Genomic DNA, 72,089 nt, shown 5'->3' with positions numbered 1-72,089 from the left:
CTGATGGCCTTCACATTTGATGTATTCATCTTCTACATAATTATACTTTTACAATGTATACACCATCTTTCTTCCTTTGGTAGTTGTGATAACGACCAGTCTCGATTTTTAGATTGTCTGAACTGCAATGAAAGCTTGCTTGTACAATTCTGAATTTAAGACAGTTTTACATTTTAAAAAGGGCTCGACCCCAATTGAAATTTTTAAATAGGTATAACGGTGTTTTGTTTTTGACTTGTAGCATTAAACAACATAGCACGCCAGTCATGTTCATATGGACACTTTAGTCTAAATACACATTTTGATAAAAAAAACAACATTTTTATTAATACCACGTTCCATTTCCCACACATAACTATCGACTTATAGATGTTTGTTTGTTGTTTAACGCCGCACTCAGCAGTATTGCAGCTATATGACGGCGGTCTGAATATAAATAATCGAGTCTGGGCCATACAATCCCGTGAATGACATCATGAGCACCGATCTACGCAATCGGGATACGATGACACGCATCAACCAAGTCAGCGAGCCTGACCACCCGATCCCGTAAGTCGCCTTTTACAGCAAGCATAGTCGCCTTTACTCACAAGCATGGGTTGCTGAAGACCTATTCTAACCCTTATCTTCACGGTTGTTTGATGTATGTACTTGGAGCTGTGCTGAAACGCATCTTCGACCATCTAGGGTATTATATCTTCATTCCGTTATACAAAAAAATATGTATATTAATAAATGCATTTAATAAATATATAATCTGGATTATCGAGGACGACCGAAATGCCTCAATGAAAGAATAATAGAAGCTGAATACAATACATCAATCTCTTTAATTTTTTGTTTCATAAATTATTCTAAATTTTCACAAAATAGTCATGGACATGCGAAACTGGTCCACTTATTCAATTTACCGTGCGGAAACGAGTTGCTCCCACACTTGACCCCAAAATATAAACAATGTTGTCAGAAGCACCTACTTAAATCACTGAGATTTCAATGCACCAGTTTGACATAAATAGCACTGGATTCTACTCAGACACAGTATACTGACTTCAAGCCGATCGGTCCTTGTTTTATTGCGTTTGCCGAACGCCATGCAAGAAAACAACAAGTACCGTCTCTTAACGTCTGGTATGACGTGGCCGGGGATCGAACTACCGACCTTCCGCTCTTCAAGCAGACGCTCTACCACTAGACCCCACTTCTAATCAGGGTACCTTTGGAGGGTTGTCTAAGGGGGCAATTCGCTGTGCAGGATTGTATTCCTTCGATGTGGTGGACACTATGGTCATGGGTTCGAATCACATATTCACCTTGTTTCTATGTATATCAGCTCCTATAAATTCATTTGGGTCAGAAATATACAACACTCACTTATAAGATAAGACCCGAATATCCCTGATAGAATAGGTGTTCAGCAACCCATGCTTGCAGTAAAAGGCGACTATGCCTGTCGTAAGAGGCAAGTAAGTAACGGGTAGATTTTAGAAAATGTCTCCAGTCCTGGAGTAAAATGACCAGTTCTGGATTAGCAGGCAGTCTGGTTGACTATATTCTCAGCCATGTGTGTCCTGGAGCGAGGTGGTCAAACTGTTGACATTTAGACATTTTAGACCCGTGAAGATTTTGGGTAGAATAGGTCTTCAGCAAGCCATGGTTACTGTAAAAGGCAACTATGCTTGTTGTAAGAGGCAAGGAACGGATCAGGCTCGCTGACACATTTGATTGATTCCAATTGCGTAGATCGATGCTCATGATATCAATCACTGGATTGTCTGGTCCAGACTCGATTATTTACAGACCACCATAACATAGCTGGAATAATGCTGAGTGCGGCATTAAACATCAAACAAACAACTTATAAGTTAAATCACTTTGGGATATCACTTCATAATTTTAATTCTAAAATTCTCCGTAATCCTATTACTGCAGCTTGTGGCCATTGTGGTGAAATTGATGATTCCATGGATTGTTTGTGTGTGAAAGGTACTCAAGTCTTAGAATGAAATTCATCCCACATATGTTAGATGTAAACAGTCAATAGTAAATATATTATATTCTGAAAATATTCACCTCACCTGACTAAAGGTTGATTTATGTCATCGTATCCAAATTATGTGGATTGATGCTCATGATGTCAATCACTGGAATGTCCGGTCCAGACTCGAATACTGTTTTTAGAGACCGCTGTCATATAGCTGGAATATTGCTGACCACGGAGTTAAACAACAATCAAACAAACAAAACGCCTCACCTCACCACCTCACTCATCTTTGAAACAACAGAATCCAACTGTAATTAACAGGGAAATTAAAGTTTCTAAATCACTTCCTGTTGTACTAATCAGTTTTCTTCTTCTTCAAATTGTGTGCGTTTGTGTGTGTTTGTACTAGTCCGGACTAATGCCGATTTATAGTGCAAGCCCACGGAGATACCATGCCGCAGTTTAAGATGAATACCCCAATCAGACACAGTATACTGACTCTGAGCCGACGAGTCCTTGATTTAGCCCCTTAATGCCGAGCACCAGACAGATAACAAGTACCATCTTTTAACATGGATCAAACAGCCAGGGGTCGAACCCAGACCTTCCGCTCTCTGGGCGGACGCTCTACCACTAGACCACGCAGACGGTCCGATGTTGTAAGAAGCTGGTTTGTCCCATTTATGAAATGTTAACCTCAGCATGGGCGGATACAGAGGGGGGGTATTTCGAAAAAATCTTTATTTCTGTATAAATTACCACCAAAGTCAAAAGATGTTAGTTGTGCAACCCCCCTTTTTCAAAAAAGCTGTATCCGGCTCTGCTCAGAGGGACTCACAATATTTTGAGGCTTTATCTCCAGTATGAGTGGATGTAGAGGTTTTACCGTGTGCGTGCGTGCGTGCGTGTGTGTTTGTTTGTTCTTGATGGACAGTCCAGTTGACAACAATCAACCAACTATGTCTGAGTATTTAATTACTATGAAAGTGTTTTATGGGTCTATCACAAGGGCCATTGCCAGCATCCATGCCCCCAGACCTGCCACTGAAACCAAGCCACCAAGAGAGGAGCATGGTGGCCCCATGGTCAAAGGTGCCACAACCAGTCATCGCCAATTCAAAAAACAAACTGAAATAGTCTTGTTTATTACTGAAACAAACAGTACTAAAATCAACTGTACAAAATTCTCTCAAAAGAGATAAATCACTAATGATTCATTCTCACAAACTAAAATATACAACAGAGTGGAGACATCACGCTGTGAGATCCGGGGTAGAATAGGTCTTCAACAACCCATGCTTGCCGTAAAAGGCGACTATGCTTGTTGTAAGAGGTGACTAACAGGATCGGGTGGTCAGGCCCGCTGACTTGGTTGATGCATGTCATGGATCCAAATTGCGTGGATCGATGCTCATGATATCAATCACTGGATTGTCTGATCCAGATTTAATTATTTACAGACTGCTGTCATAGAGCTGGAATATTGCTGGGTGTGGCATTAAACAAACAAACAAACAAACAAACAACCTAATACAGTGTTTGTAATTGTGGTGGCGCACTTTCATTCTCCATCTTGGGTGCTCATAATTGATTGATTTCTTACTTCAAAATTATTCATCCCCAGACAAAACCAATAATTTAAGTCAAAGCACTCTTCCTTACAAAGATCTGTACCACTTTCATACAGTGATAACAAGGATTAAATCATGTATTACAAATAAGGTTTGGATCTTTAACAAGATACTCCATAGAAAAAACAATGACAATAGATACATGTACAGGTATTAGCCAAGTTAACAGAAACTAGGAGCTTGACTTTAATGTACAATATTTCACACAAGTATCAGGTACCAGTATTCCTTTAATATCACAAAACACATTGCCATGATTACAGTACAAAATTAACAACTTTAACCCTATGTTTTTTCCAAAAGTTGAAAAAGACGTAAAAAATAGTACCATTGTGCTAATAAAGGTAGATGAGTCAAGCCTCTAGCCATGGCAGCATTGATACACTGCATGGTTGTTAGTCATTATATGCCTACCTCATGTGTCGATACGTACCATGATACTTGAGTCTCAGTATGATACGTAAAGTGATACTTAACTTGCACCGTTTTTGCATGATATTCTCCAGGTTCCTTGTGCTGGATAAAGAGGCTATTGTATCAGCCAGCTTAGGTCTAAATCACATGACAGGTTAGGACTTACTTGCTTGCTTTACGGAGCTGCTGCCTAAACATGATAACCTGTCATGATAACCAAGTACACATTATCCAAAACAAACGAAAGAAGTGTCATAAAATCTCCAGAGAGGACCACATGTGGGGATATTCTTTGAGTCATCTAGCCAAGGGTAGTCTGTCATACAGACCCTGAAGCAAATATATTCAATACAGCCCATGCAAGTCTAGATTACTGCAGTGTCATCTGAAAATGAAGAAAGTCTCTGGGCTCCTTTTTTATTATTTTTTATAGTTATAATTAAACAACTGTAAAATATGCTTATTTCAGAGACTAGATGTTAGTCAAAGCTGAGGGTACCATGCCAAGATTTAAATTTTTTTATTGCCTACTAATCCAAATCAAACTTTAAGATGCTTAAAAAAAATCCTGTCAAACATGTCCAATGCATTTTTACAAATATATTATGACCTACCAACAAAATGTTTCAATACAAATAAAATTGAACTAAAATCGGTAAAGAAGAACGAAATAAAAATAAATTCTGGTTAGGCATTTGCTAAGCATGCTAATAGTATAATGCAATCAGATTTAGCATTTTGCTTCAAGAAATGTACTAATGCTAGCCCCAATAGTTATCACTAATCATGATGGGTTATTGTGTATGTAACATTTTAAATATTTCCTTGTGAGTGAGTGAGTGAGTGAGTGAGTGAGTATGGTTTAACGCTGCTTTTAGCAATATTCTATCTATATCACGGTGGGGGACACCAGAAATGGGTTTCACACAGAGTACCCATGTTGGGAATCGAACCCGGGTCTTTGGCGTGACGAGCGAACGCTTTAACCACTAGGTTACCCCACTGCCCCTATTTCCTTGTGAAATATGATACACATTTAAAACATGAATAGACGAATGTATAAAATTGGTCGTCTAAAACAATACTGAAGTAAACGAAAACTTGCACATGATGTAATACTTGTCCAGGTTCTTGAACTACATGTATCTGCATCCTGAATTCCTTATCAGCTGTGTCAAGATTTAAGGGAAACAAACATTCTGTTTTTGATTTAGAAGTTTTCAATAATAATTTTACACCCGTAAAAATATTTCAAACCAAGCATGACAGTGTGAGGTTTTGAATTTCAAACATTACAGCTATGAAATAGAGGTAGGGTAAAAGAGGCACTATTAAAGGCAATGGACATCAATCTCATTAAAAGTGAGTGAGTGAGTGAGTTGGGTTTAACGCCGCTTCGAACATTATTCCAGTTATATCATGGCGTTTCAGCTTGATGTGGGAGGAAAGCCCGAAGTAATGCTGGTTTTAGACGTTTATCACTTCGGTGTAACCCACGAGCACGAGTATGGTGCTGACAAACCTAGAAACATAATCGGGGCGAACCGGGATTCGAACCCACAATCATAGGTTTCTGGCGTGCCCAAGGGACGCAACTCTGCACAACGAATCGCGGCGCCTTAGACGAATGGGCCACCCGTGCCCCCAAATCTCATTAAAATCAGATTTTAGTTCTCACTACAGGCCATGTCAGAACAACCTTTTGCAAACTTTGACCAACCAATGAAATGATGAACGGGAAGTTGACATTAACCAATCAGAAAGCAGCTTTCTCAAGCAATACTGTACTAGTTTCAGACTAGTGACTTCCCTTCCAGACAATGCATTTTACAGACTATTATGTTAAAGTTCTCAATTTAAAATTTGGAAACTGACTAACAAAAAATTCTCAAATGCCTTACGGATGGCCGATCTTGATAAAATACTGTGGAACCCGCCTAGGAGGTTAATAATTTCTCAGCGGGGGGAATCAATTACTTATACCACGCTACAAGCAATACAGACTGCACGTGGATTTTTGAGAGGCAGAATAAATCCCCTATTCAAAGCAAAAGACTGCACACTTTTTACGAGTCAATGGAAGTCATGTGACCATGCACAAGTTAACCTTATCTCAATCGAACAGCTGTTTTCTATCAATTTTGAATTTGTGTTAAACATTAAAACATGTCAGTAAGATATATTTGTTGTAGAAGGATCAAAAGGGGTACATGGGTTTTATGTGTCTTAAAACCTCATGTACCCCTCAGGTTCCGGCTACAACTTATGTTGTACAAATTGACTGAACGTTGAAGAAAGCATTTTTGATTCTCGGAATAATGAATGATAATGTGTCCGTTAATTCAGATTAGTTTTCAAACTATCAGCATCATTGAAATCTCTTTGGCAAACAATGCAAAACAATTTGCCACTGTCTCCAGCACATGACCTGCTGAGTCCCTGTAGCCTCCATCTACAATGTGAGACCTGCAGTGTCCCTGTAGCCTCCATCTACAATGTGAGACCTGCAGTGTCCCTGTAGCCTCTATCTACATTGTGAGACCTGCAGTGTCCCTGTAGCCTATATCTACAATGTGAGACCTGCAGTGTCCCTGTAGCCTCTATCTACTATGTTAGACCTGCAGCATCCCTGTAGCCTCTATCTACAATGTGAGACCTGCAGTGTCCCTGTAGCCTCTATCTACAATGTGAGACCTGCAGTGTCCCTGTAGCCTCTATCTACAATGTGAGACCTGCAGTGTCCCTGTAGCCTCTATCTACAATGTGAGACCTGCAGTGTCCCTGTAGCCTCTATCTACAATGTGAGACCTGCAGTGTCCCTGTAGACTCTATCTACAATGTGAGACCTGCAGTGTCCCTGTAGACTCTATCTACTATGTTAGACCTGCAGCATCCCTGTAGCCTCTATCTACAATGTGAGACCTGCAGTGTCCCTGTAGCCACTATCTACTATGTGAGACCTGCAGAGTCCCTGTAGCCACTATCTACAATGTGAGACCTGCAGTGTCCCTGTAGCCTCTATCTACTATGTGAGACCTGCAGTGTCCCTGTAGCCTCTATCTACTATGTGAGACCTGCAGTGTCCCTGTAGCCTCTATCTACAATGTGAGACCTGCAGTGTCCCTGTAGCCTCTATCTACTATGTGAGACCTGCAGTGTCCCTGTAGCCTCTATCTACAATGTGAGACCTGCAGTGTCCCTGTAGCCTCTATCTACAATGTGAGACCTGCAGTGTCCCTGTAGACTCTATCTACAATGTGAGACCTGCAGTGTCTCTGAAGTGACGAGGAGTCTGAAAACTCTTTCCCACAGAAATCACAGATGTAGGGTTTCTCTCCTGTGTGTGACCGTTCATGACGTTTCAGACTAGCAGCGATGGCAAAAGCTTTCCCACATTCCTGACACTTATACTGCTTCTCGCCACTGTGGCTCTTGATGTGGAGTCGGAGGCTGGAGGAGTATGGGAATTTCTTGTCACAGATGTGACACGAATAGGGTTTTTCTCCAGTGTGAACGGTGCCATGAGCTTTCAGACTTGACGCTACCGTGAACGTCTTCTCACAGATTTCACACTTGTATGGTTTCAAGCCTGTGTGGATTCGTGAATGTGTGGAAAGCTTTTCCGCATCGGTGAAAGCCTTTCCACATGTGTCACATGTAAATGCTTTGACCTTGTTGTGAATCTTACGATGCCGTGTCATGTGAGGGAGATCCACGAATTCCTTACCACAGACTTCGCACGGATACGGCTTCTCCCCGGTATGGAACCGGATATGGGAATTGAGACTGGTTGAAGCCTTGAATTCCTTTGCACAGATCCCACATTTGAATGGCTTCACCCCAGAATGAGTTCTCAGATGGACGTTCAGATGGCCCGACTCTTTAAATGCTTTTCCGCACAAATCACACTGATAGGGCTTTTCACCCGTGTGAACTCGAATGTGTTTCCGGAGCCTACCCTTTTCCGTGAAGGACTTATTACAGGTGGAGCAGGTGTAGGGTTTTTCTCCGGTGTGAGTCCGGATGTGTTTCTGGAGATGTCCTGACTCCATGAAACACTTTCCGCATAGTTCACATTTAAAGGGTCTTTCTCCCGTGTGTGTTCGGACATGTCTCTGCAGACTACCAGTCTCCGAGAATCTTCGGCTGCAAATGTCACAACTATAGGGCTTCTCGCCTGTGTGGATCCTGTTGTGTGTCTTCAGATGGCTGGACACGGAGAAACATTTCCCACAGACTTCACACTTATATGGCTTGTTCCCTGGTACTCTCTTTGGAGGTTTATATTTGACTTTGCTGCTGTCCAAAGGATCGGTTACTTTGGTAAATTGTGTAATTCTTCTGAATTTTGGTGTCTTTTTAGTTTCCTCGGAATCAGAATTTGATCTGTCTGATTTCTCCTTCTTATCACCCTTTGAAAGCATTTCATTGATAATCTCTTCCTCCTCGGCTTCATAATCTGGGTCACTGTCCTCATCATCTGAGTCGTCATCCTCACCGATGTCCTCATCCTCTTCTTCATCGTCCTCCAAGCCCTCACTCACTCTCTGAGCTGAGATAAGCCCCTGGGCCTTTACCTGGGCTCGAGAGTCACTGGTTGCATAGTCCGTAGTATCAAGGTACACATTGTCAAGATGACCAACTGAATGCTGATGAGACCCATCTTGAGTGTCCTCCATCATGGGGACCTCGGGGTCATGCTTGTTGCGGACATCAACTGCCACAAGGGACAGAATATCTAAGCCATGTTTCTCAGTTGATACTGCTCCCAGAGTTGTTTCCCTTTGTTGATAGCTGAAGGGTAATATATCCCCTTGTGTTGGCGGAGATTCAACAGCACACTGCATTATACAATCGACAATAGAAACTGCATTCTATCTAAGACCTTTTGTACTGCATGATCCTGTTGAATAGTGGAGGGTGATCTGCCTTCTGTGAAGACTGGCAGGAACAGGGAGGTCTGAAAAGGAAACACCATGTTCATGGTTAGAATTCAGGTAAATTTATTGTAATTTCAGCTCCTAGGGCAGTGAGTAAATGATGATATTTGTTGTCTTTCAACATGTTCATCTTACACTAAAAGTTACAGCCAGTTAATAATAATTTTGTTTCTCATGAAATTGACTGGGTAGGATTGAGGAAAGAGTTTATTTTTTATGCTAATAGTTTTTATAAAAGTATGAAGAGACGGTCCCAAGAACATCATAGTGATCATAATAATAATTTTGTTTCTCATGAAATTGACTGGGTAGGATTGAGGAAGGAGTTTATTTTTTATGCTAATAGTTTTTATAAAAGTATGAAGAGACGGGCCCAAGAACATCATAGTGATCATGGCTAGGTTCCCATCCGAATCTGACTCCCTATGAATGGGATGGTTTATTCAAAACGTCCCGAGCAAGAGGAAAAGTTTGAGTGACAAAGTCTGCTCTTAAACCAAGTTAACAGTACTTACATAAGGATGAACACATTTGATATATAAGGGTCGGGGGTCGGACAATTTAACAAAGTGTACTGGTCAGTGAATGGCTATTGCCATATTTTTCATGTTATTTCTGTACCAATAACTTGTATTTTTTGTGAAACTATGAGCAAATTCGTTGGATTGATGTTGATGATGTCAATCACTGGATTGTCTAGCCCTGACTCGATTATTTTCAGACCGCCGTCATATTGCTTGCATAAATCTGTATATTGCTGAGTGCGCTGTGTATTAACAAACAAACCAGTGATCCCTGATTTCGCCTAACCAGAGTCGGAATTCATGGTAGCTTGTTAATACTTGTGGCCGAATATATTCCTACAAGCATTAGTCATAGGCCCCTTTAGCAGGACAGTGATATTGCTGAAACACCGGGTCCATATAAATATGTCTTCGGGGGCCTGTGGCTAAAGCAGCACCAGACAAGCACTGATAAAACTATGCGCTGCTACGTGTTCACTTCACAAACACGTTAGCAATATATGCATGACATGTATTATATGCAAAACAAATATTACTAATTCTTACCGTTGCATTTCAGATATTTATGCGAACATTGTTCTTCGTTTACTTTACTGTCAGCCGAATCCGAATTTACAATCCGGAAACGTTTACGTGGTTAACTCCCTTGGTAAACACCTATGCAAGCTCCATCCCAGTGCGTGACACATATCCCTGATCACGGTTATTAGACGGTTTGACGCTGCGAGAAGCTCAATACTGACAACTTGAGGCCCGCTAGGGGTGATCTAATTACATGAACTATTTCCACTATTTGTACCACGTAATAACTTAGGGCGCATCCATTTGATTAATCAAGCCCGGGTTTAACTGAATGAAAAAAATATATATGCCTCGCATTGTAGGAATGTATTGTTGTTACAATATCTGCCACGGCCCGGTTAACGGTGCCCTGCATGGATCTATGACCTGTCCGGATTTTACTGTACTACGCACTTCCGTTAGTAAATGGATGACTGCCGAACCTAGCTCTCTCTCACTCTCTTGCTTTGATGTGGGCTTTACACACCCATAAGCTGTTGAAACATGGTGGCAGCGGAAAAGAACCATCTTACTCACTGTGTGGTTTGTGTTTAAACCTACTTTTCATTGACAATTGACTCTCTGTGTCGAATTATCTCAAATTCACACGAGCGTTTTACCGTGTGTAAAAAAAACACGTGGATCGAATGTGTTGCATATCCAAGGATCAAGTGGTAAATACTGATTGAATCTGACTGGATTTTTGACATAAACTGTATATGTTATCTTTATCTTACTTGAAACATTTAAATTCAAGTCAATTACATGAATTCTAACTCTGACACTTGAAAATGTCATCTGACGAATCTACGGAAGCTCAGTCTAGTCAAAACATGGCGACTACTGTCAATGATGCGAGTCATATTAGACCGCCTGAACCTCTGAAATTAGGGGATGATCCTGTTAAAAACTGGACATTATGGAAACAAATGTGGGGTCATTACTGTGTAATCACGGGTAAGAATGATGAAACTTGTAATATGAAAATCTTCAGATCTTACTTAATTTCTACCATGGGAGTAGAAGGACTACAAATCTATAACTCATGTGATCCTTCTGAAACTGACTCTGTAAAGAACATTATTGAGAAGATTTATTCACACATTCTTGGTGAAAGCAATGAGACTTTTAAAAGATACAAGTTTAATACTAGAACTCAGCAACCAAATGAGAATGTTGATACTTATGTAGCAGGTATTAAGCAGCTTGTGAAAACTTGCAACTTTTGTAATTGCCTTAGAGACTCTCTTACTAGGGACAGAATTGTTCTGGGCATATCTGATGCCAATACTCGTAAACGCTTACTTCAGGAGCGCATTTGTCGAAGTCATGAAAACACAGCATCTCAGTTGAAAGTAATAACAGCACCACAATCTGGTGAAGTAAACAAAGTCACAAGACAAACACCACACATGTCAAAACATCACAGAGAAAGCAAACAACATAATAACCCCAAACCTGCTTACAGAGGTACACACAACAGTCAACGGTCAAATACTTACCAGGGACAACACCTGCAAGTTTTGTGGTAGAGAACATGTATTTCGCAAAGAACTTTGTCCAGCATGGGGAAAGACCTGAAAGTTATGCAAGAGACAAAACCACTTTGACATATGTTGCACATTCAGCCAGAAACCTGTCCATGGGGTACAAGTCCAAGATGATTGCTCTCACAATACAGATGTATCAGAAGATGGCTATGTATTTACTCTCTCAGAAATACAGACAGATGTTAACAAAGTTAACACACCAGATACAGATCTTGTCCTAGCTAATATGATTGTTGATGACAAGAAAACAGTGACATTCCAAGTTGACTGTGGCTCAACAGTGAACATTAGCCCTGTCAAGTTTGTGAACTGTGCATTACAGGACAGTGAAACACAATTGAGAATGTACAATCAAACTCTCACAAAGCCACTAGGAAAGTGTATCATGAAGATCACCAACCCAGAAAACAAGATGACATATGACATCGAATTTCATGTCATCAAAGAAACTTGACACCACTTCTTAGCAGGAAATCAGCAGAGCAGATGCAGCTGATCACTGTCAACTACCGCAACTTTCAACAAATCAACAACATCACCACAGATACCATGCTGTCAAACTTTAATGATGTTTTCAACAAAAGCTCCACTTTTCCAGGAGTAGTTCACTTATATGTGAAAGAAGGTAGTATGCACCTCAGTGCCCACCAAGAAAAGTTCCTATCGCTGTGAATCCCAAGCTGAAGGAAGAACTTGACCGGCTGGTCAAGCTTGGTGTACTGACACCTGTTACTGAGCCCACAGTGGTGTTCCCAAATATCAGTCCAGGTGAAGAAAACTGGTCAATTGAGGGTATGCGTTGACCCCAAATCTCTTAATGAAGCTCTCCAACGGGAAAGATACCCGTTACCGACTATAGAAGATGCACTGCCAGAGATTGCTAAAGCCAGAGTGTTTAGCAAAGTTGATCTAACCCATGGGTATTGGCACTGCGTACTGGAAGAGCAGTTACCTTACCACGGTTATAACACCTTTCGGGAGGTACCGATGGTTAAGGCTTCCTTTCGGAACAAAGGTAAGTTCTGAAATATTTCGGAGAATGTTACACACGAATCTAGAAGGTTTGGAAGGTGTTTTCTTTGTAGCAGATGATGTGCTTTTGCATGGAGAAAATGATGATATCCATGACGAAAACCTCCAGCAATTACTTCAAAGATGAAGTGAGAGAAACATTAGGCTGAACAGAGAAAAGTGTGTCTTCAAGACTGATCATGTTGAATTCCTGGGTCATGAAATCACTGCAAATGGACTGAAACCAGACAAAAAGAAAGTTGAAGCAATCCTGGAAATGGGGACTCCGACTGATGTTGAAGCAGTTCAACGCCTTCAAGGAACTGTCAACTATCTCGCTAAGTTTCTCCCAAGATTGTCTGACGTCGTGGAACCAATAAGAAGACTCACTCTCCAAGAAGTTAGGTGGGAGTGGACTGATGAACAAGAGACCGCTATGACGGAGATCAAGCAACTTCTGACTGAGGCACCTGTGTTGAGGTACTATGATCCTCTAGAGGAGCTACACATCGAATGTGATGCTTCAAGCAAGGGACTGGGTGCAGCGTTGTTACAACAAGGGAGACCGCTAGCGTATGCTAGTAGAGCACTGTCTGATACTGAATGTGGTTATGCTCAGATCGAGAAAGAGTGTCTTGCCATTGTCTTCGCCCTGGAGAAGTTCCACCAGTATAGTTTTGGCAGACCAACATGCGTACATTCAGACCACAAACCTCTCGAGGCTATTCTTCGGAAACCTCTGTACAAGGCACCCAAACGACTTCAGTCCATGATGTTGAGTCTCCTTCAGTACGACATAGATGTTGTGTACAGACCAGGAAAACAGATGTACCTGTCGGATATGCTCTCCAGAGCATACATCAACTCAATCACAAGTTCCAGTAAACCCGACACGTTCTCAGCGGTGAATGCAGTCGGACATCTGAGAGTCAGTCCTGAGAAACTAGAAGAATTGCGTAATGAAACACGAGAAGACGAGACAATGAACATTTTCAAGTCTGTAATCCTAAGGGGATAGCCTGAAAATAAGAAAGAATTACCTGAATCGCTTGCTCCATACTGCTCTGCTAGAGATGAATTCACTGTGCACGATGGTCTGGTGTTCAAAGGAGAACACATCGTTGTACCTGAAAACATGAGAACACAAGTCAAATCTCTCCTCCATTCATCTCATCTCGGGAAAGAAAGTATGCTAAGAAGAGCTCGAGAGTGTGTGTATTGGCCTGGCATGACTGACCAGATCAAGCAGATCACAGAACCTTGTGAAGCCTGTCAGACATATAGTAGAGCTCAACAGAAGGAATCTCTGATGAGTATTGAAGCCAACTATCCGTGGGAGATAATAGGGACAGATCTGTTCACTTTTGAGGATCGTGAATACCTTCTTACCATTGACTACTTCAGTGGATTCTGGGAAGTTGATTATCTTCTGAAAACTGTGATTAAGGCACTGAAAATACACTTCTCAAGATATGGCATTCCAAACCAGCTCATCTCTGATAATGGTCCACAGTTCGTGAGCGAAGAGTTCTCATCATTCACAAAAGTATGGGACATTGTACATTGTACCAGTTCTCCTAGACATCCAAACGCCAACGGCAAAACAGAATCGGGGGTGAAAGCAGCCAAAACAATGATGAGCAAGTGCAAGAGTTCGAAGATGGATCCCTGTCTCTGTTTGCTCGAACTTCGGAATACTCCGACTCAGAACACAGGGACTAGTCCGACCCAGAAGTTGTTCAGTCGAAGGACTACATCACTAATGCCAGTGTCAGAAGAACTGCTGATGCCTGGAAACCACAGTGACTACCTGAATGATCGCAGATCAATAGAGAGTGCCCAGAGAAAAAGATCTCAGTCCTACAACAGACATGCGAGAGACTTATTTCCCTTGGAGGTCGGAGATATGGTTCGCATGAAACCCTATCGACTAAGACAGAAAGAGTGGGAGAAAGGAACTGTGAGTAAACGACTTGACGAACGCTCTTATGAAATCGAGGGTGAGAATGGTTCCTATAGAAGAAATAGAGTACACTTGAGAAAATCAAGCGAGACCAATCCTCCTACTCCTTTCCCAAAGGGGCAGTCGGGTAGCCTAGTGGTTAAAAAAGCGTTCGCTCGTCACGCCGAAGAACCGGGTTCGATTCCCGACATGGGTACAATGTGTGAAGCCCATTTCTGGTGTCCCCCGCCGTGATATTGCTGGAATAATGGCTAAAAGCGGTGTAAAACCATATTCACTCACTCACTCCTTTCCCAAAGCTGATTCCTGCAGCGGAGACCGGTGTAAGACCAGATGTTACACCCGTGACTCAACCTTTAACAAATGTGAAGTCACCTGACCCTGTCTCAGTACATGAGACGAGCAGACCCAAATCTCAGGTAATACCTGTACCTGAAGTTCCAGACAACCTGAGACGATCTACCAGACACAGCAAGACGCCTGCCTACCTCAAAGACTTTGAGGTGTCCATGAAGTAGATCAACGACCTGATGTTCCTGTTCAAATTGACTGTTTATTGATAATTGTGTTCAGCGTTCAAGAATTTGCAAAAGACTGTAACTGTAATCTTTGGTGAATAAGCTCTTCAGTTAAGAAGTAATAACTCATTAAGTTCATTACCTTTCATGGTAATCTTAATCATTGTATTAATCACTAGTACAAGTGATGCTTGATTTGCTCCTGTTCTACTTTAAAGTTTTAAAGCTTTTCAAAAAGGGGAGGATGTTACAATATCTGCCACGGCCCAGTTAATGGTGCCCTGCATGGAGCTGTGGCCTGTCTGGATTTTACTGTACTATGCACTTCCGTTAGTAAGACTGCCGAACCTAGCTCTCTCTCACTCTCTTGCTTTGATGTGGGCTTTACACCCCCACAAGCTATTGAAACAATTGTGACCTTTTCAAAGGTCCCTAACCTGCTATCTGACCATCCTGTACAAAATTCTATATGAAAGAGCACAGTTAAATTCGGTATTTTAAATTATTTAAGAAAGAATAACTGAGCATCTCTTTATGTTTGAAATATAAATTGATCCCCAAAACATTAAAACAATATGTCATGAAATGCATCCACCCAAAAAATCAAATCGTTGCTCCCTTTAAAAACACTGTCAAATGGACTACCAAAACAACCGCCGACATATAGCTGGAATATTGCTGTGTGCGGCGTTAAACAACAAACAATCAAATCAAAACCAATGCGACATGATGGGGCTAGCGCTTCTTTTGTTTTCTGATTCTTCCATTTAAATGTGGTCCTATTTAGACGTGTACCTTGTATCGTTGTTAACGATATATACAGCTTTATATCCAGTGGTATATCTGTAAGGGTTATAGTCCAAAAGGCCACAAGCACATTGGTCAAAAGGGCTGCAATAAAAGTCAGAAGGGCCACCACATCAATGAGTCAAAAGGGCCACGAACCAAAAGTGGAGACGTTATAAATATAAATTATACTTTTTGAATGTTTTATATCTTTATGTGTATCTTTATTAACATCATAAGTAAATTTAACAGCATTTAACACACATCAAGGGGCGATGGGGTAGTCTAGTGGGTAAAGCGTTTGCTCGTATGGGTACAATGTGTGAAGCCCGTTTCTGGTGTCCCCCGTCGTGATGTTGCTGGAATGTTGCTAAAAGCGGCGTAAAACCATACTCACTCACGTTAACATGCATCAGCATCTTAAAGCTCATCTTGTTTTGGGCAGCACTAACAGAGTTCTGTTTTAAACTTAATTGTCATTGTGACTTTGGCCCTTCAGATTTGAATTTAGATGGACAGCAATTCAGATAGACTGAGATTCCCATCCTTGTACAGACACCAGGAGGCCAAGAGCTCTTCCTGTAGACTGGTGGATGTCTTCTTGATGTATATCGTCGCAGCTTGCCCTCGTGCATGTAGTAGTCTCACTTGGAGTTTATTAATTATTATTAATATATATTATATTATTATATATTATCATTAGTTTATTAATTAAACGGCAGGCTTCAACCTCCATGGCAACCCTCTGACTTTACTTACAGTGGCGGATCCAGAAAAGGAGGTTGGGATGTGGGTTTTTGGGTGGGGGTGGGTGTTTCTGTTTAGATTATCATCATGTTTTGTTTTGTTCAATGCCCTCATGAATATATAAGTTGTACTGGAGAGGTATTAACATACGCCTTTTGGCTTGTTTACAGATCCAGATTCATTGAATCAAAATATATTAAAAATATACATATATCTTCATCATACACATTCAACATCAACTGTTTAACATCTGCTGAGTAGCGCATCTTGTCATTGAATGAACACGGTCACTGTGTAGCACGTGCAGACCGTGCTTGCGCTGTTCCTTCCACGGTTTGTCCCCCTACATACACATTTCCATACAAAATTACATGATAGTTTCTTAAAGAACTTCATCCGTCATGGGTCTTAAAATAAACAAAATTCAGATTTTGTTGGGTACAGGGTATTCATGGTCAAGTACCGTATTGATGTTTCATACACTTTTCTGGATTTCGAGTTATTTTGCAATTCATCGTTCTCATTTGGAGTCAAACGGACTGTATTTTTGAAAGCCGTGAAATAGATCTTCCTCAGTTTATCGGCCAATACACCAACATTTTGCTACAGCCGAGCTGTATATCTGTGTGTGTGTGTGTGTGTCCAGTAGACAACGGATGTGGTCTCGGGGGAGACGTTCAATTCACTGGACCACAGAGGCAGTTTGGGCAGCTGTTCTATTCACTGGACCACGGAGGCGGTCTCTGGTCAGACGTTCTATTCACCACGTGAATAAGTTCACTTTTTTATGTGAACTCTGTTACTATGTTGTTTTATAACAACGTTTCTATTCTAAATTCCCGTGTTGGGACGAAACTATAAGCACATAATGCCACCTGACAACTTTTGCACAACAAAGTCTGAAAACCACAGTCGCGTTACATGTTAAGTTCATCTTGCACGTGAAACACAACATTTTTGTTCGGGTGCGTTTGGCGCACTGTTTTGCTGTTGCGTTTTGGCACACAGTCCTTCTGTCCATTTTCATGGGCTATAGTCTATCAAAAAAAATAACGACACTCAGTTCACTATGTACAGTTTATTTCACAGTTCTTTGCACAAACTTGATCCTATCCTTGAATGCCTTATCCTTGAAACCTGATCTTTGGTCTTTTGAGTCTTCTTCTGAGTTGTTCCATTCCAGTGGGCTGATGTTCTTAATAGATCTGGTTAGTACAGTCTGACCAACCCTAACATCCACTACCCAAACGTGACCGTCAGCTCTAGGGTAAGTCTTTATGTTTCCAGTGTCCTCTGGGCTTGTTTTGCGAGATCACCAGCACCACGTCTTTTTTTTACAAATCTCGAACTTGTCTGTTCCACCTTTTGCGCGTGTTGAGACTTGGCAATCATTCTCGCATCCATCTTTCCAAAAGAGTTCCTGAATCCTGCACCAACGTCTTCTGAGGTTGAAGTCTGTTGTGTCCACACATTCACGTGCAAAAACACCTCCAACTTGTCCATGAAGGAAGTGTTTTGGTGTGAGTGGTGTGTCATCTTGAGGGTGAGCTGACTGGTATGTGAGAGGCCTGGAGTTTATGAGACCTTCTGCTCCCACCATTGCTGTGATAAGATCCTCATCTGTGATGTCACCTTTGCTGAGGATGGCATGGATTGCGCACTTTGCTGTCTTAATCATGGTTTCAAATATTCCCCCGAAATGAGGAGTGTGTGGAGGATTGATAAAACATTTTACTCCTTTATTTGCAAGATATATCTTAACAACATCTCAATCCATTTGTTGTACGAGCTCCTTCGGTTCTTTAACTGCACCACAAAGTTTGTACCATTATCTGATACGATGACTTCAGGAAGACCTCTTCTGCTCGCCATGCGATAGAATGCATTCAAAAACGAGTCTGTATCTAGATCATATGCAACTTCGAGATGCACAGCCCTGGCCTTGAGACACGTGAACAAACACAAATAACGTTTTTGTCTCTTCTTATTCCTTCCTTGTACTGTCAAGAACGGACCAACAAAATCTACACCTGCATCAGTAAATGCTCGAAGTGATGGTTGTACTCTGAACTTCGGTAATGGTGCCAACACTAGGAATGCTGGCTTTGCTTTGTTTCGTTTGCACTTAGCACACTCATGTTCCCATTTTCTTCTCTTCCAGAGATGATCCAGAATTTTGACAATAGGGCTGATAATGTCTGGTCTGATTTCCTGCTTCATGATAGTGCTTAACAATGAGTTTCGTTACCCAATTATGTCATAAGGAGGATAATTGGGAATCTTGCTCCAAAAGAAAGACATGCAGCATGTCATAACCGACCATTTACTCTCATGAGTTCCTGGTCATCGGTTACCAGTTGAAGACTAAGGTGTTTGGAATTTGGAGACAATACTTTTTCTCCTATGGACAATGCAGGGTACTCATCACAGAAGTCATCCTTCTGAACCTGGGCATCTTCGATTTCATCTGAAGACAGTTCACCTGTTCTCACCTTCTTTTGTGATGAACAGTTGGGTAGAAATCGATAGATCCATGCATTCTTTGCCAACTTGAGTATCTTGTTGGTTCAAGTCTCCAGGTCTGTTCAGTGCCAACAGCGAGTAAAGCAGATATCTTTTTATGTTTTTCTTTATTACTTTTGTCATTATCATTATTGTACCGTGACAGTTTTTGCTCTGGTCATTTTGTTTCTTCCTTTTCTAGGAATTCAGGACCTGACCACCAGAACCTTTTGTTTGCTAGTTGTGTTGCAGATACGCCTCGAGACAACATGTCAGCTGGGTTCATTTCAGAGGGAACACGGGTCCACTGAAACGGATTAGTAACAGTCTATTTCACCAACCCTGTTGGCTACAAATGCTGTGAAATATCTACTGTTGCTTTTTATCCAGCATAGGACATTCAAACTGTCTGACCAGAACTTAACAGTTTGGTTTTCAAAGTTCAGTGCATTTGCCACTGTCAAAGCTAACCTCAGAACGTCATGGCAGCCATCAATTCCAATCGAGGTATGCTCACAGCTTTAAGCCGTGCTACGCGACTTTTAGCTGCCACTAATCTACTAGATCTGCTCGTAAGAAATGGATGAACCACGTACACAACGGCCCCATACGCCTCCTGCGATGCGTCCACAAAAGCATGATAGGAGACAAGGTAATTGTGACCTAAGCACAAACACCTAGCTCCATTTAAAGCATGCATGTCCTTCACTTCTAACCACCTTGATACTTTGTTTTTCAGGTCTCCAGTTATCTCATCGTCCCAGTCAAGACCAGCTGTCCATGTTTCCCGGAGCAGTATTTTAGCAGTGATGGTAAATGGAGCAACAAACCCAAATGGATCAAAGAGTTTTGCGATATTGCTCAAGAAGGTTCTTTTTGTGAGTTTTGCACCAGTATCAGGTAGTTCAGATTTCAACATGAACACATCTGTTTCAGCAATTCACAACAACCCCAACGTTTTCATCGAAGGTAAGTAACCTTTGCTCAGGTTAACTTCAGATGCTCTGTCTTCTGATGGAATTCTCTCTAGAGTGAGTGAGTGAGTTGGGTTTAACGCCGCTTTTAACAGTATTCCAGTTATATGGCGGCGTGTCAGCTTAATGTGGGAGGAAAGCCCGAAGTGATGCAGGTCTTAGACGTTTACCACTTCGGTGAAACCCACGAGCACGGGTATGGTGCTGACAAACCTAGAAACATAATCGGGATTCGAACCCACAATCAAAGGTTTCTGGCATGCCCAAGGGACGCAACTCTGCACAGCGAATCGCGGCGCCTTAGACGACTGGGCCACCCGTGCCCCCAATTCTCTCTAGAACCTTATGAGAATTCGATAACCACTTCTGTAGTATTCACCCCCATTTTGAATAAATGACTACACTGACTACTGTGACCAAGTTGAAGTTGTCGGGAAAGTCCAAGCCGGGCTCAGCACAAAAAGAACTAGTCAACTACTGATAATATGTATGTTTTAAAAGCTCTCACTGATGTATACATAAACCCAAATAAGTGTCTGTATGGTGTATATGTTAATTTTAGTAAGGCCTTTGATACGGTCTGGCGTTATGGCTTATGGTAAAAAAATTATTAAAAGTAATATCACTCGTAAATGTTTCAATGTAAATAACATGTACAAACACATACAATCATGTGTTTCTCACAATGACAGTGTAATTGATTTTTTTTGTCTAGTAACATTGGAGTAAGGCACGGCGAAAACTTGTCCCAATTTCTCTTTGCCCTTTATCTGAATGACATCGTGTCATTTTTGTCAGATAATGACAGTATCGGTATGGAAAAAATAAATGAACATATTTTAATAGAAATTGGAAGTTTTATTAAACTATTGGTAATTCTCTATGCCGATGATACTGTCTTAATGGTTTATTCAGTAGAAAGACCATTATACAGTGACAGATAGTAATATTACAAATACATTTTTCTTACAGCAAGAACTTTAAAGGCATATTTAGCACAGTTAATAAGTATGGACTTTTGTCTGGTAGCCCACAAATGTTTGTACTTGATTTTGATTATTAGTTCCGGGTTATTCAAATACTAAATACGATTGTCATAAGTACCAAATAACTGCCAAGTAAAAAACATTTGACCAACTGGTTCAACCCATATTGTTGTATGGATCTGAGGTATTAGGCTTTGAAAATTCTACATTATACTGGAACGTGTTCATTTAGGCTATTGCAAATATACAGTGTGTGAAAGTTTAAGCAAACTATTCTGATATCATGGTGCAAGGGGAGTTAATATCAACTGAACATTTAACAAGTTTAGAACGGTATCATACTTGCATAAATTAAATCTACCAGAAAGCAACTTATCAGGTATTATATACAATGTTTAATCAAGTGCACACTCAGAGTTAAGTTCCCTTCTGTAAATGAAATTCAACGTATTGTAATGTACATGTCTGAATCACACTTGGCTGTCTCGGGAATCTCCCAGTGTATCATGGATAAAGGTTTGCCATCATTCACCACAAACTGAATGCACTGTGGTATGGATATGACGTTTAGGTCCGTTTATTCGGGCTTTTTGGCAACAACGACCATGTAGTATTCTCTTTCAGCAAGACAACGCGAGATCTCATACAGCAAGAATACCGCAAGACTTCCTGAACAACATCAACATTTCTGTGTTGCCATGCCCAGCATGTCCTCTTGACATAATACCCCCTCAAACGTTTATGGGGTCATCTTGACGACCATCAGTCAACCTTCGGCCATGGAAAAGCTCTACTGGACGAAAGGCAAAGGGTGCCTGCTTAAGTCATCCCACGTTTGACGTCATCAGTTCGGCGACATGTTGTGGTGTTGATTGATGCATGAGGTAGTCGAACTCGTTATTGATCAGGTGTTAGTGCCTTGCAATAGCGTTATTGGTCAGATGTTTTGATGGTAACATTTTAACTTCTGTCTTTGAGTACCCTATCTGTCGTTGTGTCAGTGTAGATCAAAACCTTTCTTCGGAGATGTAGCGTCATTTACTTAACATGGAAAAACAACGTTCTCTTTAATACATCGGTTTAGTTATACAGAGTAGTCGTGGGGGATATGTCATGCAGTAAGTGTCAGATCTGCACCCTCTGATACAAGAAGATCACGAACATCAACATGTCCCATCTCTGCTGCAAATATAACCGGTGTCTTTCTTAACCATCCCCTCCTGTTGATGTCAAATGTTTTCAAGGACAACAGGTGTTTCACAATAAGCATGCTCCCTCTCTTACATGCCAACATCAGACAATCATTGTTGTTATCATCAGTAAGTGACAGATCAGCCCCCTCTGATACAAGAAGATTGCTTACATCAACATGTCCTTTCTCTGCTGCCAACATAACTGGTGTCTGGTTAGACCTTCCTCTCCTATTGATGTCAAATGTTTTCAAGGATAATAGGTATTTCACAAGAGGCATGTTACCTCCCTCACAAGCCAACATCAGACAATCATTGTTGTAATCATCAGTAAGTGACAGGTCAGCCCCCTCTGATACAAGAAGGTTGCTTATGTCAACATGTCCCCTCTCTGCTGCCAACATAACTGGTGTCTGGTTAGACCTTCCTCTCCTATTGATGTCAAACGTTTTCAAGGACAAGAGGTGTTTCACAATAGGCATGCTACCCCCTACACATGCCAACATCAGACAATCTTTGCCCAGCGCATCAGTAAGTTGCAGATTAGCCCCCTCTGATACAAGAAGATTATATACATCTAAATGTCCACTGAATGCTGCCGACATAACTGGTGTCTGATTGAACCAGCCTGTCCTATTGATGTCAAATGTTTTCAAGGACAAGAGGTGTTTCACAATAGGTAGGCTACCTCTCTCACATGCCAACTTCAGACAATCATTGGTCTCCTTATCAGTAAGTGACAGATCAGCCCCCTCTGATACAAGAAGATTATATAAATCTAAATGTCCTCTCATTGCTGCCAACATAACTGGTGTCTTGGTAAATTTTCCTTTCCTATTGATGTCAAATGTTTTCAAGGACAAGAGGTGTTTCACAATAGGCATGCTACCTCCCTCACATGCCAACATCAAACAATGTTTGTTCATAAAATCAGCACCCTCTGATACAAGAAAATTATAAACACCTACATGTCCTATCTGAGCTGCCAACATAACTGGTGTCTTGTTGCACCATTGTCTTGCATTGATGTCAAATGTTTTCAAGGACAAGAGGTGTTTCACTATAGGCATGCTACCTCCCATACAAGCCAACATCAGACAATCATGTTTGTAATCATCAGTGAGCGACAGATCAGCCCCCTCTGACACAAGAAGATTATAAACATCTGAGTGTCCTCTCTCTGCTGCCAACAAAACTGGTGTCTTGTTTAACCCTCCTCTCTTATTGATGTCAAACAGTTTCAAGGGCAAGATGTGTTTCACAATAGGCATGCTGCCCCCCATGCATGCCAACATCAGACAATCATTGTTGTTACCATCAGTATGTGACAGATCAGCACCCTCTGATACAAGCAGGTTATAGACATCAAAATGTCCATTTAGTGCTGCAATCATTGCCGGTGTCTGCCCGAGCCATCCTTTAGTATTGATATCAGTTGTTTTCAGAGACATCAAATATTTCACTGTAGATGGGGGTCCACTTTCACAAACCAAATGAAGACAGTTTCTACCTTTGTTGTCGGTGAGACTGAGATTTGCTCCTAGTCGCACAAGTTCTTTCAGTACTTCATTCTCTCCTGACAAACAACACAGCATGGCAGCTGTCAGGCCTTCCTCGGCAGATACATTAATCAAATCAGGACAAAGCTTCGCAATAGCTATACTGACATCTTTGCTCTCTGATTTACAAGCCTGGTGGAGACAAGTATATCCTTTCCAGTCAGTAAGTAATATGTCTGCATTCCACTTTAACAAAACGTTAAACACGTCCAAATGCCCTGACTCTGCAGCAAACATCAGCAGGGTTCTGTCTCCCTTTCTCCAGTTGACATCGAACATATGACCTTCCTGAAGCATATCTATAATATCTTGAAGGTGTCTGACCTTATGCCATAGCACACAGGCAAATAAACCATCATAGAGGTAGTTTCTATTCTCCACTGAAAGAACTTGGATGTTTTCCCTTCTACCAAGTATTTCCAATGACTGGGTAAAAAGTATATCGCTATCTGACAGTGACACATAATAAAAGAAACATTCACCAGAATCATTGTCCTTCTTTGTAACTATGTGTTGCAAGAAATCAGCCAGTTCTTGTTGAAGTAAGGATACAAATCGGTCGTCCCTCAATAGAGGATGGGTGAGTGTCCATCTGAAACTTCCTTTTTGTATGCCTTCCACCAGCCTGGTCAGTACTATTGGGAATAGTCGAGATGTGATGTAGATCTTATTTGTGACATCATCGGTGATTGTTGGCAGTTGTTGGTCGTGCTTACCCTGTCTTACTCTTTCATACAAAAACTTCATAGAACAATGCTTTAACAACAACACAGGGTTGATATTACCAAGGGCTAATGCTGCTGCATCATAGATGGATGGATGTGAAAAGGAAGCTACATTATTCTCCACTCTACAGTAGGAGCCAATGAAATTTCTGATTTCGTTATCAATGTCCGTTGGAGTACACAATGGCACCACCTCCTTTACAGCACGAAACAGGGTGGTGTGGGCTCCTCCAAGTTGAAAGGAAACAAGGTCCAGTTTCCCACCACACAGGATGAGAAGAATAAGAGCTACTGATCTGCCACTCTGTTCTCTGACAATGTTGTCAAGGTCGCCTCTCAAGTAGGTCACAGGGTGCTGGAAAAAGTTTCGAGTCTTCATGTGGAAGACTGTGTTATGGACGTACAGTCTACTGGTCAATGGGAATCCAAACATGCTGTTTTGTATCTGTGTAATAGCTTTCATATCCTCCTGAGAAATGTCGAAATGTGAATTTCCTCTCATGAAGGATGTGAGAATGGATTCTTTTTCTTTTTCTGAAAGGCCTGTTTTTGTCAAATTAACGACAACTTGTGAACTGAAGAGGCTGCCTTTGAACTGATGCAGTCTTGAACATCCCTCATTCCAGTTGTTGGTTCGTGATGTGAAAAGAAAGTGAAGCTTGAATGTCTGTCCTGAAGTAGCTTTATCTGGTTGTGACACACTCAAGACACACACAGATTCAACCAGGGCGCTGAACACTTTGTGGATAGCTTCTAAACTTGACGGTAATGTAACAAAACCAAACATGTCGTCAAAGACAACAAGCATATCATTGTTCCTTTTGATGATCAGGTTAACATCAAAGTGGTCAACGTTTTCTACGAACAATACACTATGACTTTTCTTTAGATATGTATCACAAAGCATTAAAGCAATGCTGGTTTTCCCATCCCCTGGAGCTCCGTTGATGGCAATATGTCTGTTCTTTTTCAGCAACTCCTCTGCTACTTCTAGAGCATGAACGTGAATAAATTCCTTCTTCAGATTGTCTATCCTTGTTGTGAGGTTTTCTGAAAAGAAAGTGGCGGATTTAATTAAACTTCCCTCTTTCTCAAAATTTTGTATCATGCTATCTGTAATTCTATTCTACTTATGAGGAATCAAATGAAGAAATAAAGAAGAACGTGTCTTGCTCGTGGGTTTCACAAAAGATGTAAACTTCTAAGATTTACATCTCTATGGGCGTGTGTCCTAAATAAAGCTGACGTGTGGTATAACTTATTTAAATGTTTAAAGCAGTGTATATTTACTACTCTCACTCACTTACTAACGGGAGTAGACAGGTCTTTAATGAACATATATCTTTATATTGCATACATTCATGCATACGTATTGTTTTGCAACCTTTTTGTGTACATTTGAAAGAGACTTGTGAATGAAAAACTCTTTGTTCTGATTGGTAACCTCTTTGCAGTGACCAGAGATCTTTTTGTAAAATTATTCTGAGGAGTTATCACAGTGCTACTGTGCTTACGATAAGTGAAAATTCATGTATCAAACCATACATATTCCGTGAAGAAAGAGTATTAAAAACCATCTCATCAAGAAAAGAAAAGCGACTTGCTGTACTGATATCCAACACCAGGAAGCCTGTGATAGCGTACAAACATTCTTGATATGACACTGTGATAACAAGTGTTTGTAGAAGAAGAAAAATGATACATTACAAATATATAGTACTTATTGCCAGTGCTCACTACTTCTGCAGTTATCATTGAGAGTACTAGCGTTCTTACCCTGTGAGAGACAACCCCTGTGTGCCAGATCCCCAACAGAAACATTAGAGGCATTAGAGATGTTAGTCTTGGACACTGGACACTGATCTGGAACACAGAAACCATTCCTTCCCGGTTACAAACACAGCTGAAATTGTTGGATATATGAGCGCAAATGCAAATGTAATAAAAGCACGTTCAGAAAAGTCATATTCCCACTAATATTACTTGTAATTTTCAGTTGCCCTAAAACTACACATAAAAATGTAGTTCCTTAGATGTGCCATGTCACAAGTACAGAGTTTACTATCATGGAGATTACAATACAACGCACACTGTTGTACGCACACAATCAAAAGGATGATTAATAACTTGTTTTTAAACCTGTTGTGTCATGACAAACAAGAACTTACAATAGTTGTGTTGTGTGGAAGATGTAGAAGTGGGATGTCGCCCCTGTTGAGGGCCTCTATCTATTTCGTCTAAAACTTCAGTCAGAAGTACACCAACATCACGATCAATTTGGTCTTGGTCTTGCAATGGTTCCATCCTCCCTCCTGGAGAGCCTCCCGTGATTAACTTAGTTCCTTCCTGGGAGAAAAAACAAAACAACGTTTTTTGAAAAAAGTGCAAAATGACGAATTAACATGTTTACTATTCTGTAATACCACAGAGACGTGTCTCACTGGCGTAACTTAAGTCGGAGAAGAGCCCTATTTAAACAGTTTCCACTTGTGGTGTAAAATACCAAAAAGACCACTTTGTGATAACTTTGTTTCATGGGCAGATCATTAACTGTGGTCTTTGTTACCACCGTACAAAACGATTCCCAGGTGTGAAGGTCATGTTTGGTGTCCCCGGCCTTGATATTTCTGGAATGTTGCTAAACGTGCCATAAAACCACAATCACTCACTCACTCACTCACTCACTCACTCACTCACAATGCCACAGTATGTTACAAGGTATGAGTGGTAGTTTCTGACAGACAATGTATGATTTATACATAAAACATTATTTCTATACTAACGTACTTAAGGATTAACTGTGTATTTGTTTCGATTCTTTGAGGAGTGAATAGAAATACTCGTGTGCTAACTGTATGAATCCATAGCGGATTCTTACAAAAATCTACACATCGACCATTTGATTCATACGTCCATTAACTGAAATAACCCAGAGTCAATCTTATTGATTAAATTTTACAAAAACATGAAACAAAAATTCATACAAATCAAAAGACAAAGATGTGACGACATTCATGAACAATCCTGGCGAAGGTATACATTGTGTGGTGTAACATGAATCAACTTACTACTTATTTATTAACATAAACTGGTACGCCTCCGAAGTCATTAGCCAATCAACGCAGAGTACCATCTAACAATGTTTCATCATTTCAGTGATATACATAAGGACATCCGTGCACAACTCAGTGTGCAGGTGTTACACAAACTTTCAAACTTAAATTTTAAAAATCCACTGAATGCTCCCAAACTGTCATTGTGTGATATTCCAAGTGGTCAATATTACCTGTTACGTGGGTGGACTAGTACTGTCACTAACTGATCAACTTGATAAATCCTGAACACACACCAGATCATTTCGTGTTCGTGTGTTGGTTCTTTGCTTTAGCTTTCATGTACATTTACCGGATCTTAGTGCACAACAAGGACAGACAACTCTAATAGCACTCATCCCATTACAGCAAAATATGTCATGACCTTAATTTTATGTTCTGTATGGATGCTGTGAAACGCTGCGCTGAGTCCTTGCGTCTGAGATTGAGTGTCTTTGACGGGGAACAAGAACGACCTATATCTGTCAGGTGTTGATAACAAGCAGGATGTCACTCGAGATTCGCATCAACCTTTGAAATCACTATTCAAAGAGAATGCTGCTACATTACAAACGTTGCTTAATCCCTTCACAGAGACCAGTAATTATCAACAGGTTGATGAACGTTCTTACTTCACGAGAAATGACAGTAGAGAGGGCTGTACAGGAGGCGTCTACATGCATGACAGAGACACGAACCTATGCCTTATCTACACATACGCAGTAGCTACTTTCATCAGAACCACCCGGTATGACAAATTAACATGATGTGTGTCTCATATGATTTGGTTGGTTGGTTGGTTTGTTGTTTAACGCCGCACTTAGCAATATTCCAGCTATATGACGGCGGTCTGTAAATAATCGAGTCTGGACCAGACAATCCAGTGATTAATATCATGAGCATCGATCCACGCAATTGGGATCGATGACATGTATCAACCAAGTCAGCGGGCCTGACCACCCGATCCCGTTAGTCGCCTTTTACGACAAGCATAGTCACCTTTTACGGCAAGCATGGGTTGCTGAAGACCTATTCTACCCCGGAATCTTCACGGAGGACAAGCATGGGTTGCTGACGACCTATTCTACCCCGGAATCTTCACGGGGGACAAGCATGGGTTGCTGAAGACCTATTCTACCCCGGATCTTCACGGGTCGTGTCTAATATGATAGACAAATGGGTCAGATATAAACATCGGACTTCGATCAACCTATGTGGGGTGTCGCGGATACAAGTAGTCAGATATCAGCACAGTAAGGCCTCTTGCAGACCGATAAACGTGTGGCTGTTGGATACAGGTGATAAACAGCTTCATATCGCTAGTGTCAGGGGAAGGTGGTGCAACATCCACCGAGTTAGGAGAACAAGTTAAATTAAGAACTGTATAATTAGAATATATGATGTCTCTCTTTTCATCTATCTGCTTTTGTTCTGATAATCGGTGTTGATAATCAAAATTAGTGTTCCAGGAAAGAAAGTAAAACCCCCAGCTACTGACTGATGACGAGTCGGGGAGCAATCATTGACTTTAAATCTTTGCATATCTGATCAATTTCCGATGTAATGTAATATCACAGCGGGTAAGGCGAACACATTCATCCTTTTAATCTAAATCTATCCTATATACGTCACAGGGAAGGGAGAAAGTCTGCTCGTTGTCCCAGTTATTACCCTGCTCATTCTTCCACTTATTCTGTAGTCTGTCAGCTACACGCCCTAAACGGTGTCCCAGTTATAAACTGGGTCTGTGAGCTACATACCCTGCTCGTTGTCCCAGTTATTACCCTGCTCGTTCTCCCAGTTATTACCCATAGTCTGTCAGCTACACGCCCTAAACGTTGTCCCAATTATTACCCTGCTCGTTCTCCCAGTTATTACCCGTAGTCCGTCAACTACACGCCCTGAACGTTGTCCCAGTAATTACACGCGGTCTGTGAGCTACACATCCTGAACGTTGTCCCCGTTATTACCATGCTCGTTCTCAAAGTTATTACCCTTGGTCTTTGACCTCCATACCCTGCTCGTTGTCCAAGTAATTACACGTGGTCTGTCAGCTACACGTCCTGCTCGTTGTCCCAGTTATTACCCGTGGTCTGTCAGCTACATACCCTGCTCGTTGTCCCAGTAATTACACGTGGTCTGTCAGCTACACGCCCTGCTCGTTGTCCCAGTTATTACCCGTGGTCTGTCAGCTACATACCCTGAACGTTGTCACAGTTATTACCATGCTCGTTCTCAAAGCTATTACCCGTAGTCTGTCAACTACGCGCCCTGAACGTTGTCCCAGTTATTACCCTGCTCGTTGTCAAAGTTATTACCCTGCTCGTTGTGCCAGTAATTACACGTGGTCTGTCAGCTACACGCCCTGAACGTTGTCACAGTTATTACCATGCTCGTTCTCAAAGCTATTACCCGTAGTCTGTCAACTACGCGCCCTGAACGTTGTCCCAGTTATTACCCTGCTCGTTGTCAAAGTTATTACCCTGCTCGTTGTCCCAGTTATTACACGTGGTCTGTCAGCTACATACCCTGCTCGTTGTCCCAGTTATAACCCGTGGTCTGTCAGCTACATACCCTGCTCGTTGTCCCAGTTATAACACGTGGTCTGTCAGTAGCATACCCTGCTCGTTGTCCCAGTTATTACACGTGGTCTGTCAGCTACACCCCCTGCTCGTTGTCCCAGTTATTACACGTGGTCTGTCAGCTACACGCCCTGCTCGTTGTCCCAGTTATAACACGTGGTCTGTCAGCTACACGCCCTGCTCGTTGTCCCAGTTATTACACGTGGTCTGTCAGCTACACGCCCTGTTCGTTGTCCCAGTTATTACACGTGGTCTGTCAGCTACACGCCCTGCTCGTTGTCCCAGTTATTACCCGTGGTCTGTCAGCTACATACCCTGAACGTTGTCACAGTTATTACCATGCTCGTTCTCAAAGCTATTACCCGTAGTCTGTCAACTACGCGCCCTGAACGTTGTCCCAGTTATTACCCTGCTCGTTGTCAAAGTTATTACCCTGCTCGTTGTGCCAGTAATTACACGTGGTCTGTCAGCTACACGCCCTGAACGTTGTCACAGTTATTACCATGCTCGTTCTCAAAGCTATTACCCGTAGTCTGTCAACTACGCGCCCTGAACGTTGTCCCAGTTATTACCCTGCTCGTTGTCAAAGTTATTACCCTGCTCGTTGTCCCAGTTATTACACGTGGTCTGTCAGCTACATACCCTGCTCGTTGTCCCAGTTATAACCCGTGGTCTGTCAGCTACATACCCTGCTCGTTGTCCCAGTTATAACACGTGGTCTGTCAGTAGCATACCCTGCTCGTTGTCCCAGTTATTACACGTGGTCTGTCAGCTACACCCCCTGCTCGTTGTCCCAGTTATTACACGTGGTCTGTCAGCTACACGCCCTGCTCGTTGTCCCAGTTATAACACGTGGTCTGTCAGCTACACGCCCTGCTCGTTGTCCCAGTTATTACACGTGGTCTGTCAGCTACACGCCCTGTTCGTTGTCCCAGTTATTACACGTGGTCTGTCAGCTACACGCCCTGCTCGTTGTCCCAGTTATTACCCGTGGTCTGTCAGCTACATACCCTGCTCGTTGTCCCAGTTATTACACGTGGTCTGTCAGCTACACGCCCTGCTCGTTGTCCCAGTTATAACACGTGGTCTGTCAGCTACACGCCCTGCTCGTTGTCCCAGTTATTACACGTGGTCTGTCAGCTACACGCCCTGTTCGTTGTCCCAGTTATTACACGTGGTCTGTCAGCTACACGCCCTGCTCGTTGTCCCAGTTATTACCCGTGGTCTGTCAGCTACATACCCTGAACGTTGTCACAGTTATTACCATGCTCGTTCTCAAAGCTATTACCCGTAGTCTGTCAACTACGCGCCCTGAACGTTGTCCCAGTTATTACCCTGCTCGTTGTCAAAGTTATTACCCTGCTCGTTGTGCCAGTAATTACACGTGGTCTGTCAGCTACACGCCCTGAACGTTGTCACAGTTATTACCATGCTCGTTCTCAAAGCTATTACCCGTAGTCTGTCAACTACGCGCCCTGAACGTTGTCCCAGTTATTACCCTGCTCGTTGTCAAAGTTATTACCCTGCTCGTTGTCCCAGTTATTACACGTGGTCTGTCAGCTACATACCCTGCTCGTTGTCCCAGTTATAACCCGTGGTCTGTCAGCTACATACCCTGCTCGTTGTCCCAGTTATAACACGTGGTCTGTCAGTAGCATACCCTGCTCGTTGTCCCAGTTATTACACGTGGTCTGTCAGCTACACCCCCTGCTCGTTGTCCCAGTTATTACACGTGGTCTGTCAGCTACACGCCCTGCTCGTTGTCCCAGTTATAACACGTGGTCTGTCAGCTACACGCCCTGCTCGTTGTCCCAGTTATTACACGTGGTCTGTCAGCTACACGCCCTGTTCGTTGTCCCAGTTATTACACGTGGTCTGTCAGCTACACGCCCTGCTCGTTGTCCCAGTTATTACCCGTGGTCTGTCAGCTACATACCCTGCTCGTTGTCCCAGTTATTACACGTGGTCTGTCAGCTACATACCCTGAACGTTGTCACAGTTATTACCATGCTCGTTCTCAAAGCTATTACCCGTAGTCTGTCAACTACGCGCCCTGAACGTTGTCCCAGTTATTACCCTGCTCGTTGTCAAAGTTATTACCCTGCTCGTTGTGCCAGTAATTACACGTGGTCTGTCAGCTACACGCCCTGAACGTTGTCACAGTTATTACCATGCTCGTTCTCAAAGCTATTACCCGTAGTCTGTCAACTACGCGCCCTGAATGTTGTCCCAGTTATTACCCTGCTCGTTGTCAAAGTTATTACCCTGCTCGTTGTCCCAGTTATTACACGTGGTCTGTCAGCTACATACCCTGCTCGTTGTCCCAGTTATAACCCGTGGTCTGTCAGCTACATACCCTGCTCGTTGTCCCAGTTATAACACGTGGTCTGTCAGTAGCATACCCTGCTCGTTGTCCCATTTATTACACGTGGTCTGTCAGCTACACGTCCTGCTCGTTGTCCCAGTTATTACACGTGGTCTGTCAGCTACATACCCTGCAGCATAAACTGTACTCACCTTCTGTGTTACACAAACTTGAACCTTTTACTGATGTCTACAGGAGTATTTCTGAACTCCGGCCCTGTACAAGCGTCATACACATGCGTCACTACTTGGTTTCCGTTTGGAGCATCACAAGATCTGTAATAGATATGGACAGGTGTGTGATAACATGACGTATATGTAGGTTACAACGGGTATTTGGCTTGCTGTGTTTGATAAGCGTGGTGATAGTGTTAAACATGTATTCACTCACAGACGTCGTCAACTCTGTATATGCGGAAAAATAAACTGTTACTGAAAACATAAATGAATTGTATTTCACATAATTAATTTGAACAACTGTTTGTCGTGTTGGAAATCTTTCGTGCAGTTATTTTAAAGTTCTTTTATTAAACTCACATTAGCGGCCGAGTTAGTTATTGATATATTGTATGTAGTTTTGGTTCTTAGTTCTCTCAATGGCCGTGTTTCTGTTTCTGACAGTGAGTTAATAAACTTCATATCGGCAATATTTCAGCCAGAAAAACATAGGAACAATTTATGCAATCATACAAAACATGCACAATATAACACAGAGGTAAATAAAAAAAATTCAACATAAAAATAATATTCTGTGTCAGATGTGTGTCAAGGAGCGTTTGAGCGTTCATAAATATTTACCACGGATATTAAACATTAATGAAGACCTGTGATCGATTTCCTGTCTGAAGCATCTCCTTCAGCTTTACTTGATTGTTTTTCTCCGCGTCCAGTGGCGTCCGTACGTCAATTTGTTTGTTTGTTCTAAAAATAATTTAATAATGTGACAGTGTATTTCACCATGTTTATGCGGAAAACTCCACTTGATGAAAAAAACCCATGAAACAATCAACGACATCTTTGTTTTTTTAGTGCTGCTTAATTGAACCAGGATACAATCGAGGGACAGCCATTCCCAACATCCTGAGACATGTACTTTTAGCTTAATTGACATAATCAGTATGTGTGATTTATCGGTAACTGGGCCGTAGTATGCTATCAGTGATGAATTAGCTTGGCATCATCTAAAATACTAAAACTAAGGGCTCAGTCACACATTCAGGATTTTTACTGCCGTCCTTGGTAGGACCAGACAGTGAACCGACAAAGACGGTTCGTATTCGGCAAGATCTGGACTCAATCGACAAGAAACGGCAATGAACAATTTCTCTAAATCTTCCCATTCATCACGACAGCTTCCGAACCACAGGACACAGGACACCGTCCAGAAAACACAGGACATTGTTACGATTTTGACCCGATACATCAGAATCTGTCACGACATTGTCACGATTGTAATCCGACCAGACAAAATCGGCTGAGTTTCCCGAATGTTACGGGACGCACCAATCTGTTGGGAGCGCTTGGTCGACCTCTCTGGACCTTTCCCGATCCATAGGACTCTGTTACGAACGTAAACGACTGCGTTCAGCCAATGAGCCAGTGATAGGACACCAAGATCATTGAGGCTTGTAATCACACTTTTTCACTTTTCGTGTCGTAGCGCTGTCTGATCTGAAACGGGAGCCATAATCGCCATGTGTGAACGCAGCCTTAAGCAATAATAACGATGCCACTGTTCTAATTGCCATAGTTTAACAAAGCCCCACATGTGCGTCAGTCGTAACGCTAAGATTGCTTCATGAAACTGGGACCAGGTCATTTCAACTGTAAACTTTAGCACGTGGTTATAAGATACAAATGCATTAAATAAACATAGTAAATTTTTACACAATGAATGTTCCAAATGGCTGCTACCTTCTCGATATCTTCGATGCTGTGTATGCTGTTTGAGTTGAGAGATATGGTTGGGGAATCGATACAGTTGAAACATTTAGATGTCGTATTTCCCTCCTACAACGATCCTTTCCTCCGTCCCAAAGCCACTTCACCCCCTACCCCGTTTAGCTCCCCCCAGTCGCCAGATAGAATCCAGACTTGTAGCTGCCTCGCTCAAGATTAACTTAAGATAGAGCCGATTCTTTCCCATAAGTCTGAATATATTTCTTATTTCTTTATCTTCAGTATTTTTTTGAAAAGATGATTTTGGCTCGTAATGTCTGATACCGAGCCATGTGGCCATCCTATCCCATCGCGTTTTCTCTCTGGTACTGTGCACCCCCCCCCCCCCCCCCCCCCCCCTACATATGACCAGTATCAAGTCTACATATACCCAGTATCAAGTCTACATATGACCAGTATCAAGTCTACATATACCCAGTATCAAGTCTACATATGACCAGTATCAAGTCTATATATCCAGTATCAAGTCTACATATACCCAGTATCAAGTCTATATATCCAGTATCAAGTCTACATGTGACCAGTATCAAGTCTACATATACCCAGTATCAAGTCTACATATGACCAGTATCAAGTCTACATATGACCAGTATCAAGTCTATATATCCAGTATCAAGTCTACATATACCCAGTATCAAGTCTACATGTGACCAGTATCATGTCTACATGTGACCAGTATCAAGTCTACATATGACCAGTATCAAGTCTACATATGATCAGTATCAAGTCTACATATACCAAGTATCAAGTTTACATTTGACCAGTATCAAGTCTACATATACCCAGTATCAAGTCTACATATGACCAGTAACAAGTCTACATATATCCAGTATCAAGTCTACATATGACCAGTATCAAGTCTACATATGACCAGTATCAAGTCTACATATGACCAGTATCAAGTCTACATGTGACCAGTATCAAGTCTACATATGACCAGTAACAAGTCTACATGTGACCAGTATCAAGTCTACATATGACCAGTATCAAGTCTACATATGACCAGTATCAAGTCTACATGTGACCAGTATCAAGTCTACATATACCCAGTATCAAGTCTACATGTGACCAGTATCAAGTCTACATATGACCAGTATCAAGTCTACATGTGACCAGTATCAAGTCTACATATACCCAGTATCAAGTCTACATGTGACCAGTATCAAGTCTACATATGACCAGTATCAAGTCTACATATACCCAGTATCAAGTCTACATGTGACCAGTATCAAGTCTACATGTGACCAGTATCAAGTCTACATTTGACCAGTATCAAGTCTACATATGACCAGTATCAAGTCTACATATACCCAGTATCAAGTCTACATATGACCAGTATCAAGTATACATGTGACCAGTATCAAGTCTACATTTGACCAGTATCAAGTCTACATATACCCAGTATCAAGTCTACATATACCCAGTATCAAGTCTACATACGAGTACCCAGTATCAAGTCTACATGTGACCAGTATCAAGTGTCGTAATGTGACAATATTCAGTCTACATGGCTGTGGATAGAGACGTCTCTTTCTCTCCAGATATGACTGTAACCGGGAAGTGTTACGCGATACGTCTTGTCTCTTCACCCATGATTTCCATCAGTGGTAGACCTCGGGCCGATGACTTTCATTAGTCGTTGAATAACCTACTGTAATCCGGCCTACGATTGGTAGACATCATCCGGCCTGGTAGTCATCATTACACAGCTGGTCGAGTACCACGTTTGTGTTTCAAATTCAGACAGATTTGTTGATGGCTTTGTCTAGGAACCCACCCGAAGGCAGGCCAGGCTAAAGTCATTTACATTAACAGAACTACTTTTAACAGTGCACTGTGCTAATGATAGGCTCGCTACAGTATTATGTGACCGCCTCCATGGCCTATACTAGTGGATCGAGCGTCTACCTGCCCGGAGGGAGAATGGTCGTGGGTTCGATCCCCTGCATCGTCATACCAAAAGAGATTAAAATATGGTACTTGTTGTTCCCCTGCGTGGCGCTTCGGCAGCAGTGGGCTGAGCAAGGACAGGTCGGCTCAGAGTCAGTGTACTTTGTCTGAGTGGGGTACGCACGCACGCACGCACACGAAGGACACTCAGGACAAAATACTGAAATTTTCACGAGGCTGATATTACCACTTTTACAATGCACCTCTACTCAAAACTAGTGAAGGCTAAAGAAAACGTGATCTATGATTTGAGTAAATATATGAATGAATGAAGGAAGGATTGGAGGAAGGTGTGAGGAAATGTGTTTAATGTGTGTTAATAAAATAACCATTCAAATTATGATATCATTCTTGTCAACAATTAGCTCACCGACAGTCTATTTCCGGGTCAAGGCCACATGACAACAGTTGTATTGACGTCGTGCTGGACAGCAGGCAGCAATGGCACAGTGGGTCATGGACTGTTGCCAAGCAAGCGTCAAATCCACCAACAGAATTAAAGAACAGGTAAGTTTCAACCATGTACCTTTATTAAACATGTGTAATAAATACATTGTATCATTAAAATTGCTTCAAGCCGTTATAAATCTGAAGGTAATATAAAACACAATAATAACAGCGGCCTGTAAATCAAGAATGTTTATTCACGATGTCAGAGTATGATGATACACCAGTGCAGCCAGACGAACGTGCCCTCGCTTGTACATACAGCCAAAATTTTGGATATTTAAAGAAAATCAAACTATACATTTATTCATTGTCATGATTGTAAAATCGGGAGGATACACTTTATGATTGAACATGACATTATCTCAATAAAGTAGAACTGCATGTGCTTAATCATTGTCAGAAAAAGAAGTTATGATGTTGATGCGCATTTGTACGCTTATTTTAACCAGTAGGCGCTGCAGGAATTTTGTGCGGCAATCGTCCATGTTCAGCCTCTACCTGATTTTGGCACCTGAACTAGAAATAAAGGCGACCAGTGAGACCGCTTCATCTGTTTTGTCCCTTTTATTTAGATCTTTAAAGGTTCAGAGTGATAAAAGACTCTCCGCAAGACTGTATGAAAAGAGGGCAGACTTCAACTTTCCAATAGTCAACTTTACTTTTTGTCGAGCACTATTCCTACAGCTCCACCCCTTTGGTCAGGTACAAACGAGCTCTTTCTATCAAGATTTCAAATAGAGATTTTTGATCAAATTTACATCACCAAGAAATCTCAGAAATCCCCACGTCAACAGTCTGCACCCTGTGTGATCAGTCTCTCCTACTCTGGAACAGTTACCTAAAAAATCCAGAGACTCTTAAAGAAACAGACCAACATTGATGTAGTTTTCAAGAGAAGTCATACCATTCAGAACACAATTAAAGCCACGTGGAAACCACCATCCACAAGCTAGAACCATCAGGAGCAGTGTACCACATCCCGTGAACTGAACTGAACTTTATTTACGCTCAGGGCGCTATCAGCGGCATCAGAAGTACATCATTATTTCAACAACATATTACATATGCATATAAATATAGAATATATACAAAAACATCTTGGCATGCATGCATATTTATACAGATTTACTATGGTAGCAATATATGTGCAATTCAAAAAGAGGGAGAGTTACTTGATAGGTTTAGTTTAAACAATGACATGATGATTTTACAGAATTTTGACAGTTTCTCAATTATTGAAGAGTAAATTCATTTTAAGCTTATGGGGTTTAATGTAGTAGAATCTGTGTAAAAAATGTTTTCTTTCCTTTTCTAAAGATGGACAAATAAACAAATAATGAAATTCATCACCTATGTCAGATAATGTGCAAAGTTGGCATTTCCTTTCGGTTAAAGGTATTTTCCCCCATCTCCCAGTTTCAATTGGTAGACTATGATAAAAGTTCTAAACTTAAGTAAGACTCGCCACGCGTTTTCCTGCAGTACGTTTAAATAATATTCAAAATTTAGGCACTCATTGTCTATGATACTATACATTGTGCCTTTTGAAGACTATTTTGCAAACGTTGCAAACAAGACAGGCGACAGGTTTTCTCCATGTCTTACTCCAGATTTACATGAAAAGAAACTTGTTAAATTACCATAACAGGAAACACATAACTTAATATTCTGGTACATATTATATATAACGTTAAAACAGTTTCCAGATATGTTATTTTGTAATAGATTTTGCCAAAGTCCTGATAGCCAAACTGTGTCAAATGCTTTCTTAAAATCTACAAATGCACAAAATACTTTTCCTTTTCCTACCTTTTAATAATTCCATGAGGTTATAGAGAGCAAAGATGTGATCACTGGTAGAATAACCCTTCTGAAACCTGCCTGAGCTTCCGACAATATGGAGTTCGTTTCGATGAATGTTTGTAAACGGTTATTTAAAACTGCTGTGAAAGGCTTACCAATACAGCTTAGCAGGGTGATAGGTCTGAAATTTTCGGGGTTTTATGGGTCACCTTTACCCTTAAAAATGGGTTTGATAACACCTACTCACCAGTTTTCTGGAAATGTACCAGTATCAAGAACCATGTTAAAAAGTTTGATATAAATATCTATAAAGACATCTAAATGTATTCGTTAATTTTATTATCAAGACCAGCAGCTTTGTTATTTTTTAAATTCTGCACACAGTTTAAAATTTCACCTCTTGTTATAGCTGCATTAAGTATTGTGCTTTCGTCCATGTTTACTTTATGTAGATTATCAATATCAAAGTCGTCATCTGCCAAAACTTCATTTAAAGATTTAAAAAAGCTGAATAATGCTTCACTATCTGGTAGGTTTTCATCGCCAGACTGCCTTTGCTTAAGAAGTTTCCAAAATGAACGGGGGTCATTTCTATCAACATTATAAACTTTGTCTTGAAGTTTTTTAAAATGCATATTTGAAAATTTATGAATGCAGTTTTTCTAACTTTTACTTGCATTAACTAGTCGTTGTTTATTTTGGAATGTTTGACTACGTTTGAAATATCTCTTGGCCTCAAAGTATTTTCCACGGGCGATTTGACCTTGCTTACCAAACCAAATTTGCGCTTGTGGGGTGTTGATTTTCTCTTACTCTTTTTAACAAATCCGAACACTTTGCCAGCAGTACGAAGAAGCACGTCACTTATTTTGTCATTCACGTTTGTTATAACATCAGTTAGCTTACAATAATCAGCACAAAGTAGCTCAGATTCAATGGATTGTATAACCTCCTTGTCAATAGAGTCGACATATTCAGAAGCAAGAGTCCTATTCCATTTTCTAAGGCGGGGGCTTGTGTCGTTCTCTGGCCTCAACGTTTGGGGTGTAACAGGCTTATCCAAGTTTTTTGTTAGTGTTACAGTGATAGGTGAGTGGATATCTGAGAACAAGGGTTCCAAATCTAGGACCTCGAAATCTTCTATTGTTGGGAAAACATTAGCGCTCGCTACAGCATAATCAAGCAAGCTTACTCCTTTACATGTAACTTTGCCAACGTCTTTGCCATGTCCGACTCGGCCATTGACAATGTATATATTATTGTTTTTACATAAATCAACTAGCTTATAACCATGTGAGGTTGGCATCCTTACATCCTGACTTGATCTTTCTAACAATACATTAGCATATTTTAATATTTCAACATCATTCATATAGTCAACAAAATCGTTGGGGAATATATCTTCGTTGATACAGCTTGAGTTAGTTGTAATAAAATCTGACAAAGTATGTGTCCTTGCATTGAAGTCACCAAATATAAAAATACAATTGTCGCAATCTACTGATAATTTACACGAGATTTCATTATGTAGTTTTGGAAATGTTTCGTTAGAGTAATATGGCGAACCCTCTGGTGGGATATATGAGATACCAATATATATATATATGTCTTCATTACATGGTACATTTAATATTTCATGGGAAGCGAGAAACCATATAGCATATTCCGAGGAATCGGCTATTCTTTGGAAATGCTGTACATATTCATGCTTCATAGCAACGGCTACACAGCCTGATTATTTTGCCAGCACTTGTAATTTAGGTTTATAAAACACTGCATATTCAGGAATGTCAATACAATCAAATTTATCTAGTTTTGTTTCAAAAAAGCATAACATTTCATAGTTTGTAATCAAATTCGTAAATTCAGGAATAAGTAATCTCGATTTCAAACCACACACATTTAAGTAAATCAGTTTAAAATGGAAACCCTCACTGTTACGTGATATGAAAGTGCCTGTTGGCGAGGGCTCATACACAGGTTGCTCTGTTGGTATATCATGTGCATGTACACGAATATCGTCACAATAAGATTCACATACTTTTTTGTTGATGGGTGACACATTATTGTTATTTGTAACATACACATCACAATGGTCTTCCCTCAAAACATTTAGCGAAATATTTACATTGTCATATGCATTTACAGTGTTAGGCCTACGTTCATTGTATGCCTAGATATGTGTTATGTCACGATTTTGTCTTCGATTTGTCGCATCTTGCTTGGTTGTTTATCTCGGGAATGTTCAAGAACATTGACATACGAACGGATTCTCACCAGGGAAACACCTTCTATTGTTAATAAACAGTCTATCAACAGTTAGACTTGCCTTAAGTCCTCTGCTTTTAGCCTCTTCCAGCAAAGGGAGAAGCTCTCGTCGCCGTTTAACAATTTCAGGTGGGAACTGTTCACTAACACCAAGCTTTGTGTCCTTTAGGTTCTTCGCACTGGTTAGAACGTTCCATCTCTCATCAGAGTTAGAGAACTTATCTACTGTCACACGGGGTCTTGTTTTCATATCTTTCGGCTCTTCGCCAATCATTTCTGGTATTCCATGAAATAGGAATCATTAATCTCACTTTGAGATCCACTTCAGCCTCTTTCATATCCCCCTGTTGCTGGTACAGGGAGTCTACATCGTAAGATATATCATCCACATCCCTACCGATTCTTCCATTTCAAGTGAAAAAAACTGTTGGAGTTCTATTCAAACGGAAAGATGCTATGATACCCCGTGTCTCCATAAAAGGCAAACCTATCAAATTCGAAAAATCTGCAATATTTCTTGGGGTGATCCTTGATCAACACCTCACTTGGCGCAAACATATAGAATATGTGGAAAAACAGATGTCAAAAAGACCTGAACGTATTACGGGCAATTTCAGGCACATCTTGGGGCACATCGAGGGACACTCAGCTGGACCTCTACAAATCTCTTATCAGGTCAAAAATTGACTTTGGTTGTGAGACAAAAACACTCGAGATGAAGCCCCAGCTCTAAAAATCCCTCGCTAAAGCCATCTGGGATATTAGTATGTGAACTCATTCGAAGTCACAATTGTGATGACATTCAGCCTCCAGAAAGTCACTACAAAGGGTTACACCCTCCCTGGACTTTAAAAACTCCCAACGTTGACACTGCTTTAACATCAGAAGTCACTAAAAAAGAAAACCCAATCCTACAACGATCAGTAGCTATCACTAAAATCCAAACTACCTGGGACAGCTAGGCCCATATATACACTGATGGATCCAAGAATCCTATCAACAACAGTGTTGGTTATGGGATCCATATCCACAGCTCCAAACCCCAAGCACATTCAGTTCGCTTGCCTGATGGTCAGTCAGTATTCACGGCTGAATTGGAGGCAATTCATCATGCACTCATACTGGAACTTCCGGAAGCCAAGGCAGTCGTCCTATCAGACTCACTAAGTGGACTTCAAGCCATCAGTGGCAGAAACTCAAACCCCAGGCCAAACACAGTCAACAATATTATATACGAATATACGAAACTATCGGACCAAGGGCAACAGGTGGAGCTGTGTTGGATACCCTCTCACATAGATATTCATGGAAATGAAAAAGCAGGCTCAATGGCGAAGCTAGCTCTAGACAAAGCGGATATACAGCCTATTCTCTTTAGTAAACTAGAGATAAAAAGTAAAATCAAAGCCTCCATGGCAGAGAGATGGCAAGCCCAATGGGACGCAAGTAAGATCGGCAGATGGCTATACAAAATTCAACCCAAGGTCCAACAAAAGCCAAACAAATACTCAAATGAAAGGAAAATTGAAATTGCTATGTCACGCCTCAGACTCGGTCACAAAAAGCACTGTGACAAGGTTTGTTCATCTTGCAACCAGGCTGAAACCATTGATCACGTGTTACTAGAATGTCAAGATCATGCCCCAGCCCGGGCTAGGTTAAAACAAGAATTGCAGTTAGATCCGCTATCTGTCACAGATCTCCCAAAGCCAAGAGATGCAATAGCGAAGACCAAACTAACTCTATTTCCGAGAGATTAACAGCTCCTCTAACGTATATTAACAGAGCAGCCAAGGATAAAAATGAAATCATATCAATATAAGAAAATAGAAGTCAATCAACACAAAAACAGAAATTATGTGAATACCAAACTCACATAGATATGTGTACCCTACTCACACACAGGAGTCCCAAAGAGGGACAGGTCAGCCGAAATGGCTCAGGCAGAAGGTGACCTCTTAAACACTTAATGCAAAACAACTACTGATTCTAGCACATTACGACGATATATGCTCTGTCAGCCGCTTTCGTTCTTTAGTGCTTTCAGATTTAAGTTCTAGGCTTGCTGAGACACAATTCTGGACACAAGACTCAAGTTTACCCTTGTGATGGTCTGCTGCAGGTTATTTTCAAGCGAGGTCAGTTTACCATCAATCATTGTAGGTTTATCATCAATGCTGTTATTCGCTGCACTTTCTGCTGTACATAGTGTACCATGCCAGTCAGGTGATGCATTCGATCAAACGATGTCTTGACCCTGCTAGTACTATTCGAATCAACACTGCCCTGACTCTGAGATCCCAATATCTTCAGCTGGCTTGATTAGTCCATGTCCTGTGTATTTCCTAGTGTTATTGGTGGGGTAGTCAGTTGTTGAGTAAATCCTTGGGATGTTAGAGATGTGATAATCAGGGCGATTTGTCTACATTAAAGAGATATGACCAGTTTGCTGCACCATTTAGCCAAGTTACGTCACGTAACTTCTCAATCGCAAGAGCAAGGAAAACACGTCTGCACTGCTCTGCATCCAAACGCAACTCTCACAATTTTCCAAATGTGGACAGCTTACATGGGAGAAACATCTAGGCCCCGCAAAAACCCGAATAAAAGAACATCAAAGCTCAGTCTCCAAATATGACTCTAAATCAGCTCTATCAGACCACATCCGTGACAACCCAAGCCACAGCATTCATTTGGAGAGAGTCACAGCCCTCACCACCAACCTCAAAGACTTAAAGATCAGGAAACTACAAGAAGCCATCAACATCAAAAGATTCCAGCCGTCAATCAACCGTTACCAAGGCTATTACATACCCCCAACGTACCATCAACTCATCAAAGACCCCAATCCCGTTGTTTATATTACTGGCTTCATCCTTTATTTATGTTACTGACTTCACCATTGATTGTCATCACTACCCTTGTGTATACATAACAGGCTTCTCTACTTCAGTATAACAATATCTACTCTACACTATAAACATTGCCTCCTACTTGTATATATACTTGCCAACCACACTCCAAAAACAAACCAAATTCTTAGGACTTATTTTCGATCAACACCTCACCTGGGAGGCTCACGTCCAAAACCTTAAAACTAGATGCAGCAAAGACCTTAACACATTAAGATGTCTCACCGGCTCTAACTGGGGAGCCTCCAAAGATACCCTCCTCTCACTATATACAACACTAATTAGATCAAAACTAGACTACGGCTGTGCCATATACAATACCCTAAACAACTCTCTTTCTAAAAAACTTGACTCAATACAATATCAGGCTCTCAAACTCATTACACGCACCCAACATGGCACCTCCTACACCTCACTTCAGGCCCTTACAGGAGAAATGCCACTAAATCTACGCAGGGAACATCTAAGCCTTAATTTCTGGGCCGTGTCCCAAACAAACCCTCTCATCCAAAACCTAATTAACCAAAACATTAGCCCAAGAAACCAAGCTCTAGCTCGCAAACACCCCTTACTCACCCCAATATCCCAAAGAATAACTAACTACCTCAATGAACACCAAACTCAAAATCTTAAACAAAACTGCAAAAAATCAAATATCTTCACCCCTAAACTCAAAATACCCCAAATAGACACAATGCTAGCTAACCAAATAAATAAACAAACCGACCCAAACATAGCTAAAACCACCACACTTGCATACATACACGAAAATTGGCCAAATTGGTGTCACATATACACTGACGGATCTTCAGACCCGATCTCCAACCACACAGGCTCCGGAGTCCATACCACACAACCAGTTATATCCACACAATCTTACCGACTCCCTAACAACCAATCTATATTCACGGCTGAACTTATGGGCATGGCCTCAGCCCTGCATAACCAACAATCTAAAAACAAACAAAAAATCCTAATTCTCACTGACTCCCTTAGTGGACTACAAGCCCTCCAAAACAAAAATACCAAAAAACGACCTAAATTAATAAACCAAATACTTAAAAGCTCCAACGACCTAACAAAAGCAGGCAAACAAATAACCTTCTTCTGGATCCCCGCCCACGTAGGAATTTACGGCAACGAAAGCGCCGATAAAGCAGCTAAATTATCTCTCAAAATACCAGAAATAAGCCTAAACCTACCCATCTCAAAATCAGAAATTAAAAGTGTAAACAAACGAAAAATAACCACAAAATGGCATAATCAATATCAAAACTCAAATAGCCAAATCAAAAAAGTGCTCAGAAAACCATTAGCCAAACCTAAAATCCTACACCCCTCTAAACAAATTGACAGATTAATTACAAAACTCCAAACAGGATACACGAACCTAAATAACCACCTAAAACAACTTAAAAGACACACCACAGGCAACTGCCCCCACTGCAAACAACCCGAAACCACAGAACACGCACTCATCCACTGCACCCACTATCAAACACACAGAACCACACTACAAACCACCCTCAATCTAAATAAGGTTCCTACTCCAGATGAAATACTAAACCCTCAAAATAAACTAGAAAACTTCAAGGCCCTAGGCGTATTCCTAATCAAAAAAGACCTAATTAAGCGCATCTAAAAATTAATTAATCTACCAATCCAAGATCCAATAAACATACAAACACCCACCTCACCCGGCTCCCTTAGTTCCCTCCTCCACCCACCTCGGCATTTATTCCAAATTTAAAAATTTCAAAAAATCAATATAAGCAACCCCTAAAAGACCGCTCTTGGGTTGCACACACCACTTTCACCCTTCTCGGAATACACTAAATGGTCGGGCCAGGCCCGTGTGCGAAATACGCTGCAGTCGGAAAGCGCACGTTAAATCTTCTATATCAGTCAGTCACTCTGTGTATCACTTGCTTGATAACGGTGTTAGAACCTACACCGAAACGTCTCTCTTAATTGTAATAGGTTGTTCATCCATAAATTCTTTTCCTTACTTAGTACTCCAACTTCTAAATGCCTATCAATGAAGAAATCAGTAAATGACAGATCTGACCCCTCAGATAGAAGAAAATTATAAACATCAACATGTTGTTTCGCTGCTGCCAACATAACTGGTCTCAAGTTAAACGTTCCTCTTTTATTGTCAAATGTTTTCAAGGATAAGAGGTTTTTCACAATATGCATGCTACCTCCTTCACATGCCAACAACAAACAGTCATCGTTGTTATCATCATTAAGGGAAAGATCAGCACCCTCTTATATAAGAAGATTTAAAAAATCAATCTGTCCTCTCTTTGCTGCCAACATTACTGGTGTCTGGTTTAACTATCCTCTCCTATTGATTTCAAATGTTGTAAAGGATAAGAGGAGTTTCACAATAGACATGCTATCTCCCTCACATGCCAACATCAGACAATGTTTGTTCATCAAATCAGTTAGTGACAGATCAGCACCCTCTGATACAAGAAGATTATAAACATCAACATGTCCTCTCCGAGCTGCCAACATAACTGGTGTCTTGTTGCACCATTGTCTCGCATTGATGTCAAATGTTTTCAAGGACAGGAGATGTTTCACAAAAGGCATGCTACCTCCCATACAAGCAAGCATCAGACAATCATGTTTGTAATCACCAGTGAGCGGATCAGTAAGGGACAACTTCCTGAAGAACTTGACTTGTACCATCTGTTCTCGTGTTGACGTGTGTTGTTATGCGTTTGTGACAGGTTCCAACGGTGGAGCAGTTTATACTCGCCTTTTCGCGAACACCTGGTATCATTACTATTTGAGAGTGATTCATTTACACAAGCTCTTGATATAGTCGGAATCGTGCAATCGACTCTGCTTTTAACTATTGAATATGGAAAGGGTTTTGGTGCTTTTATTATCATTATCTTCTAAGACAATCATCTTGAGACCGTATTTGTCTGGAGAGTTATCCCCACATCTCGGTTGTGGTTTTCCTTGTCTCAAACGAGGCTGGACAGTGAGACAATTAGGATGACTCAATCATTACTGTAGATTATTAAGAGATGAGCCAATCTCGTGGAGCTCCTGCGTGTGCACAAGAGAACAGTGGGCAGTCGGAGATCAAGCTAGTTATCAATATTTTCTATCCATACTGATTCTTAATGTGAGACTGTATGTAACGGGCCTCTGTAGCATATATGTATTGAAGATGGCAGCTTGCTAATTACACAGTAATTACTATAGACAATACATTTTCTTCTCTACAGTTATGCAGAGTTGCCAAATGGGGATAAGTGATGCAGAAAGTCACAGACGGCCCCCTCTGATACAAGAAGATTATACACATCAACATGTCCTCTCAATGCTGCCAACATAACTGGTGTCCGGTCATCCGATCCTCTCCTATTGATGTCAAATTTTTTTAAGGATAAGAGATGTTTAACAATTGGGAGGCTACCTCCTTCACAAGCCAACATCAGACAATTTTTGTTGTGCATATCAGAAAGTGACAGATCAGCCCCCTCTGATACAAGAAGATTATAAACAGCAAAATGTCCTCTCTCTGCTGCCACCATAACTGGTGTCTGGTTAATCCACCCTCTCCTATTGATGTCTACTGTTTTCAAGGATAATAGATGTTTTACAATAGGCATGCTCCCTCTCTCACATGCCAAGATCAGACAATCCTTGTTGATATCATCAATGAGTGACAGATCCGCCCCCTCTGATACAAGAAGATTATAAACCTCAACATCTCCTCTTGCTGCTGCAAACATAACTGGGGTCTGGTTAACCGATCCTCTCCTATTGATGTCAAATGTTTTCGAGGATAAGAGGTCTTTCACAATAGGCATGCTACCTCCAACACATGCGTACACCAGACAATTATTGTTGTCCACATCAGTAAGTGACAGATCAGCCCCCTTTGATATAAGAAGATTAAATACCTCAACATGTCCTCTCTGTGCTGCCAACATAACTGGGGTCTGGTTAACCGATCCTCTCCTATTGATGTCAAATGTTTTCGAGGATAAGAGGTGTTTCACAATAGGCATGCCACCCCCTTCACATGCCAACATCAGGCAATCACGTAAGTGAAAATCAATAAATGACAGATCCGCCCCCTCTGATACAAGAAGATCATAAACCTCAACATGTCCTCTCTGTGCTGCCAACATAACTGGGGCCTGGTTACGCCATCCTCTCCCATTGATGTCAAATGTTTTCAAGGACAAGAGGTGTTTCACTATAGGCATGCTACTTCCCATACAAGCCAACATCAGACAATCATAGCCGTTATCATCAGTAAGTGACAGATCCGCCCTCACAGATACAAGAAGATAATAAACCTCAACATGTCCCCTCTCTGCTGCCAACATAACTGGGGTCTGGTTAAGCATTCCTTTCCTGTTGATGTCAAACCATTTCAAGGGCAAGAGGTTTTTCACAACAGGTATGCTGCCTCCCATACAAGCCAACATCAGACAATCATTGTGGTTACCATCAGTAAGTGACAGATCAGCACCCTTTGATACAAGAAGATTATAAATATCTAACTGTCCATTCTCTGCTGCCAACATAACCGGTGTCTGCCCAAAACTTCCTTTACTGTTGATATCAATTGTTTTCAGAGACATCAAATATTTCACTGTAGATAGGGGTCCACTTTCACAAGCCAAATGAAGACAGTTTCTACCTTTGTTGTCGGTGAGACTGAGATTTGCTCCTAGTCGCACAAGTTCTTCCAGAAGTTCATTCTGACCTGACGAACAACACAGCATGGCAGCTGTCAGGCCTTCCTCGGCAGATACATTAATCAAATCAGGACAAAGCTTTACAATAGCTTTACTGACATCTTTGCTCCCTGATTTACAAGCGTGGTGAAGACAAGTATATCCATTCTTGTCAGCAAGTAAAACGTCTGCTTTCAAGTTTAACAATACGTTGAACACATCCAAATGCCCTGACTCTGCAGCAAACATCAGCAGGGTTCTATCTCCCTTTCTCCAGTTGACATCAAACATATGACCTTCCTGAAGCATATCTATAATTTGTCCAAGACGTTGGGGCTTATTACTTCGCACACAGGCTAATAAACCATCATTGAGGTACGTCACAGTCTCGACTGAAAGAACATGGATAGTTTCCCTTCTACCAAGTACTTCCAATGAACGGGTAAAAAGTATATCATTATCTGAAAGTGACACATAATAAAAGAAACATTCACCAGAATCAGCGTCCTTCAGTGTAACAATGTGTTGCAAGTGATCAGCAAGTTGTTCATGTAGTAAGGAGGCAAATCGGGCGTCCCTCAATAGAAGATGGGTGAGTGTCCATCTGAAACATCCTTGTTGTATGCCTTCCACCAGCCTGGTCAGTACTATTGGGAATAGTCGAGACGTGATGTAGATCATGTTTGTGACATCATCGGTGATTGTTGGCAGATGTTGGTCGTGCTTACCCTGTCTTACTCTTTCATACAAAAACTTCATAGAACAATGCTTTAACAACAGCACAGGATTGAGATTACTAAGGGCACATGCTGCCGCATCATAGATGGATGGATGTGAGAAGGAAGCTACATCTTTCTCCACTTTACAGTAGGACCCAATAAGATTTCTGATTTCGTTATCAATGTCCGTTGAGGTACACGATGGCACCACCTCCTTTACAGCATGAAACAGGGCGGTGTGGGCTCCTCCAATTCCTAGTTGAAAGGAAACAAGGTCCAGTTTCCCACCACACAGGATGAGAAGAATAAGAGCTGCTGATCTGCTACTGCGCTTTCGGACAATGTTGTCAAGGTCGCCTCTCAAGTAGGTCACAGGGTGCTGGAAAAAGTCTCGAGTCTTCATTTGGAAGACTGCGTTATCGACGTACAGTCTACTGGTCAGTGGGAATCCAAACATGCTGTTTTGTATCTGTGTAATAGCTTTCATATCCTCCTGAGAAATGTCGAACAGTGAATTTCCTCCCATGAAGGATGTGAGAATGGATACCTTTTCTTTTTCTGTAAGGCCTATTTTTGTCAAATCAATGACAACTTGTGAATTGAAGAGGCTGACTTTGAACTGATGCAGTCTAGAGCATCCCTCATTCCAGTTGTAGGTTCGGGACGTGAAAAGAAAACGAAGCTTAAAAGTCTTTACTAAATCAGTTTTATCTGGTTGTGACTTCTGGTCTTCTTTTGCTTCTTTCTTGTTCCGATTGTACCTATTGTCGTTAAGATTCTTCTCCATTGACACAGTCCGAAGAGCTTCCACTAAAGCACTGAACACTTTGTGAATAGCTTCTAAACTTGACGGAAATGCAACAGAACCAAAAATGTCATCAAAGACAACAAGCATGTCATTGTTCCTTTTGATGATCGTGTTAACATCAAAGAGGTCAACGTTTTCTACGAATAATACACTGTGTTTTTTCTTTAGATATGCATCACAAAGCATTAAAGCAATGCTGGTTTTCCCATCCCCTGGAGCTCCGTTGATGGCAATATGGCTGTTCTTTTTCAGCAGCTCCTCTGCTACTTCTAGAGCATGAACGTGAACAAAGTCCCTCTTCAGATTGTCTATCCTTGTTGTGAGGCTTTCTGAAAAGAAAGTGACGTAATTAATCAAATTATCCTCTTTCTCACATTTTGTATCAAGTTATTTGTAATGTATTCTGAAACTATGCGCATGTCTAGTCATCTCATTTTTTAACTGAAACTAAACCTCCCTGATGTGGGGAAATGGACATAAGTATCCCACATTTGCTTTGATTATTTTGGAGACTTTGTCAATACGATCCTCGTGCTCATGTGTTTCACAAAAGTTGTAAACTTCTCAAGTCTACATTTGTATGGGCGTACGTCCTTAATATATTTGACATGTGATATAACTCATATAAATGTTTAAATTCAGTGTATATTTACAATTTTCACTGACTCACTTACTAAAGGGAGTAGACAGGTTTTAAATGAACATATATCTTTTTATTCTATACATTTCAAGCGTACGTTTTGCATTGTTTTGCATCTTTCTTTTTCTGAAAGAGACTTCAGAATGAATAACTAGTTACTTTGTTCTGATTTGTTATGTCTTTGCGGTGAACAGAGATCTTTTGGTAAAATTCTGAGAAGACATCATGGTGCTATTGTTTGCCTTAGTATAAGCGAAATTTCAAGAACAAATAAAGTGCACTCATGAAGAGCAACCTCCATCTCCATGTGGTGAGTGCTGGGTAGTGCTAATCGCTCTTCCCCAATGTGGACCTGGGGTAGAATGTGTGCTCATCACCCCATTGCTAGTCGTAAGAGGCGACTAAATTGGGCAACCCGTTTGCTGTGGTTTGCGCCCCTGTGTCGGTGGAGGACGGTGGTTGAGGGCACTGGAGCCAGGAACCGGGTGTTCCTTATGCCCAACACACCACTTTGGCCCTTACTTCACCTAGACGGGTGGTAGGATGGGCCCGATCCTATCAATCGGCTGGTCATGCCAAAGCCTGTGCATAAAAGTATGTATGCACACTTGTGATTTATACAAATGAATTGTTTGGTCTTGGCCAATATATAACATATTATAACTCACAAATTACTTATGAAACAACTTGCCTCGCGCCTTATGCCAGAAGGCGATGGCTTGTGGGCCAATCTGGTAATGTTGACCGCTGTATTCCATATGTCTGTATTTATTGTAATGGGCAGAACCAGCCTGGCATTCAATTTTGTAGACAAATGTAGCTATTTATGTCATATTTGCTGGAGTATAACACGCCTGTATCAGTGGTGTTTGCATACTGGACATCAACACAATATAACACTGCCCCTGTTGACACTCGATAGTGGGTGTTTTCCTTTCACCATGTCCCTACGCACAATTGTCTGGTTCCAAACGTCCAAAAGAAGACATTTTGAAGTTGATACAGAAACGGATGATGTACCTCAACATATTGATACCTGATCTCGATTTCTAGTAGAGATCCTTGATAAACAGCCAATCAAACTCAATCCATTTGCTATATCAAGAGCCATTTCAGGAATTTGTGGAGAGGTGAAGAACGTGACTCGTCAACGTAGTTGTTCACTCCTGGTTGAATGTGCAAAGAGACAGCAATCTCTCAATCTACTATCTGACAAATTGTTTGCCAATATATGTCTGAGCACAGAACACTAAACTCTTGCCATGGCACTGTGCGTGACTGGACCCGTTGTCTGTCTTGCATGTCAGCGCAAGAGATTGTTGCAGAAAACAAAGTGTTACTACCGTAAAAAGTTTTAACAGGAAGCAAGATGGAGATGTTGTTCAAACAAACATCTATTTGTTTACCTTTTCACGAACTACATTTCCTACATCTATCAAAGCTGGTTACATAAATATTGGAGTGGAGGTGTATGTCCCCTCTCCACTCCGATGCTTCAAATGCCAAAAGTTTGGCCGTGGATCAAAATCTTGCAATAGGTCCCCAATTTGACAACGATGTAGTGGGAGCCATGACAGCTCAGACTGCAACGAGGACCTTAAAATTGTGATGGCCATCACATGGCCTCTTCAAAATCTTTGGTTCTTACAATCTAAAGTACTTAAAATTAAACCCAACATCAACTTAACATATCATGATGCATGAAAACTGGTTGTTTCACGGCTTCCTACAACTATATCAGCCTAGTCTTATTCTGCTGCAGTCTCCCGTTCCACTCAAACCAATTCTATCACATGTCAGACAGACCTGACTTGGGTCCACTTTGATCAACCCCTTAAAATGGCATCCACATCATCATATGACACTGATATTCAGCCTACGAATGAGTCTGCAAAGCAACCTGCCAGTCAGCCTACATGTCAGCGTGAACCAAGTACAGAACAAGCAACAATTCAACTCTCTAAAAAAGAAAGGAAAAGAGAAAACAAATAACAAAACCAAAGGAGCCCCTCTCCTCCTGAGGTACGTCTCATTAACTTGTTTGGACTTCTAGATATGTAGGTGACCCTGTCTTCAGAAGACAGAGGTAGAAATACTTCCTCCTCACGATCACGTGAGAGGTCCCCTATTGAGCCACAGTGACTCAATCAAATAACCTAATCCAATGGAATTGCAGAGGACTTAGAAATAGTTTTAATGACATTCAACTATTGATACAGGATATAAAACCGTCTGCTTTATGTCTTCAGGAAACATACCTTAAAAGTACAGAAAAAATTGATATTAGGCGGTATAACTGTCATCATTCATATTCCCCACCAGGTGACAAAGCAACTGGAGGATCGTCTATCTTGGTGAGACAATGCGTGATTCACAGCCCTGTTTCTATCACTTCAAATCTTCAAGCTGTTGCTGTTTTTAAACTTTGAACATTGTCTTTACTCTGTGTTCCTTTTATGTTCCTCCTTCCACAATGCTTCGGCAAACTAATCTTCAAAATCTGTATGATTAGCTCCCCAAGCCATGCATCATCGTTGGTGATCTGAATGGGCAAAACCCTCTATGAGGAAGTGTGTCCACAAACAATAAAGGTAAAGAACTTGAGGAATTCATTTCTGATAATAATTTATGTATCTGTAATGATGATTCAAACACTTATAGGCACTCATGAAGAGCAACCTCCCCGTGGTGAGTGCTTGGTAATGCTAATAGCTCTTCCCCCGTGTGGAACCGGGGCAGAATGTTTCCACAGCACCCATTACTTGTCGTACAAGGCGACTAAAATTGGGCAACCTCTTTGCTGTGGGTTGCGCCCCTGTGTCGGTGGAGGACCGGAGTCTGGTGGTTGAGGGTACTGGTTCCAGGAATAGTGTTCCTTTGCCGAATACACCACTTCGACCCTTACTTCGCCTACTCGGGTGGTGGGATGGGCCCGGTCCTATCAATCGGCTGGTCATGCCGAGCCCTGTACATTGATTGTATCTGCACAAAATGTGAATTCAAATTTCACTTATACTTTAGGTCTTGGCCCAATTGTTTGTATAATAAAACTGATTGTCAAATCATTCTGATGCCTTGAGTCGTATGCCCAGAAGGCGATGGCTCATGGGCCAATCTGGTGGACTATATTAAGTTTTACTTAATTTGTCTGCTTGAGTATACCATTCCAGTATCCTTGGTGCTGCCAGTTGGAGATCCATGTACAACCTCAAAATGGCACAAACCAAAAAAACAAAACGTTCTTTGGAAGATTCCTCGGATGAGGAGACTACCATCCTGAAGAGTTCTTCAGGTACTTGGTCTAGATTTTAAGTGGTTTCCACTGATGGTACATCTCTGAAATTAAATCTGTTTGCAATTTCAAAGGCACTTTATGGCATTGTTGAGAGCAAAACTGCAAAACAATCAACAACTTTACTTGCTGCCAAACACTTAGTTTCTACCCCAGTTTTGATTTCACTGGGTATTATCAGAGGTAGGGAACATTGTCTCTCTGATATGACGGAAACTGAAATAGCTGATGAACTGAGAGATCAGGGAGTGACACATGTGAAACGTTTCACATAAAAAAGGGATAATGCAGTCTTCAACTCTAATACTTACCTCATGACTTTTTCAAAGCCAACTCGTCCCAAAAACATCAAAGCATGATATTTTAACATCGAAGTGGATCAATCCATTCCAAACCCACTTCGGTGTTACAAATGCCAGCAGTTCCAGCATGGTGCACAATCTTGCAACCGTCGCAAGATATGTCATCAATGTGGTGAAGATGACCACAATACCAATTCAAAATGTACCAAAAAAACAACTCACTGCACAAACTGTTCAGGTGACCATGTAGCTTCTTCGAAGTCATGCCCAAAATTGAAAATACAACATCAGATTGTGAAAGTGAAACATGAAAGGAATATAACCTTCCCCAAAGCCAAGCGTTGGATCATGGCTTCTGTTTCTGTTTCTCCAACCTCAGCTGTGTCCTACTCAGCAGCTGTGACACACAACCCTGCCAAATCTGTCATGTCTGTTGAATGCCAGACAGATATAACTTGGTTCTCGACAGAAAACTATTCTTTTGTACTATCCAGTTCATCATCCCAAACAGGTGTTATATCAACATCAGCTCCAGTGTCAACAGCATGGATGGCAACATTAGCCCAAGTGCCAGAACCACCATCAAAACCAACCACTGATAAAAGTGCAAACAAAAAAGTTGACTATTCAAAACAATCAGATCGTGTATCGAAGGGTCACCATGACCCTATTCAAATTTAATAGATATAAAATTTTAGAGGAGATGGATGTCTGTCCTCATCCTAATGGGCGCAACAGAAGTAAGTCGCCTCGAAATGGGAGACGTAGATTTCCTGTTGATCCACCAGTAACTTGAATATTATGAATCCACTGATTCAGTTGAATTGCAGAGGTCTTAGGACCAATTTTAATGAATTACATTTATTTATACAAGATTTAAACCCATCGGCAATCTGTCTCCAGGAGACATATCTCAAACAGACTGACAACATTGGTACAGTTCCTACAATTCATTTTCTCCTCCAGGTGTTAGGGCTACTGGAGGATCTTCTGTTTTGGTGAAGCAGGGAGTGTTCCACAGCCCTGTTTCACTTCATACCAATCTACAAGCTATTGCAGTCCGACTGACTTTGCACATAACCTTTACACTATGTTCTCTGTACATTTCACCTACTTCTGTGCTTCAGTGATCGGATCTTCAATCTTTATATGACCAGCTCCCTAAGCCATGCTTGATCATGGGTGATTTAAACGGGCATAACCCATTATGGGGAAGTGTTGTCGTTGATCCTAAAGGTAAGGTCCTTGAAGATTTTATTTACTATAACAACTTGTGCATTTTCGATGATGGAACAAGTACATACTTGCATCCTGCTCCTGGTACCTATTCCGCTTTAGATTTGACACTTACTTATTATTTACACTGTCCGTCGATGACAGGTTTTTATTCGTCTAAATTTATTAATTATTAATGTTCTCGTCACTATATGGCTGAAACACTGCCAATGTGACGTTAAATTCTAACTCACTCACTCAAACACTTATTTACATCCTGCCACTGGAACGTACTCAACACTTGATCTGTCCCTCACAGATTCAAATCGAGTTTGAATGGTCGGTCTATGATGACCTCTGCAGAAGCAGTCACTCTCCACCATTCTTAAAACTATGAACCCGAATCCTGATTCCTCCTCATTCAAATGGAATTTTACAAAGGTCAAATGGTCATTGCATGAAATATTATGTACTGAAAAAATTAACCCCTGACCATTCTAAAATTATTCAAGATCAGATTAAATTATGTTCAGATCAACTCAATGAAATAGCTGATCAAACAATTCCTAAGTCCTCTGCAAATCCTCATAATGCAAACCGTGGTTCACTAACGAATGCAAGAAGGCACAGATGTGTAGGAAGAAAGCAGAAAAGAACTTCCGCCGACTTCCTACAGTTAAATCAATAATTAGATCAAGTGAAAAAGCCCAGGCGGGCTTATAAACAAAATAAGCATCAATCCTGGAGGAACTTTGTCTCCAAAACCAATTCCCACACACCTATGTCCAAGATCTGGAACATGATACTAAAATCAAAGGCGAAGGATCAAAATCTTCTGTTCACCATCTTAAGGAAGGTTGTCAGTTATTAACGGAAGAATACAAAAATTGCCAATAAACTAGGTGAAACTTTGGCTGAACATTCGGCCTCATCTAATTATTAGAAAATATTAGAAACATCAGGAAGAGAATTGTTTTTAACTCTGACAACGGGGAAGACTATAATGAAGTATTTTCCTTCCATGAGCTACATACTGCCCTTGGGCGAGCTCATGATACAGCGGCTGATGCTGATAATATTCACTATCACCTCCTGAAGCATTTGTCTAAATCATGTCTCGAAACCCTTTTAGATATTTTTGTTCCCAATATGGACGTCCGGGAATTTTCCTCCTTTGTGGTATAATGCCATTGTAATCCCTATTCCAAAGCCTGGTGGGGATCACACAGATCCCTCAAATTACCTATATCTTTGACCAGGTGTTTCTGTTAAACCATTGAGCGAATGGTAAATAATAGATTAGTTTGGTTCTTAGAAACCAATAATCTAATTTTCAATGTGGTTTCCGAATAAATCGAAGTACTATTGATCATTTAGTACATTTAGAATCCTTTGTGAAAAATGCTATTGTCAACAAACATGCAGTGTCTTTTTCGATCTTGAGAAAGCTTACGACACTGCCTGGAAGCATGGCATTTTAAAGCATTTACACGATTTTGGTCTGAGAGGCTTGCCACATTTTATATCACAGTTTTTAGCTGTCAGGCAATATCAAGTCCGAGTGGGTTTAACCCTTTCTGACCATAATCATCAGAATCAGGGTGTCCCACAAGGAAGCATTTTGTCTGGTACTTTATTTAGAATTAATATCAATAGTATTTCAAAGATTTTAAGTGATTTAGTAGATGATTTTAATATATCTTATCGTGGTAAAAATATGCTCACTGTTGAGAGACAGCTACAATTATGACTCAGAAAATTCAGAAATTCTCTGGAGCCAAGACAAACTGTATCCATTTTTGCTGCAAATATATACCCTGAATTATTTTTGTCTGGCTTTCCTTTTAAAGTTGTTAAGAAAGCCAAGTTCTTGGGTATTATATTTGATAAGCATTTAACATTTTTACCACATATAACATATCTAAAGACTAAATGTCTGAAGGCAACTGACTTAAATTATTGAAAGTCGTTTCTCATTCAAAATTGGGAGGGGATCCAACAACCCTTCTTCATTTAGATTGATTTCTTATCCGTTCCAAACTCGATTATGGCTCCATCATTTATTGTGGAGCCTGTAAAAGCAACTAACAATTATTAGATTTGGTACATTATCAAAAGATGAGACTTTGTCTTGGAGCCTTTAGAACATCACCAGTCGATAGCTTATGTGTTGAGGCTGATTAGCCATCTATCAAACAACATCGAATTGCAATATGTGACTAAATTACACTCAAATCCGTCGAATCCAGCACATGATAGTGTGTTTAATCCCATGTATAACAAATTATTTCGATCAAAACCAATACTTGTTCCAACTCATAGGTTCAGAATTAAGCCACACATTATCGCAGTTAATATTGATCTTTCTACTATCTCACCATCCCGTTGTAAGCGGCCAAAATCTAACTAGATGTGTACTGAATAGGCATTTATGTTAACTTAATCAGATGACAATATTGTTACAGCAATTGACCAGGACAGATCAAGGCTGAGTTAGATACATCTCCTAAAGAAAACTGCATGTACATTCATGTACATTCTCATCTCACATGAGAGATTTCTTTAATTATGATTACTGTTTGGAAAAACAAGTGCTCCTAGCTTTGTCCGTCTTCCCGAGGCAAGAGAGTTAACTGAATTTAAAAGTCCAGTTTCCACCCTTGCTGGACTAGGCTGGAATTCCTGGGCTCGATCGTAGCGCCACCAGTGGCTATTATGAGTTATGTCCTTTCTATGCCTCTCCTATTGACCAATCAGATTCAACCTCTCGTATCACTTGCATTTGCTTCAAACAAAACGGTGGGGCCCAGTCAAGACGATCTAATCGATAATCAAGATCTATATTGTGATCAAACGAGTCTTACATCGCGAAATGCATCAAATCACGTGAGCACCTTGATTAAAAACATGAAAAGATATAGAAAATATTTGTTGACAACGAGTTAGCGGTGCACATGCTTTGCAAATCCTGCAGTCGACTGAAATCTGTATGACACTTTACGAAGCTGATTTCGATTTCGTTGCGCGATTTTGATTGGACTATGCATAGACTCATTAGTCCAACCAAAATGTAACTCCATAATACCAGCCTAGTTCGTCAAGGGTGGAAACTGGACTTTTATAGTCAGTTAACTCACTTGCCTCGGGAAGATGAGCTTTGCTATCTAAATTTAAATAACAGGATATGAATGTTTAAAAACTAATTGTGTACCGAATAGGCACTTATGTAAACTTAATCAGGTGACAATGTTGTTTCAGCAATTGACCAGAAGAGATCAAGAATGAGTTAGATGCATCCCCCAAAAGAAAACTTTATGTTACTGTCTACATCTCCTTGGTAACTAGCCAAACGGGAGGTAGACCTAACACTTACTACCCTAGATATGATTCTCATTGCTCTATTTTAACTGATGGTTCCAAAGATGGTGACAAAGTTTCAAGTGCCACTGTCATAGGATCTAATATGTTGTCTTCGAGAATTCCAGGTAATAGTTCAATTTTTACAGCTGACGCCAATGCTGTTCTTATAGCATTGGACAACATTCACAACCAATCATCTCAACAGTTCATCATCTTTTCAGACTCCTTGTCATGCATTCAGCCAATACATAATTGTTCTTCCAATCATCCGTTAATACACGATATTTTAGAAATGAATAATGTTCTCGCCACTGCCCAATACGACATCGCCTTTTGCTGGTTGCGCAGTCATGTTGGAATCGCTGGTAACATTATGGCTGATACTGCTGCAAAGGCAGCACTCAACAAATCAGTGACACGACGTCTTTCCCCTTACAGTGACTACAAGGCAATATTTAGATGCTACATCAAAGATGTAATGCAAAAGAAGTGGAACACCGAAGTAGGTATAAACAAACTTCATGCTATAAAACCAACCGTAGGTTATACCTACTTGGGTTGCCATTCGAGGTGATGTGAGGTGAAATGGAGTTTAACGTCGCGTCCAAGATTATTGCACTTATATAGCGACGTGCATGTACGTGTGTGTGTTTGTGTGGCTGCTTGTACTAGTCCGGACTGATGCCGATTTATAGTGCTAGCTCACTGAGATACCATGCCGCAGTTTAACATGAATATCCCACTCAGACACAGTATACTGACTCCGAGCCGACCAGTCCTTGTTTTAGACCCTTAATGCCGAGCGCCAGACAGGGTAACAACAAGTACCATCTTTTAACGTCTTTTTGGTATGACGCGGCCGGGGATCGAACCCTGGACCTTCTGCTGTCCGGGCGGACGCTCTACCACTAGACCACGGAGGCGGTCTGTTGCCATTCGAGACATGACGAAGTTGTATTGCGACGATGTAGTATTGGCCACAGTCACTATACCCATGAGGATCCTCCGTTTTGTGTCCTTTGTGACGAGGGAATCACTGTCAAGCACCTTTGGCTTGACTGTGTGATTTTTTCTCTCACAAGGGATAACTATTATCATTCAACATATTTAAAGGATCGTTTTTATATAATGTCAGTGCCGCTTTTATTCTCGGTTTTTAAAAAGAAATAGTGTTATTTGATAAATTTCGAATTGTTTTAGAATAGTGGGATGTTAATTGTCAACTGAGATCAATGAAGGTGGTGCAAATCAGGAGGTTAAAGTGGTATAGAATTATTCTCCCCCTGACAGTGGCACGTGAGTCCATCTATATTGAAGTGATTGATGTCAACTAGTGTTTTAATTCCTTGATTGTACTTTGATTTTTTAATATTGGTTAACATTGCGTACAACCACTTGTGACGGAAGCGGTGGCATAAATCCTGCTGGGAATCATGCAGGAAGCAAAAGCACTGTCAGTCCCCATGGTCCCCAGTTAGGTGGTCTAGCTTTGGTTGCCAGTGGTCTATAGGCTGGTTTTACTTTCTATTAAATAATTGACTGAAAACTTCTTTGTTTTAATATGGCTCAGGTTTGTTTTATGTCTACACTGTGATATTTACCTTACTGTTTCACTGTCCTTTGTCAACAGGAATCTTATAATAATAAACTTGTTCTCATCGTAATATGGCTGCAATATTGCCGATGCGATGTAAAATTATAACTCACTCACTAACAAGAGTATTAGAACCCATCTTATGAAAGAGGTATCAAGGAAAGAAAATCGACTTGCTGTACTGATATAAAACACCGGGAAACATGCGATAGCGTTTAAACACTCTTGATGAAGACAGGGTCAGACACGAGTATTACTTGAAGAAGTTTGGGGAAAGACATGTTCATGCAATATATGACACTGCGATAACAAGAAACTGGTTTTAGAAGAAGAAAAATGATATATTACAAATACATAGAGGTTATCACGCGAGTGTGTTAGGGGATGGTAAATATCCTGCACTAGGAATAAACATTGTATTTAGCGAGCCTTGGCGAGCTAAATACATAGTGTTTATTCCTAATACAGGATATTTACCATCCCCAAACACACAAGCGTGATAACCTCTTTATCATATAATGTCATTCTTTAATTCTGTGATTCAAAATCGCTTTCCGTCACTCACAAACATTACCGAAACATTGCGAGTTTTCCTGGAATGCGCGCATTAATATTTATTACGTCATAGGGTAAGTGATGTGTCAGTTGGACAGTGACAGTAGCCAATATAGTTCCAAATGAAATCTGTTTCTTATCCAGTGGCGAAGCAACATATACGCAAAACAACAATTGTTTTTAATTGCCTTTCGCGGCAATCCATCCGTCTGTCCGCTAGAGTAACTGCCCTTTGTCAAAGGGAAGCTACTCTAACCCTAGTCTATGAGACGTCACGGCCACGGTCAGACGTTGTTGACAGTCGGTCTGTCCTGTCATAACGTTAAGAAGTGTATTCAGATGTACACACAGCGACAAAACGAAACAAGGTAACAATTCAAATATATTTCGGCCAAATCCAACCATTTTAATTTGTGGAGAAGGTTTCAAGCCGCAGAGGTCTACAAGCACAGATATGGCTACTGATCCCGCTTGGCTAGGCCTTGTGCCCTCGCAAAATTGTTTCAAAATCTATATCTCCAAAGTTACCAAAACTTATAAAATGCCTTAGCTATGTCACAGTTAGACACTGATTTTCAGTATATTAGACTGTTCTTTTGATAATGATAGCAGTTATCCCTGTAGTTTATCCAGATTCCCGATGGTTAATTCTGACTCGATCGCCGAATGACGAGGGCGACGGCATGTTTGTTTATAAAGAATGAAAGTAGTCCCTACTTGACCTTTGATATTTGCATCTCTATCCGCATATGACCCGAACGGATATCGTTTTTATCCGTTGGCTTTATCCTGCCGAGAAACCTACCCATTATATGATAAATAGTATTTATTGCCAGTACCCACTACACAATATTCTTACCTTGTGACAGACAGCCTCTGTGTGCCAGATCCCCAACAGAAACATTGGAAGCATTAGAGATGGTAGACTGAGACACTGGACACTGATCTGGAACACAGAAACCATTCTTTCCCGGTTACAAACACAGCTGACATTGTTGGATATATAAGATAAAATAAGAATGTAAGAATATCATTTACTTGCACGTTCAGAAAGTCATATTCCTACTAACCTTACTTGTAAGTATTGAGTTTACTATCTTGTTTGTTTGTTGTTTAACGCCGCACTCAGCAATATTCCAGCTATATGACGGCGGTCTGTAAATAATCGAGTCTGGACAATACAATCCAGTTATTGACGCTATGAGCATCGATCCATGCAATTTGGATACACTGACATGCATCAACCAAGTCAGCAAGCCTGACCACCCGATCCCGTTAGTCGCCTTTTTCGACAAGCATAGCCGCCTTTTACAGCAAGCATGGGTAGCTGAAGACCTATTCCACCCCGGCTCTTCACGGGTCGAGTTTACTATCATGCTCAGATACATGGCAATACAATACAAGAACTATTTTTTCTCAAACTTGCTGTGTCATTGTAAATATGAACTCACAAAAGTTGTATTGTGCTGAAGTTGTTGGAGTAGGGTGTCGACCCTGTTCAGGGCGTCTTTCTATTTGGTCTAAAACTTCTATAAGAAGCTGACCAACATCATGATCAATTTGGTCTTGGTCTATCAGAGGTTCCATCCTCCCTCCCGGAGAGTCTTCCTTCTTTGGCTTACTTCAGACATTTGATATTTGCATCTCTATCCGCATATGACCCGAACGGATATCGTTTTTATCCGTTGGCTTTATCCTGCCGAGAAACCTACCCATTATATGATAAATAGTATTTATTGCCAGTACCCACTACACAATGTTCTTACCTTGTGACAGACAGCCTCTGTGTGCCAGATCCCCAACAGAAACATTGGAAGCATTAGAGATGTTAGTCTGAGACACTGGACACTGATCTGGAACACAGAAACCATTCCTTTCCGGTTACAAACACAGCTGACATTGTTGGATATATAAGATAAAATAAGAATATAATAATATCATTTACTTGCACGTTCAGAAAGTCATATTCCTACTAACCTTACTTGTAAGTATTGAGTTTACTATCTTGTTTGTTGTTTAACGCCGCACTCAGCAATATTCCAGCTATATGGACCAGACAATCCAGTTATTGACACTATGAGCATCGATCCATGCAATTGGGATACGATGACATGCATCAATCAAGTCAGCGAGCATGACCACCCGATCCCGTTAGTCGCCTTTTTCGACAAGCCTATTCGCCTTTTACAGCAAGCATGGGTTGCTGAAGATCTATTCTAACCCGGTTTTTCACGGGTCGAGTTTACTATCATGCACAGATACATAGCAATACAATACAAGAACTATTTTTGCTGTGTCATTGTAAACATGAACTCACAAAAGATGTATTGTGCTGAAGGTGTTGGAGTAGGGTGTCGACCCTGTTCAGGGCGTCTTTCTATTTGGTCTAAAACTTCTGTAAGAAGCTGACCAACATCCCGATCAATTTGGTCTTGGTCTATCAGATGTTCCATCCTCCCTCCTGGAGAGTCTTCCTTCTTTGGCTTACTTCAGTTCTGGGTGTTAAAATAGCACATTTTCACAAAGTGACATACGTATTCATAAAAGTGAAAAATGACTGACGGATTAACATGCTTAAAACTGTTTTCTAATTTCATGAGTACATATCTCACTGGTGTGATTTAAGTGGCATAAGAGCCTTATTTAAACAGTTTCCCTACTTGGTGTAAAAGGAGCAATGAGACTAATTTGTGAGAGCTTTGCCCAATGGGTAATCCATTCACTAACTCCGGGGATTTTGTTATCCTCTTACAAAACGATTCCAAAGTGTGAAGAGCATTTTGGTGTTCCCTGCCCTGATATTGATTGAATGTTGCTAAAAGTGGCGCAAAACCATATTCACTCACTTACTCACTTATCCAAAACAACTCATCTGCAACATATTCAGCCCTGTTCACAAAATGTCATCCGCTTGTTGAAGCATCATGATAATATGGGATTTCTGTCTGCTTGTAATTGTTTTATTTAAGACCACATGCTCTGAGTACATGTTATATTTCTAAGGCATTTATCATGTATGAGTGTGGTATTTTCTCTTACAGACAATGCAAGATACGTAACTAAAACCTTATTTACCACTCACTAGTTCATGTGATATGAATCGATGAAAAAAAAAGTGCAAAATGTTCATTCATACCTCAATGGCGTTTTAAAAAATACAAATTCAATCCGTATAACTAAATTTCACAACAACATATGACAAAAGAATCATAAAAATTAAACAAATTCATGTGCTGAGATCCATAAATATTCCCGGCCAATGTATATATACTCTTAAAAAAAAAGAAACTTGACACTGACTTTCGAAATGTAAAATAATGCGATTGTTTCAAAATAGGACACAGAAACCATAATTGAAACACTGTTTGACGATCAATGTACACAATGTTCAAAACATTAATCGTGTCACCTAGACAGACACACGTACACGATACAGTTAATGTCACAGGGGTACAGAAAATGTCAGTATCTGTTGTGACCACCACGTGCATCAATCACCGCTTGACACCGACGACCCATAGATGCAATCAAGTTGTCAATAACACGCTTTTGGATGTGCTGCCTTTCATGCTGAAGTGCATCAAAAAGCGCCGGAAGTGTATTGGTCGGTGGATTCCTTCTGCGAACGCGTCGATCCAACTCGTCCCACAGATGCTCAATCGGGGACAAATCTGGTGACCGGGCTGGCCAAGGTAATGTCTGGATGTTGTTGTGCTGTAAGAAGTCCTGACAAACGCGTGCAATATGCGGTCGAGCGTTGTCCTGCTGGAACTGTCCGCCATGAACGTTGACGTGAGGAAGAACGTAAGGCTGTAGGATCAAGTCTCTGTAACGCACACCTGCCAATGCACCTGCCACATTCACGAGAGGCGTCCTACCACCGTGATGAATTCCGGCCCATACCATGACACCCCCGCCGCCAAATGGGACAACCTGCTGTACACAGTTTGGGGCGTAACGTTCACCCCGACGTCTGTAGACACGTGCACGCCCATCAGCACGTGTGAGTAGGAAACGGGACTCGTCAGTAAACAGTACATTTCTCCACCTTGCACGTGCCCATCTAACCCTCTGTTGGCACCAAAGCAGACGGTCAGCCAGATGACGTGGGGTCAATACTTGACGTCGAACAGGTCTTCGTGCAAAAAGGCCAGCCTCCCTCAGTCTGTTGCGTACCGTTTGATCTGCTATTCTGCATACCCCAGGGATCTGTGTGGTTGTAGACGTGGCTGTGGTAGTGCGGTCTCGGAGGGGTCGCAGCCGGATGTATCGATCTTGTGCTTGGGTTGTAACCCTTGGTCTTCCTGACCTTAGTCTGTCGTCAACTCTGGTGTTGTATCGGGTCCACAGTGCGGAGATTGTCTGTCTGGATACGCCAAAGTGCCTCGTCACTTCTTGCTCCTGCTAGTAATCTCCCAATGGCGTTGTTCCGTTGAGCTGCATTCAGTCTTGGCATTCTGTCACCGCCTCTACTGCCGTTATAAGGACTGTATGAACAACCGTTGATGTGGATTTTTATACCCATTCAGCAGGGGGGGCCTGCATGCCTAAATGCAGGATCCTGTGCTGCCCGTTTTTTACAGGCGGTTGCGTTTGGATGAAGCTGTAACATTGACCCCCAAACGCTACGTTTTCGCGATTTATAGACACATCATCTTTCTGTTTGACTTACTTGGTTCTCATTTCATGTAATTATTTTAGATATTTGGCAAAAAGTGGTTTTACATCTATGTCAAGTTTCTTTTTTTGTAGAGTATATTTCGTGACATGAATCAGGTGACGGCTTTATGTACAGGAACATAAACTGGCACATCTCCAAAGTCAGTAGCCATTCAACGAGAAGCAACTAATAATGATCATAGAGCCTAGCTGTCTTTGTACAATGTGTACAGCTATAATAAAGCGATTAGTTTATTCTATATATATATATATATATATATATATATATATATATATATATATATATATATGAGGAATATCTAATGAGGGTAATGTTGGGCTTTAACTCTTCTTTAAACAGTGTTTCAGTAATATAACGACATGTCCATTTAATGTGGGAGGCAGCATAAGCGGTGGGCCGTTTGATTTGCACTGAGGCGTCTATAATCTATGGCAAAGCGGTAGAGTGAGTGAGTGAGTGAGTGAGTGAGTTGGGTTTAACGCCGCTTTTAACAGTATTCCAGTTATATCACGGCGTGCCAGCGTAATGTGGGAGGAAAGCCCGAAGTGATGCAGGTCTCAGACGTTTACCACTTCGGTGAAACTCACGAGCACGAGTATGGTGCTGACAAACCTAGAGACATAATTGGGGCGAACCGGGATTCTAACCCACAATCACAGGTTTCTGGCGTGTCCAGGGGACGCAACTCTGCACAGCGAATCGCGGCGCCTTAGACGACTGGGCCACCCGTGCCCCCGCAAAGCGGTAGAGATATCCCTGCTTTTTAACCATGACAACTAGAGAGTGCATTTCAGAAGAACTGGACTGAATGATATTGGCTTCTAACATTTCTTGCACCGGTCTGGAATTTCCTTCCTAATGGCTGCGTTTTGCTTATGAAAAGGTAGACTAATGGGTCTAGCGTCACCTGTTTCTATTTTGTGATGATGTATGTGAGGATGTCCTAATCCTGACAAATCATAGGCAAAAACTGATCTTTGTGATTGGAGAAATGCATTTTACTGTATACTTGTACTTTCAAGATTGTAACTACTTTTAAAATGGTTTTGAGGACAAAACTCCAAGACGTTCAGGGGTATTGTTATGGTGTAACTCACTTCAACAGGTTTCTATAAAACTTCATTTATCCTAAATACCAAATTGTTTCAATATGTTTCCAAAGTGCACAGAAGTTCTATCTACTTTTTTCTGTTTAATGTATACAGCAAACACTCAGCATATCCCCTCTTATCATAAACCCCCTCTGGGCAGAACCCTTAATCCCTAGCGCAATCTATAAATGTCTTTACGTCTCCAGATATTACATATGGTCTATTATTTTTAAAATCACCTTCATCTGTACAGTTATTATGTTTCAGTGAACAGTGGGAAGATTTCAATATTCTTACCACAGGTTGAATTTGAAATGTGCCATAAAAAACCCGATATCTGTTAAGAAGAATGAAAAATCTCAGCCCCTAAAAATGAAGAAAAAATCGTGATCCACTCAAAAAATCACGCATCCTCCCCCACAAACACACCTAAATATCAAATGGTCCGACCCTAAGGTGTTGATAGACGCCAGAAAAAACTCAAGATTCACATCATCATATGAAATATCTATTCTAACACTGCAGACGCTGTTTAATCCATGCACAGAGACAAGTCATAATCAATATACTGACAAACGTCTTACCTCACAGAAGGGACAGTAGAGAAAGATGTATAAGAGGTGTCAACATACTTGTAAACACCCTGCCCTTACTTCGCCTTATCAGCACACGCGCAGTAGCTACTTTCCCTATGAGAACTTCCCGGTTTGAATAATCAATATTGCGTGTGCAGTCTCCAAGAAGGCCAGCTGTTAAGGTGTGGTTTTGGGGTGTCACGGACACAAGGAGGCATATTTTTTCACAATAACGCTTCTTACAGGAAAACAGGTGTTTGGTGTTTGGAAAGAGTTGATAAAAAATGCCAGTGTCTGGATTAATGTGCAATATCACACTGAGCAAGGAGAACAAGTTAATTCAAGAATAGTATAATCGGAATATATGATATGTATCTTGGATGAACTATGTGTTTTTTGTGTGTTTTTTTATTAATTGGTGTTAGTCGAAATTGGTGTTCCAGACGACAGACCTTTTTGCGAAAATCGAGGAGCAGTCATTGCATTCAACTACAACTTTTGAATATCTATTTATGCCCAGTTGCAGGAGTAATGTGGAAAAGTATAGTGAGTGAGAGGGACACGTTCAAACCTTTAAATCTAAATCTATCACATCTGTCCTAGTTAAGGGGGGAAATCATGTGATCACCAATTTTGAGAAAGTCGAGAAACATTCATTAGGTTTATAAACACCACTTCCGTAAACTAAAGACATGGCTAGATGTAATCCAACACAAACAATTACACCACCAGAAGAGGTGATAGCTACCTTTGTAAATCACAGTATATACTGGTGTTGGACAGGATTGTACAAGCAAAGGTACTGCAGTATCCGACATGGAGTAATACAAACACTTTTCGCAATAACCCTAGAGATGACCTGGATCTTTGATATATATATACTACTGGCATTTGATGTGGTAGGTCTTGTTAAGGTACATGAACAGTATGACGTGTTATGCCTGTAGAGCTGAGCAAGCTTATATTTAAACACTTATCTTGACTTATGTTTTCTTCAAAACAGGGCCCCTGCTTAACATGTATGAATTAACAATTTTGGTTGGAATAAATTGCCTAGAGTCTTACGCCAGAAGGCGGTGGCTCATGGGCCAATCTGGTGATGTTGACCTCCGAATAATGTATGTCTCCAATTTCTGGTCAAGGGACGAACCAGTCTGGCTTTAAATTGGTAGATAAATATAGCTATTCGTGTCGTCTTTGCTGGAGTATCACAACCCTGTATCCCTGGTGTTTGCATCCTGGAGACCCGATGCAATTTAACACTGTCCTTGTTGACACTCCATGGTGGGTGGGGAACAGAGTTGTTGAATAATTTTCTTTCACCATGGCGCTTACTCAATCTGGTTCAAAGCGTAGACACTTAGAATCAAGCTCATCTGATGAAACTGTTACAAACTTTGATTCCTGGGCTCGATTCCTTGTGATCGAGGCTGCAGATCATTTACCCATCAAACTGAATCCATTTGCCATTTCGAAAGCTATTCATGGATATTGTGGAGAGGTGAAAAATGTGACTCGCCTTCGTTCTGGCTCCCTTCTCGTAGAATGTGTGAGGAAACAACAATCCCTAAATCTGCTATCAATCAGTACATTTGCCAATGTTGAGGTTGTCGTTTCCGAACACAGGACACTCAACTCCTGCCGGGGTATTGTTCGTGACAGGACCCGTTCCCTGTCTGACATGTCAGAACAAGAAATAGTTTCAGAGTTGAAAACTCAAGGAGTATCATCTGTGAAACGTTTCACCAGAAAGAAGGATTCCACTGTTGAACCAACGAACACGTACTTGTTTACTTTTACGCGTACATCAATACCCCAGTCAATTAAAGCTGGATATGTTAACATCGGAGTGGAGGTGTATGTCCCCAATCCACTCCGATGCTTTAGATGTCAACATTTTGGCCATGGCTCAAAGTCTTGTACTCGTTCCGTTGTTTGTCAACAATGTGGCGACTGCCATGAAAATACGGATTGCCAACAAGCACTCAAATGTGCTAACTGTAATGGCCAACATATGGCCTCCTCCAAATTATGCCCTGTTTGGCAAAATGAATCTAAAATACTGAAAATAAAGTGCGAGAATAACATCACATTTCGAGAGGCTAGAACTCTGTTCAATTCTCAGACGACTTCAACATTGACTTACTCTGCTGCTGTCTCCAAGCCAGCTCAAACTTCATCTATATCTTGCCAGACCGAGTTGACATGGGTCAACTCTGATCGACCCGTGGCAACTGCACCTGCCATAAAGCCTCACCAATCTGATGTTCACTCATCAACACCTTCAACTGTTCAGGCAGGAAGTCAAACTCCTCCTGAAACAGTATTTGTGCAACCTGCTACTGAAGCTGTCATTCTGTCAAAAAAGGAAATATCACAAAAACAGAGGAAAAAGTTACATAGAAATCAGACACCCAGTACCCCGTCTCCTTCAGAAGTATCTCTCCACAACTCCTTCAGTGCTTTAGACATGGAGGTGACTCCATCGTCAGATAGTAGTTGTAGGAGTTCTTCTTCCTCACGTTCACGTGAGAGATCACCCGTTGAGCCACCTTGACTCAATCATCACATTTAATACAGTGGAACTGTAGAGGACTTAAGAATAATTATAATGATTTACAACTTTTAATTCAGGATTTCAAACCATCGGCGATATGTCTTCAAGAAACATATTACAAAGACACTGATCAATTCGATATAAGAGGTTATACCTCCTACAATGTCTTTTCACCTCCAGGGGCAAAAGCCACTGGCGGTTCTTCAATATTCATGAAAAACGGCGTTATCCATAGCCCTGTTCAACTTGCTACTCCTCTTCAAGCTGTTGCCGTCCGTGTAACCTTACACGTAGTTTTTACTTTGTGTTCGCTCTATATTCCACCATCTTCTTCCCTTCGACAGTCTGAACTTCAGGCTCTTTATGATCAACTACCCAAGCCCTGTATTATTATGGGTGATTTAAATGGGCACAATCCACTCTGGGGTAGTGTTCAGACAAATAACAAGGGGAAACTTTTGGAAGATTTCATTTCCAACAATGACATATGTATCTATAACGATGGCTCAAACACATATCTACATCCCGGTACAGGTACCTACTCTGCTCTGGATTTATCACTCACTCACTCTGATTTATTAAACGAATTTGAATGGTCCGTCCACGAAGACCTCTGTGGCAGTGATCATTTCCCAACTATTTTAAAGCCTGTCTTACCTTCAGATGTTCCTCCTTCAACAAGATGGAACTTCACTAAGGCCAACTGGCCTTTATTTGAAATGCTCGCATCCAATAAATTGAAGCCTGATCTATTTATTGACGTGACTGATCCTGTGCAATTATTTACTGATGAATTAAACAAAATCGCTGATGAATGTATTCCTAAGTCCTCTACAAATCCACACATCCGTAAACCATGGTTCAACAATGACTGCAAACAGGCTAGGAAGGCACGGAAAAAGGCTGAACACTATTTTCGTCGCCATCCAATGGTCCATAATTTGAATAAATATAAAATCTTAAATGCTAAAGCCAGGCGTACGTTTAAACAAAATAAACGGCAATCTTGGCAACATTATGTTTCCAAAATAAACTCACGAACGCCCATGTCCAAGGTATGGAACATGATACAGAAAATTAAAGGTAAGGGTTCTAAAAGTAGTGTCCACCATCTTAAGTCTGGGGATGACCTTATAACAAATAAATCAGATATTGCAAATACACTCGGTGAAACGTTAGCAAAACATTCTTCTTCCTCAAATTATGTCCCTCAATTCCAAAAATTTCAAAAACAGCAGGAAAAGAAAACTATAAATTTTAAATCCGATAATGGGGAAGATTATAATGAAATATTTTCGATCCATGAACTTCATACTGCTCTTAGACAAGCACATGATACTGCTACAGGAGCTGATAATGTACACTATCAACTCCTGAAGCACTTACCAGAACCGTGTTTAGAAACCCTTTTGTTGATTTTTGATGATATATGGACATCAGGTAAGTTTCCTTCTTCCTGGCGTGATGCCATAGTTATACCCATACCGAAACCTGGACGGGATCACAGTGATCCCTCAAATTATAGACCAATTTCATTGACCAGTTGCGTTTGCAAAACCATGGAACGCATGGTCAACAATAGATTAACATGGTACTTGGAATCAAATAATTTAATTACAAATATTCAGTGTGGCTTTCGAAAGAATCGCAGTACCGTTGACCATTTAGTACGGTTAGAATCATTTGTTAAAAATGCAATAATAAATAAACAACATGCAGTGTCTATCTTTTTCGACTTAGAAAAAGCATATGACACTGCATGGAAACATGGTATTTTAAAAGATTTACACGATTTTGGATTACGTGGCCGTTTGCCGCAATTCATATCTGAGTTTTTAACCGACAGGCATTTTCAAGTCCGCGTGGGTTCTACCCTGTCTGATCATTATCATCAGGATCAGGGTGTCCCACAAGGCAGTATTTTGTCTGTCACTTTATTTAGTATTAAAATTAATAGCCTTTCAAAAGTTTTAAGCAATTCAATTGATGGATCACTGTTTGTTGATGATTTTAATATTTCATGCTGTGGTAAAAATA

General features: G+C 41.0%; 3 protein-coding genes and 1 pseudogene across 3 annotated transcripts in view; all 4 read right to left on the bottom strand.

The window, feature by feature from the left end:
- LOC139456516 (uncharacterized) overlaps positions 1 to 8,819 on the bottom strand; it is a 24,047-nt gene extending 15,228 nt beyond the window's left edge. The window contains exon 1 of the mRNA XM_071238268.1: positions 7,294 to 8,819. Within this exon, the coding sequence (XP_071094369.1) occupies positions 7,294 to 8,711 (1,418 nt within the window). The 5' untranslated portion in view covers positions 8,712 to 8,819. The remainder of the gene's footprint in view (positions 1 to 7,293) is intronic.
- Positions 8,820 to 20,982: 12,163 nt separating this feature from the next.
- LOC139456513 (serine/threonine-protein phosphatase 6 regulatory ankyrin repeat subunit B-like) lies at positions 20,983 to 26,886 on the bottom strand. The gene is made up of 3 exons (XM_071238266.1): positions 26,734 to 26,886; positions 26,342 to 26,428; positions 20,983 to 25,615 (listed from the first exon to the last, which is right to left on the bottom strand). The coding sequence occupies exons 1-3, from the start codon at positions 26,867 to 26,869 to the stop codon at positions 22,203 to 22,205; spliced, it is 3,636 nt and encodes a 1,211-aa protein (XP_071094367.1). The 5' UTR covers positions 26,870 to 26,886; the 3' UTR covers positions 20,983 to 22,202.
- A 17,328-nt stretch (positions 26,887 to 44,214) lies between these two features.
- On the bottom strand, positions 44,215 to 46,657 carry LOC139456515 (putative ankyrin repeat protein RBE_0220; annotated as a pseudogene).
- Positions 46,658 to 47,180: 523 nt separating this feature from the next.
- On the bottom strand, positions 47,181 to 63,601 carry LOC139456514 (uncharacterized). Its single transcript, XM_071238267.1, has 4 exons — positions 63,466 to 63,601; positions 62,915 to 63,001; positions 62,008 to 62,094; positions 47,181 to 50,519 (listed from the first exon to the last, which is right to left on the bottom strand). Exons 1-4 carry the CDS (start codon positions 63,599 to 63,601, stop codon positions 47,197 to 47,199), a joined length of 3,633 nt encoding a protein of 1,210 aa, XP_071094368.1. The 3' UTR covers positions 47,181 to 47,196.
- Between the last annotated feature and the right edge of the window lie 8,488 nt (positions 63,602 to 72,089).

This window comes from Haliotis cracherodii, unplaced genomic scaffold (genome assembly GCF_022045235.1).
Source record: "Haliotis cracherodii isolate W230 unplaced genomic scaffold, xgHalCrac1.p SCAF_11, whole genome shotgun sequence".
NCBI classification, from domain to species: domain Eukaryota; kingdom Metazoa; phylum Mollusca; class Gastropoda; order Lepetellida; family Haliotidae; genus Haliotis; species Haliotis cracherodii.
Note: the sequence above shows the minus strand (reverse complement) of the source record. Positions and strands in the feature narration are given on the sequence as shown.

Bases quoted from the DNA above. Each gene is read 5' to 3' on its own strand.
- LOC139456513 (XM_071238266.1), bottom strand. From the start codon at position 26,869: ATGGAACCATTGCAAGACCAAGACCAAATTGATCGTGATGTTGGTGTA. The intron at 26,429-26,733 runs GTAAGTTCTTGT...TCTGTGTTCCAG, and splicing joins TTCCACACAACACAACTATT to ATCAGTGTCCAGTGTCCAAG. The intron at 25,616-26,341 runs GTAAGAACGCTA...CTTTCTTTTCAG, and splicing joins CAGGGGTTGTCTCTCACAGG to AAAACCTCACAACAAGGATA.
- LOC139456514 (XM_071238267.1), bottom strand. From the start codon at position 63,601: ATGGAACATCTGATAGACCAAGACCAAATTGATCGGGATGTTGGTCAG. The intron at 63,002-63,465 runs GTGAGTTCATGT...TCTGTGTTCCAG, and splicing joins TTCAGCACAATACATCTTTT to ATCAGTGTCCAGTGTCTCAG. The intron at 50,520-62,007 runs GTAAGAATATTG...CTTTCTTTTCAG, and splicing joins CAGAGGCTGTCTGTCACAAG to AAAGCCTCACAACAAGGATA.